The 72,089-nt window shown below is 39.2% G+C and overlaps 1 protein-coding gene and 1 long non-coding RNA gene across 3 annotated transcripts; one reads left to right on the top strand and one right to left on the bottom strand.

The window, feature by feature from the left end:
* Positions 1–9,174: 9,174 nt before the first annotated feature.
* Positions 9,175–12,963, bottom strand: LOC137848303 (uncharacterized). Its single transcript, XR_011091265.1, has 3 exons — positions 12,830–12,963; positions 12,563–12,743; positions 9,175–11,566 (listed from the first exon to the last, which is right to left on the bottom strand). It is a non-coding gene; the product is annotated as an uncharacterized lncRNA (long non-coding RNA).
* A 25,297-nt stretch (positions 12,964–38,260) lies between these two features.
* SNX2 (sorting nexin 2) lies at positions 38,261–71,342 on the top strand. 2 transcript variants are annotated; one of them, XM_068666483.1, is made up of 15 exons: positions 38,261–38,420; positions 46,096–46,213; positions 55,646–55,809; positions 56,953–57,019; positions 57,232–57,275; positions 57,372–57,513; positions 59,299–59,377; positions 62,561–62,636; positions 63,919–64,032; positions 64,260–64,353; positions 66,130–66,335; positions 67,176–67,319; positions 69,984–70,064; positions 70,158–70,229; positions 70,850–71,342. In XM_068666483.1, exons 1-15 carry the CDS (start codon positions 38,313–38,315, stop codon positions 70,898–70,900), a joined length of 1,560 nt encoding a protein of 519 aa, XP_068522584.1. In that variant the 5' UTR covers positions 38,261–38,312; the 3' UTR covers positions 70,901–71,342. The 2 variants fall into 2 exon arrangements, with proteins under 2 accessions (XP_068522584.1, XP_068522585.1); XM_068666484.1 differs by lacking the exon at positions 38,261–38,420 and adding an exon at positions 43,743–43,793.
* Positions 71,343–72,089: the final 747 nt, after the last annotated feature.

Here is a 72,089-nt window from a genome sequence, read left to right as displayed (position 1 = left end):
ACCCAACAACACTAACTTCTCCAAAGCCTTTTTTTCTTCCTGTGACATCTGTTTCACATGCTCTGGGGCACTGCAAAGCCACTGGGCAGCTGGGGCATGTGACACTAGGAGGAGGTTTTTGAGGTAACCCGGCCAAAAGGTGTGCTCAGTGGGGCTGAAGTGAGTCGCCAGATCTATCACAGGCGACATCTTTCTCCCAGAGGTGACCTCTGTATGGTAGGAAACATCAGACATGGCAGTATGTGTCATAAAAGAGAAGCATCTTTGGTGAAGTTACCTATTTGTTACGGTTTATGAGAGAAAATTCTTCCCGTGCCTTGCCAGAAGCACCAGGTGTTGCATAAGAGGTAAGGAGAGGTGGAATAATTGTCCCTTTAAAACAAAGAGCATTGTTCTGTGGCATACAAAGGGAATGGAAGTAAATAAATGCACATCCCAGACCCCTGTCCCACACAGCTCCCCTGCCACAGCACTGGTGCCAAGGGGCAGGACCAGGCACAGTGCTGACTTCAGGGAGAAAAAAGGTCAATCTTTGCACATCTAAAGCCAGCAGAAGCAACTCGTTGAACAGCTGTCCTGCTGTAAAGGACCTGTTGGGCTGGGGACAGGCTGAAATAAAAGTCCATCTAGCAAATGTTTGGCTCCTGAAGCCCACTCTATATTCTGTCCAAACCAAGGCTGAGGGTGCTGTGGTTGGATGAAAAGGAAGCAAAGCAGGTGTCTGAGCCTTCAATTCTCCCCCTAGCCCTCCCTTCATCTGCAGCGTGCAGAAAGGATGATGGAATACCCTGGAGACCATTTACAGTTCACTGATCTATGCAACCTACAGGATTTAAACTGAATTTAGAGATAAATCAGGGGTAATCCAGTGGGTTTTCCACAGTTTATCCCTGCAATGCTTGTCATTCCCTCGGTATATATATTGCTCTTGAGCCTGTTTCTGACAAGAGATATTGGTGAAGTGGGCAGATTTATGAAGGTTAAATCATATTTGATAGAATTTACTGGTTAATGTTTTATGTGCTAGCAATCCATCTAGAAATAATGTTTTGTCCTAATTTTGAGAGATATTTTGAAGATCTCTGCACCTGGCATAAGGAAAGTGCACTCTCTGTGTTCCTGCTTGGAGTCCTTGTCCTTGCAGTTCCCCCAGCAGAGCTACAGGTTCTCAGGAGACTGTGGAAGAGACCCAGACATGCTATTGATCACAGATGAACAGGCTCTGGTAACAAATCCTAGAGATAGCTTGCCACTTTTTTTCTGAAGACCTTTTCAAACCTTTCTCCAATCACTGGATGGAAAGCAGTAAATTACAGCAGCAAGTTCAGGCTTTGGAAGTGCTTAGCAGGCAGGGTGCAGCAGGAGAATGTACAGGAGTTTGAATTATTGTATGCTGAAACCTTTCACATTTACATTTGAGTCATAAGTTACGGAAGTGAGCATAAATAAGAATATCTGCAAAGTCTTTTTTTCTTCTGTCCTTTGATTACAACACTGTTTTATTTATGACTCCCAAAAGAAAGCCAAACTTCTATTATGTGACATTTCTTCTGTAAATTGTTAAAGAATCACAAAAATGAAATACTTCACAGCGGGTTTTTCCTCTATTGCTACCTGCCTGTGGTATTGGCTTGGTCCCTATCCAGACCCTCACTCTAGTAGGTGATTTTTTTTCGCTAGTAGAGAAGCATCTTATTATAGTTTGCTTTTTCTGTGATTTTCTCTTAAGCCAGATGATTTAGATGCACAAGTTATTTGATGTTTCTGCCACTTTCTAGGCTGCTGTAATATTTTCACTGGTAGTTCCTGAAATATAAAAAGGAAGGAAAGGAAGGAACGGAAAAGAAGGAAGGAAGGAAGGAAGGAAGGAAGGAAGGAAGGAAGGAAGGAAGGAAGGAAGGAAGGAAGGAAGGAAGGAAGGAAGGAAGGAAGGAAGGAAGGAAAGAAGGAAGGAAGGAAGGAAGGAAGGAAGGAAGGAAGGAAGGAAGGAAGGAAGGAGGGAGGGAGGGAGGGAGGGAGGGAAGGAGCAGCATCTTCTTGTCCCCCCCCAGTGCATCCCTGGGCCACTGTTCTGGAACATCCCTGCACTGACAGAAATGCTACTCTGAATTTCGTCTTTGGTTTATTTATTGTTATGTCATAGTTATTTTTCCTTGTATCAACACCATCCTTAAATAGTTCTTCTCCCTCACAGGTATTCATACCTAACTGTATTTATAGAATAGGCTTTTCTATCCTCAGCTTTCATTTTGCTAGACTAAACAGCCCTAAAAAGATAAGAAATAGTGCCATGAAGGGCATAAATCTGAAAATAACATTCCTATAACTTTATAGTCTACTGCCTCCTGCATCCTTTATTTGTATTTATTTGTATTTATTTCATTCTTCCCCAAGCAGAGTACCCCCTTAAGTATTGTATACATGATTACTTGTCCAGTCCACTTCTATTTCTGTAATATTTTGTTTCATCTCTTGCATTGATAATGACCATTCTTCCAGCATGCTGTCTGAGCTTCTTGCGTTAGTATAAGAACATTTTGGTTATTTCTCTCTGGTCACACTTTAATTCTTCAATGAATTATATTCAACCTTTTCACTGATGCTTTTACCTGCAAGACTTCTGCTATTATCCATATTAGTCTTCATTTTTCTCATCATCTTTCTTTCTCTGCTCCCTTTTCATCTCCTGTTTTACCCTTTCACACCTGGGGTTTCTATAGGAAATCCAGATTTGGAGGGTACACAGATTCCTGACTATGCTCCCTTCATTTAGAATTCTTATCACTCGTGGCAGCCTCCATTCCCAAAATATAGTGCCCATGGCCCCAGGCAGGGTCCATCTGCTAGATAGGGCTACTTCTCCTGAGCAGCTGACCAACCTCATCCTGTCGCCCTTCCACTGCTCCCTCTCATGGACAAGATGCTATTTTGAGCATCTTCCCTTTTCACCCCCAATCTCTTTATGGGGGACCTCATGCTGCCATTTGCCCTGGTGGGAAAGCTCACCATGGGTCCCATCAGGACTATTCCCTTACCTTACACATGCAGCCACATCCCATCCTTGTTCCTGGTGGTCAGTGGCTCCTTCCTGGGGCTGCTCTGGCACCATCCTTACCCACTCCTGCTGAAAGACTCCTAAAGCCACAGGTTCATTGCTACCCAACAGTGCCAGTGCTCCCTATTGCCACAGCATTAAACCCTTGGCCATTGGTGATCTCCATGTCCTGCATTTCACAGGACTAGCAAAAGGCTCTTCCCTCTCCTCTGCTCTTTTTCAAGAGCAGGAGCCGAGGAGTGCAGGCACCAAAGGGTGACCCAGTGCTGGGTGTGATTTCCACTACACGGCTGTTCCTGCACAGCGGGAATAACTGCTAACAAAAAGTCTTCAATAACTGCTATCTAAAGGTCCCTGCTTAAAACACTTCTCACTCCTCTGACACCAAGGGGTCTGTTGAGTATCTGAATAGAAGCATGGGAAGGGAAGGGAAGGGAAGGGAAGGGAAGGGAAGGGAAGGGAAGGGAAGGGAAGGGAAGGGAAGGGAAGGGAAGGGAAGGGAAGGGAAGGGAAGGGAAGGGAAGGGAAGGGAAGGGAAGGGAAGGGAAGGGAAGGGAAGGGAAGGGAAGGGAAGGGAAGGGAAGGGAAGGGAAGGGAAGGGAAGGGAAGGGAAGGGAAGGGAAGGGAAGGGAAGGGAAGGGAAGGGAAGGGAAGGGAAGGGAAGGGAAGGGAAGGGAAGGGAAGGGAAGGGAAGGGAAGGGAAGGGAAGGGAAGGGAAGGGAAGGGAAGGGAAGGGAAGGGAAGGGAAGGGAAGGGAAGGGAAGGGAAGCTTTTATGAAGCCTGTGTTTCACCATTTCTTATTTTCTACTTGCTTCTGATATAATTTCTTTCTGACCTGTGTTATAACCAAGGTCTGATCCTGCAAACCATTAACACTAGGAATTAAGTTTATTTTTGTACAGGATAATTTTGAAGATCTGGCAAGATCGTAATGGTCAGAAAGCAAACTGTTGTTTGAACATTTAGCTGAATCTGCTCATTCCTATCTGTTTTGCGGCAATCATGACAAATTCTGTTATGTAAGAAATCATTGCTTAATAACAGACACACATTCAGACACGTTTTGTTAGGCACTGCTGTCTTCAGCATACAGCATTGACAGGAGATGACAGAGATGATAACTTGCCCCCTGACACCTTATATCCTCCTTCTCAGTCCATTATCCTAAATGCTGGAAGGGTCTGGACTGAGACCTCCTTGCCATCTGGCTGTCTTTCAATGTTTGTTCCTATAACACCTATCTCTATGCTATTTATGGACTGAAGGGCACATATGGAGCAGGCTCACCACCCCATAAGCCATTCTTATATCTGTGTCAGTACGTGGAAATAGCAGCATCTGACCACAGGCTGTGTACACACACCACCAGCTAATCCTAGCAACACTTTCAATATGTATTTTGAAAGAAAAGTGAAGTCCAAAGAGAGCCCTCCAATCTGTTGTTGTTCACTGTTGTACCCACAGGCAGAAAACAACCCGCAGCAGAAACGATGCACCCCAGCAGCCCGAACAATAAAGACAAAAAAATCCTAGCATACAGAGTTTGAGTTAAGCTGCACACAATGGAGTCATTTCTACTTTTTTCCATTAAGAGAATGTTATCAGTAAACTCACAAATAAAACTATATCACATTGTCATCAGCCTTTTCTTAATGTACTTTGAAAATATTCATCATCTAAATCTGTTTCTCTCTCAAGCCCAGCTCTGGAAGTGAATCAAAAAGATTAAACACGGCTCTCCTGGCTCAGGCTTTATCACACCAGACTGACAGCGATGTTCCCTCTTCTTCCTGCCTCTCGCTTTTAAATGTTTTCGTAAATGAATTTATTGTTCTTATTTCTCATTAGCACTGCCAATTCAGGGAAACACATTGCTCTTATGAAGATGGAGGCTGTTCACATGTTCCCTTCTGGGACTGGTGTAACAGGTTTCTGCAAGGATTGTATAGAAAAAAGAAAGCAGAGAGTGTCAAGATTCCTTTTTCCTTGGCCAAGAAATTTCACCAAGAATTCTACAGTGTGCAAATTGGGGAAAAAAAAAAAAAAAAAAAGTAATACTAATAATTAATTTTAAAAAATAAAAAATGCTGTAATTCAGCTGTGTCATCATACAAAGGTTGTCATCTCACAGTGGGTATCCTGTGTCTGTGATTTCTGTGCTTAAATCAGCCTCATCCTATATCATGCAAATCCCAACAGCCCTCTGAATGTCACCAGTCTGCACATACTCTACATTTCCTTTCTTAATTGCATTAAATTGCTCAGGAGAAGCACATATTGTCTACCTTTTTTTTTTTTTTTTTTTTTTTTTTTTTTTTTTTTTTTTTTTTCTGTAAAGCATATAGCTTTACCCTTGGAATCAAATAATTTTTAAATCATCACTTGTACTATATTAGTATTATGCTTCTTTCATACATACTTTGTCTTCTCAGAAAAATAATTTTGTTTTTATTCCATAGTGATTTTTCTTATTCTTTATGTCCATAATTTGGGGGTTTGTATCAGGTAAATCACTCAGTATTACTATATAATATTGTCCTCTGACAGAATCGTTGTGTGCTCTCTTGCTTGGAAAGTAAGTTGATACTTTTCCCTTAGCTCACGGTGTGTTTTTTTTGCTTAGTTTGAAGAAATTAAATTCACTCAATAACACTCAGAAATTAAACTCTGATTTTCAAATGTAACAAAGTTGTAGCTTTGAGTACTGATTTGCTAACTGAACTTTTCTGTCATTAGTCAAGTGGGTCATCAAATGAAACAAGGAGATAGAAATTCTGTTTCTCAAAGGACTGTTATGAACAAGGATTTTAGGAGATTAACTAAGGGGTATGGATTCTTTGGGGAGAACACGGGAATTCTCAAAGAAATAAAAGAAGCAAATATTCCTGATTTCTAGTGGAACGTCAGATTCCTTAAGCAATCATCATACTCGATTAGGTGATAAGGCAAATTATTATTTGACTCCCTACACATGTTTGAGATCAGACACTCAACTTCGTCCCAAAACACTGGCTGCTGTTTTGGCTCTCCTTCCCTCTTCATTGTTCCTGGAAATCAAACTGGATGTTTTGACAAAAAAATCTTTTCCCTGTTTTCACACAATCTAAAAGCTGTCCCTGTAAGGATTTAAACTGTACTCAGGTAGCTGCTGACTTGAGCAGAGGCTTACGTAGTTGAGCCTGAAACCTGAAAGGCATGGTATCTTTGTACGTTTTTCTCCCTCTTCGGGCATATCAGGAACATTTTGCTCTGTGGCTCTGATGAGTGGTATGATATGAATGACTGAAGAGCACACTGCTCCATCCCTAGTGCTGCTGCGAAGCTGTTCCGCAGAGATACTGTAATATCAGCCCGTGAGGACGCAGCGGAGGCTGTCCTCCCTCGCGCTTTTAGCGTCCCCGCTCTGACAAGGGACCCTGCAAGCATCTGGCTGCTGCGAGAAAATGTGCAGACATCCTGAGAGATTAGATATGCCCATTCGAGCTTCACAGAAATGGAAACTAAAAGTGATTGAAACATGTCAAAGTCCGCAGGCCCTGTCCCTTCCCAGAGGGCTCATCCTGTACTCGGGTGAGGGACAGCCCTGACCGCCTTCTCCCACCGCCCCGCACGCAGCACTGCCCGGGACACGAGGCAGTGCTGGGCCCATGGGGAGATAAGGGCTGATGGATGGCCTGGATGGCCTGCAGGACCAGATAACACCAGGGACCCGGGAGCACGTATGTGGGGAGCAAGTATGCGGTGGGAGGAGATGCTCCCTGAGACCACCACGGCCCATCTCCCACTGCCACGTGGGCAGGAGGCAAGGTCTGAGCCCCGTTTTTTGTTATGGGAGCATTCCCACCTTCCTGAACAGAAACTCTTACCTCAGAAAAAGGCTGGGAAATGACCTCATACCTTCAGAAGCCTCTACCAGGCATCCTGGCCCACACACCTACTCCTCAGTCACAGTCCTTGGTCCATTGCTCTCGTAAGCACCCAGTGAGCTTGGGTGTGCTTGGTGGTTTATTCCCTGCCTCTCTGCCACTTCACACCCACCTCATCTCGCCACCTCTTGGTACTGTGATGCAGCAAAGTCTTCAACCCTTTGTTGGCGTCATCTTCAAGAGAAGACAGTGACTCTCTTTCATAATATTGAAGACTTTCTTGCAACTGGAAAAATTGTGGAAAGTCCAGAAGGAGAAAAGGTGTTCCATAATTCTTTCAGACAAAAGAAGAAGAAAAAAAAAGCCCAGGAGACTACTTCCAGAGTTGTGCTTCCACCTGTTTTAATTAGACAGTTCTACTTCCTACATTAAAAAATAATTAAAAAAAAAAAAAATCCCGAAATTTGAAATAATCCTTTTAATAATACATTGCTAATATTACGTCTGCCACAAAGATATCTGTGAAGATAAGGATTTTTTTTTTTAAATGAAAGTGAAAAAAACAGGTGTTTTTAAAAATGTGAGGTCATGGAATGTGGGAAATGAGATGAACAAATTTATTCTACTTTGAAAAGACTTCTAACATTATCAAGTAAAGCTGGCTGATAATCTCTTCAGGAGTGAAATCTCTTCAGCAAATGAGTGTTTAATAATCCTCATGCTCTCATTTTTGTAATCACTTCAGTCTGATATTAAATATGACTTGTTCAGATGTCTCTCTGATACAAAGTATGTGTGTCAGTGTTTGGACAGAGAATAATTGGATTTATATCTCTGTTATGCTTTCAAATTGCTAGGTCAGATTTGGGTCTCTGGCTGTAAATTCTTCAATTCTATTCTAAGTCAAAGGAATGTGACAGATTTAATACCTAGAATAAGTTATTAACTGCAATGATGCATAAACCAGTGGCACTTTTAGAAATAGCAGTCTATACTGCTCCTGTTTTCCAAAGGGGAAAAAAAATGAATCTTATTTCTTTGTTTCTTGCAGTTCTTGTAAACATTTTTCTTGATTAATCCATGAAGAACCTGAAACTGATGTGTCCATAAGTACAATCTTCTGTTACTTTTTATTGCAGTAATAACTTCTGTCGGAATTAGTTTCACTTTCAAAATTAGTATTTAATTTATAAAAGTGAGAGGAATTTATACACACACAACATTAAAGCATCACTATCTATAAACAGAAAGTGCCTGTTCCTACCATGAACTGTTTATGAAAGACTAATATAGAATTACGGGCTGTGTGGAAAGAAATCAAGAAAGATTGGGCGAGAAGGGAACTTTGCCAACCTGTGCATGTGCTCAGCTGAAAAATAGATGGAGTGACCTGTTGACCTTGTAAGACTGAAAGTACTTGGACTTGTTTCTCCCACAGATTGGTTAGCTGCTGTATGCTCTGTGGTTTCCATGCCAGCTTGTTTTATCCCTGTGGCTGGTTTGGACCTTGGAGATGTGGTTTCTACATACCATTTTGCCAATAGTCTAACTGCCCCTTCTCATATTTTGGAATCATGGCTTAGCATTACTTCTTTTCTAGCCCTCTCACCAATTACCCGTTGTAAGGAGAAGTTCTTACACTTCCCTCTTTAGTTAACAGATGATAGTTGGTGGACAGCTTAGGAGAAGGCAACCTACTAGCCTACTAGCCCTGCCAATATGATTCACTTTTGACTTAATTATGTTAGTGAATTTGTCTATGTTTGACAGACTGAAGGATCACTGGCCTACTCTGTGTTTGAAGGAAGGTCTGTGGGAAAATGTACTAACGTTTTACTATTTAAGCTGATACCAAAAAAAAAAAAAAAAAGGTGGTTCTGCAGCACACAAACCAGATATGGAAATTTTGATATGTAAAACATAGCCATATATTGCCTCAGTTGGTATTTGCTTAATAAAAGCTAAAAAACAAGTGCCATACATCATACATTTCACATGCTGATATCCTCCAAAATCCTACAGCATTGTGTACACCATTATTGCTAGATATCTTTACTTTCTTTACAGCTATTTGGAGGAATGCCTTCAGAAACATGCCCTTTTTTTTTTTCCCCCTTTTTTTTTTTATTTTCTTTTCTAAACAGATCAGGTATTTTTTTTAACCAGAATAATATTATCTTCTTTTGTTGTCCAAATTGTAGACGTTGTCTCCTACATTACTTCAAGAAAATGATGTAAAGTAGGTCCTTGAACTTAGGGCTCCTACGTCCCAGAAAAACAGCATAATTTCAGAATTATGTCTCTCACTTTGACTGTAAAATTTGCCCTTGATCCAAGAAAATGATGTTTTTGTAAAAAGTTCACATCTCAGTGTGTTTTCAGAAAACGTTTTTACTGAAATGTTGCCAATTAGCTCTAACCAGAACACAGAATATAGTACATAGCATAGAGCAACTCTAGAAGAAATATACTTTAATGAGTGTTATATCCTTTCTACTACAACGGCGGCGTTTTGGGAAAACTGCCTACTAGTCTAGAGCCAAGAGAATTTGTGAAGCTGTCATGAAAACCTATGAGAACCATGAAACCTGAAAAGGACACTTTTGCTTATTAAGTAGCATAATAATCACAAGACATGATGACAATGTATTGTCCTTTTAGGAGTGCTCTCATGAGAGCCTTCATCCTTCCCACTCAGAAGCTATGTTTAATAAGTATTAAATATTTTCCCTGAGGTAGTCCGTACTGGAAGGTCTAACAGCTCTTAGCTACTAAGTAGTTAAGCACTAGTGGTAAGGGAAAATGACTGGGCTGGGAGATACTACTTATTTATTTATTTCTCTTTATGATCCTGGTAATATCTTCCTAAACCTTTATTATTGTGTTTTGCTTTTTTGAAATATTATACAAAGTAGTTTAATATAAATATGACATCATCATGGCTAAGTGCTTGGGCTAAAGTGATAAATTATAGGAAATCTTGAAGCTGAGACTGCTGTGCTATCTTTAATTCAGTGTTGTGTCTAGTTATGGCTGGGACCCCAAAGCAGTAGGGAACAATCTGCACCTATAAATCATGATCAGTCATATGCACTCCTGTGTCCTCAGTCTTATTTTGATATGAGAATCAGTTTCTGATGTTTTGGGGAATTTGGGCATTTTTTTAAATTTTTTTTTTTTGGTTTATGAATAGTTACTTTTATACCAAATGATATATTACACTGTGACAGTGTGATCAAAGACATTTTTTCTCTTTCACACTTTAGGCAAGGTCACTACACAGGGCACCACTTACTAGTGGCATCAGTAGTGCCTGACCATGGGTTGCCAATGTGGCAGTAGGAAGCACACAGAATGGTGCAACCAATGGCAAACTGCTTTATTTCACATAACCAAACACTGTAGCTGCACTAAGGTGGCATTATGTGGACTGGAGACCACAAGAAGTGATAGAATTCTGTCAGTGAGTTGATTTTGATGTAAAGGTCCACAAAATGCAGGAACAAGAATTATCAGCAAGAAAGAAAAGGTCATAGCGATTTCAGAAGGTTGCTGCTAGGATCCTTCCATTGTTATTTTGTGCAATAAACAAAGCTACTGTGGTGAACTTCATGACTTTAAGGTTATTTGTTTTTTAGTTGATTTTTTTTTTCTTTTTCTTTTTAAGAGTGGGAAAAATCTCAGTAATTTAAGAGGTATGGCCAACTGAATTTAAATTACTTCAGTTGGAGGATCCAAACTTTATCTTTTAGAAAGAAGTAGCAAAACCCAAATCATATCTTGGAAAAAATGTTGAAATGGGCTTTCATTTCATTCCTTGTTTGATGTATTGAAGGTAGTTTTCATGATGTCATCCAGATAGTTTAAATAAACTGTTTGCATATAAGGTTAACAAGCTGCAGTGGTAGCAGGGTCTGTGTGGGATTATATTAGAATTAATTTGATCAATTGCTCTTAGTTCCAGAGGTCTCCAGATGAGACAGAAGCCAGCATATGCAGTTTGGCAGATGAAGAATCAGTGCAGTCAACACATGCCGTGAAGGTAATGAACATTCTTTCAAACTTCATTTTTCATCCTGAGCAGAGAAGACAACTAAGCCCAGACACTGCTGCTCAGAGCAGCCAAAATGATAACCATAAATAATCATAATAGAGGGCCCATAGTTTACATGCATTTGAGAAGGATAAAATAAGTATTTTACCATTAAGATGATGTTGTTAAACCCGGAATTTTCATTATGATTTGCCCCGGAGCACAGGAAGGTTCCTTTACCTTGAGATGCAGGTTCTGAATTAAAAGATCACTGAGCGTTTTTGTTTGACAGACTGCTTGAAAGAAGAAGCTGGGGTAAACAGTATTTAGTCAGGTCAGGGGAAACTTCCCTGACAATGCACTTCACTTCCATGGCTGAAGTGAAATTCAGGAGGATCAGGTCTGCAGGCCAGCTCTCACAGAAGGCAGTGGGAGGCTCACCCATGAAAAGCTGCCGTGGGCTCAGAATTGCCCAGCATTCATACTGCTGTGTACACAGACCTCCTGGTGACTCGTTAGGAGCTTCTGACAGTGCTGGAACTGTAAACTAGGACCGCAGATTTTCCACATTCAACAGCAGCAGCAAGCAGCCAGCCGTCCATAAATTGAACCTGTTATGTGATAATGAGAAAAAAAAATGTTATTGGATGGAAATTTGTTAGAATCCAAGCATAACTAAAATGGTACCTTAGTGGAAATTGGAATGAAAACTGTGACAACAAATGCAAAAATGTAATATGTCATGCATTGTTATGCATATGCACTCTATTTTCTGCCAACTGTGTTTTCTTTCTTTTCCTGTCTCTCACTAATAACATATAAGCAAGCCAGATGTGCATATGACAATTCAGCCACAGGGCCATGAATACCAAACCCTTTGTTGTTGCTCCTGTCTTTTAAACAAATGTAACAATGTTGCTCTTCTAAGACAGAGCCATTGTACATTTAAATTTCAAAACATAGATTTAGCATGTTATCCTTTACTTATATGTGAACTTGCTATAAATTTTCGTTTAAATGTAGGTGCACAGTTTCATATTAGGTTGAAATTGTCAAGTGGCTTGTATGTGTTAAAAGTGTAAAAGTTCATGATTTGTTTTAAAATATGTAAAATTCAGCTAATACAGGTTTGTCTTTTTGTTGTAGTTGTGTTTTTTTTGTTTGTTTGTTTTGTTTGTTTGTTTTTTAAATGTCTTCTTTTAAATCTAATTTATCACTTGGAAAAGAGAAATAGTCTATGTGACTATTACCATGTAACTTTTTTTAATTTCCACATTTTATAGTAAGACTATACAGAATTGGATCACATTCCGTCCTATCCTACCCTATCCTATTCTGTCCTATCCTATCCTATCCTACCCTATCCTATCCTATCCTGTCCTGTCCTGTCCTATCCTATCCTTTAACTTTAACTTCTTCATTCCAAAAACCTGTGATAGCAATATTTGCAACCTGGTGATTTTTTATACCACAGACGTTTATATTCGCTGCAAGCCATGCTGTTCTGCCTTAAAAATCTCAGATGTACAGTCTCAAAGAGATTTAGCTCTACCTGCACAAAGGCAAATTGTAATCAACCGAGCTTTGATGCCCAGATTTCCTCTCACCTTCCAACGCAGTCATCTCATCTGCATACAGCTATTACTGAGTGATTAGATCCACAGTCATGCCCTTGTACTTTCCAGTCACATAGCCATCCCACTGTGCTGCTCTTGAAGAGAGATTCTGGGCAGAAATCCTGCAGTCCACCTGGCACATTGATTATCCTCGTGTAAGTTTTAATCTTCACTGCAAGAGCAAAGATGGCCTTGTTAGAGGCTGTATTATCCCTGCCTTCCTCCTTCACATCTCCCACTGTTTTTTCAATAGCTCACATAAGTGCTCTCTCAGCCTCTTCTGCGTGCAGCTCCACGAAGAGGCAGCAAGCTATCTGCAGCACATGCACACCCAGCAGCGGGTGGCCATCAGGTATACGGCACACCAGGTCGTTAACGTCTGCCGTTCGCAGGGAGAGCAGGGAACGTGGCATGTATAATCAACACCCACTGTTCATTAAGTGCCTCTCAGCTGCTATAGGTGGTGGTGCTTGTCAACCGGTAGCAGCCCACGGCAGTCAGCCTTGATAACATTATTCCCCTATCAAAAATTTGGCTACCGCAGACATAATGAAATGTTGACAGTAGGCGGTTTTACATGTTTGCAGTGTTCAGGCACTGGGAGGTAAGACTTCCACCATGGCTTTTACTCGATAGGAGACTGTGCATCACCTGGCACCACAGCAGTCCTGGCTGTCAGGACACACTTGCCTTCAGGCTGTCTTGCTTGCTCTGTTTTATCTGGATATGTACGAGCGCACATCTGAAGAAACGCTTATTGACTTCAGTGAGATTTAGAGCTTATACGTCCAGGAACACTCAAGAAAACAAATTCAGGTTAACAAGAGGTGTGAATTTAAAGTTGTGATTACTTTAACTGTGTTACATTCACATTCTCATTCAAAATTAAAGTGGTCCTAATTTGATTTAACTAAATTTACTTCCAAAGTAAATTAATACATTATAAATGAGAGTTGGCTACACAGACATTTAATGTGGTTTAGCCAATCCACTTTAGAAGTTAAATCAGATTGATTTTTCTGCATGTTCCAGACAAAACCATCAGCTCTTAAACCACCTAGCTCTGAAATGGAATGTTAAATCCTATTTCTTTCAGGTGTGTAGTTTAAAATGTTACTCACTAGCTCCTCTAAGGATTACCCTGCATGTCTGCAATCCATGCGTTATACTTAGATATATTTTTTAAGAACTGAAATATTACTTTTTTCATTTGAAGAGCTTCTGCAACTGATTGTGGAGGATTCCTACAGAAATGTCACTCAACATCTGACCTTAAATCAGCAATAACTGAGTGTTTTAAAAAACTGTGTGTCTATGTCAGCTTTGAGAGCTGTTCTAAGTCTCCAGAATGAAGAGAAATTAACAGAGTACTGTTACCTCATAAAGTGCAGAACAAAAGTCAGGGCAATTGATATCTGTAGGTAAAAGTTAAACTGGACTGCATCAGAGAAGTTGTTCCAAAGCTAGTATTACAAAGTCAACCATACAGCTCCAGTCTCTTCATAAATTAAAAGCTAATGGGACTTGTGATGCTAAAGACTCACATTAGCTGCTGGGCCACTGTCAGTGTGACACACACTTACTTGCTGCCTTGTGCAACAGCAGAATGAAATATAACAAAAAAGCTGATGGAGGATGAGTCTTGATATCACCACCACCACCACCACCACCACCCCCCATTCATACAGAGGTAGCAAATGATATTTTCTTAGAGAATAGCATCACTTAGTATGTTTTACCTATATAACAGATTTAGAAGAGCAACATTTTTCACAAAGATGCAGCATGCTTTGCTCTCCTGGTGAGAACTGTTAGTATATCACTAGTTTGCCATTAGCTCAAACAGCCCCAACTGTTGATTGATTGATAGATAGACAGATAGAAGAACTATATTTATTACATATATGTCCTGTAAAGATAAGTTAGAGGAAGACTTATGAAGTGCCTCAATGAGTTAGTATAACAGATTTTACTGGCAGTCAATAAAGGTTTGTGCTCCTAACCTTCCTGGTGATTTTGATGAGAAAGTAAAGATATGTCTGCCCAAGAAAGTGCAATTGTATCACATCCTAGTATACAGCTTCTAATTTAATTAAGTGTCCCTGGAGAGTTTCTTTTCTGATAACACACACTAAGACTGTGCTGCTGCAATGGCTGTTATTGCTGCCAGTGCTTGCACTATGAGGTTGGCGTGGATAAACTACCATGCTAGTCATAGTTCAATTGTGTTATGTAGATGAGCCTGAGGATGACAAAACATCTTTGAAAAAAATGATCATTACCTAAATAACATTAAAAAAAAAAAATGGGGGCAAATTTAAGTTAATATCTAGTAAAGTTAGGTGTGAAGGACCTTAGGATTTTTAAAGTTAGGTTATAAATTGTAAGACAGATTTGTCTTCTGGTGTTTTGCTCCTATTAATACTTGATTTAACTTTAAACTGAAATAAATAAATAGAAATTAGGTTTGCAGGTATGCAGATATTCATGCAGATGACTTTCACGATTTTAACATCTGGTCTTAAAACCTTACCTTTTCCTTTCAGATCATTTGGTATTTCAAAGATCTAAGGATAACAAATCTTCCAAAATCAAATATATAAATGCCCAGAAAAGTGCCACATGTTTAGGTCTAAAGCAATCTAGATCTTATCACTCAGCACAGTCCTGTTGAGGAGCCATACAAAAATTTAATGTCTCAGTGTGTACACAAGCTGCATTCAGAAGTCAAAGCTAGTTCTTGTGGTTCCAGCACTGCATTTTCATACTTCTTTGTGGGTAGTCATGTAAGAGATATCCCATATTTAAGGAACTTTCTACCACCCGTCTGAATTAGCAGTTGTATTCATGGAAATAGAAGAAATGAAATAATTATCTATGAAAAAAGAATGCACAGGTGAAATACCTCTTAGTCACCTTCATGTCATGCTTCATGTCCTACTCAAAAGCAGGACCCTCATCACATACATGACATTTCCAGAGTTCATTCTTACGCTGTTAACATAAGGAAAATTTGAGAAACAAAAAACTACACTGAAAAAATGAAAAAAACTTTAATTAACTGTGGAGCAAATTGATTTCATTTTCTGCTTGGTAAAGGCTATTTAATATTCCTTCCTGAACATACAAAGATTTCTCTGAGACTGATGAAGCAAAGTAATAATGATAAAAGCAGAACACACTCACAGTAAAGTCTAAGCTATGCAACCAACTCCATGACATAGAATGTTTATTGAAAGTGCTGTTGGTTGCTTGTTCATGAGTATATGAACAAGTCAAATGATCTGGTACAATATATTGGCAAGCTTTATGTCTAATGCATGCAGATCTATTTGTGTAGAAGCTGTAGTTAAGCTTCAGCAAAACTGTTCCAAAAATAAATAAATTAATTAATTGATTAATAGATAAATAAATAAGACAGTTAACATTAGACATTTGTGGGAAACACCATGAAACAAGCTATTTTCCTAAGGTCACTGCTCCTAGGCACCTGTGAGGCATTTACACTGCAGCACCAGGGGAGGTCTCTGGTAGCACCTGTAGGTGTTCTCCTTTGCAGCTGGTCTGTCTCCTGGCCCTGTGCAGGCTCCCACCACACTTCTCTGCTGCTGCTCCTGCTGCAGCTGCTTGCAGCTCCTGGATCACTAGCCAAAAAGAACAGGGAGCTTCCACTCTAACCTTCAACAGCATGTTGCATTTTGTAGCTCCCAGTGAACAAAGTGCTTGACTTCTGCTGTGTCTGCCTGCTCCTCAGCAGCCCTCTCCCGCTGTCCCTCCTTTCTCTGTGCCACACATGTATGTCCCACACTCCAGTACAGCAAAAATGTCAAAAGGGCTCACAGGGGTATTTCTAGATTTCTGTATCAAAAGTAGCCTCCCTGAGAACATTTTGAAATGTGTGTGTCTCTCCAGTCATATACCTTACTCTGCATCAGAACAGCCTGGATGCACAAGCAGCATGGTAAATGCTTCTCTTCTAGTAGGAGTCACATCACCTGTGAAAGTTTCTTTGCTGGTTTTCAAGATCTTTTTACAAATCCTAAAGTTGGCAGCAGAGTAGTTTTGATGGTCCTTTTATTAATTTTAAGGGTGCAGGGGTCATTATAAATGATGTAGTAAAGTAATCCCTCTGACTGTAGGTTCTGTTACAAGCATGCATCTTCTGTTTGGGTTACAGCAAATTCCTCTTCCATAGTATTTCAGATCCCCAGTATAGATAATAGTCAGAGCACTTTTGGCACTGGAAGAGAACATACAGCACACAAAGGTATCTACTACCCTTAGACAAGTAGTTTAAGACAAGAAACTGTAGGTACTTGAAAAAATGGGAAAGACTAATGAAATGGTACAGTTGTACAACAGATGTACCCATTCATTTCCAAGTAAGAAAGCTCTACTAATCAAAATGGGATTTTGCCTGTCCATTGAAAGAGAGTACTCAAGTTTTAAATGTATTTTTATGCCAGACTTTTTAGGCATTAGTGTTAAAGCTGGTAAGAAAGACCAGCCAAGTGTTTTGTCTACAATAGTGGGTGAAATATAATTTGATTTTATTCTTCTTAAAAATGCACACATTGATTTTGTTCAAAGTTCCAAGAAAAAATTGACTATTCATAAGACAAAAGCATATTTCAACCCAAAAGGTAAAAATCTGAAATCGGTACAGAGGAAAATACCACTCCAATGAAAGGAAGCTAAGTTAATTTGCCACAGAACACTTGCCCCAGATGTTTGCAGGCAGGGGAACACATATGTGTATCTGCTATATATAACATAGGCTTGGAAGGTTACTTACATTATATCAAGACTTATACAGTGAGGTCCAAACCCACAACTGTGGCTGAAGAACATACCCACTGGTTCAATGGAGCTGGTGGCACCGTTGAGGTGGCCTCTATGCCTTTCTGCTTTGGATCAGCTACCTAGAAGTCATCACTCCTGCTATTTCTTGAAAGCAGTTCAGCTGTTTGCAGTCCTCAGGGATCAAGACCATAGCCAAAGATCATGGCTACAAACAGTGGCTGTCCTGATGTGCCTGAGCAGCCAGCCAGAGGCTGACACCAGAGTTTCTCTGCTGGCTGCCTGCCTGCAGCTGGTGCTTACACTGGAGCAATCCCCACATGACAGACGAGTCTGCTTTTGTGAACCCATCTGCACTGGCAGTGGAGCAATAAAAGCATCTACTGTAAAGGAGAAACAAGACTTGCTGCCTCAAATACTACCTGTGTTCTGGAGCAGAGCTGTGCAGCTGAGATGTAGAGTTATGTGTGAAGTTAAATTGGCTCAAAAAAAAAAAAAAAAAAACAAGCCCTCTCTGGCTCAGTCATGGTCACTTAAACTGTAAGACTTTTTGGACAGGGCCAAAACATACTGCGTTTGTACAGCAGCTAACACAGTAGGCTCCCAGTTGATGATGTGGGCTCAAGCATGCTATTGCATTACAAAATACTAAGAAGCTATTTGGTTATGTTATTACTGTTTGGTGGATGCCAGAAAGTGCAAATGGTACTTTTTAAAAGCCAAAAAAAAAAATAAAAAATTTACCTCTGTGGTGTTTCAGTGTAACAAATAAATAGTCACTCTCCAGCTCATCAGGAGAAGTCTAATTACAGCTCACTGCAAGCAGACAAATGAATATATCTGCAGTCTCAGTCTGCAGTGCAGACACACACATGCACATCAAAGTGCGAGAGGAATGATGATGAATCCATGATCCCCTTCTATATTCCTTTTTCAAGGCATGGGATTTGGTATCTGTTCAAAGTACAAAAGGGGGAATAAACAAGCATCAGTCATTTTTAACAAGAGAGGTTCAGTAAATGGAAGGAAACACAAAATCTGTCTTCAGTTTATGCTACCCATAAAAGAAACAAATTCAAATGCTGAGCTTTTGAGGGAATGCAAGGAAAAAAAAAAAAAAAGAAAAAAAAAAAAACTTCAATATAAAAATATAGAAATAAAAAATCCACATTTTGGCAGAGTCATTTTGGGAAGGGAAAAAGAGAAAAATAGATGTAGGAGACAATCACTTTTCTGTATCCTACACAAACAGACCTTGACAAAATAGCCTGTTAGCTTCAAAAGACATCTCTCTGGTTTGGAGAAGGAGCTCCCACTGACACCAGTAAGGTCCTTGTGGACGTCAGGGGGCATGGCCTCTCTGCCCAGTGACTTTGCCACAACAAGACACGCTCCAGATGCAGCTGTGTAACACCAAGTTTACTCCACAGTCAGTAGCAGCCAGTGCATTCAGACTGAAGTATTTTGACAGGTAGGAGGATACCATGGCACAAAGCCATGGTACCAGTGTTGAGGAGAGGCCTTGCCAAAATACACTCCCTAAAAGCTAGCTGCTTACTCTAATCACACATCATTTATTGAATATGAAAGACAGTCTGATACAAGCAGGGTGCAATGACCTTGCAATTTATTTCACTTTTCTTTGTCACAGACAAGACACATCTGGGTCAGACTGAGGTTCTTATCCACTCTCTGACCAATATATGCTTTTCCCCCCCCCTTACATTAGTTTTCTTTACACAGACCAATTAGGAGAAATTCCTCTTCAGAAGTTAGCAGCTCAGATACACTGCAGGTGTTTACACTGGCCTGTCTCAACTGCTCAATGTGAAATCTGTCCAGAACACAACCCAGTATCTCGGTGGTCTCCAGATAGCATAGGGGCCCATCCTTGCTGACCTTGCCTTGCTTGCCCAGGGCTGGAGTGGAGACTGGGACCACAGAGACTGGAAATAACACATGTCCTTGCATGGTGCATACAGACACCTAGCAGCCTGGGCAGGCAGAAAAATAATTCTGGTTTTGTTGTTGTTACTGATTATGGTTTTTTGTTGTTTGTTTGTTTGTTTTATTTTGTTTTGTTTTTCTTCAGGTACCCTTTTGGGAGCATCTTAAGGTATCACTCTGAGTTTCTCACTACTGGAATGTACAGGCTGTATTAAATGTGTCTGTGCAATTCCATGCATCAGATGGTTTTCCTGAGTTTTAACTCATTTATTTCTTTCATGGGAAACAGTATCACCAAGTGTAAGATGTATGTGCACAATAAGATGGAACATGCATGAAAATACTAATCTTGTTAGGGACTTCCGTGTTTTGGCTGCTCCCCAGAGCCTGAGCTCTCCTCTTATCTGCAGGTCTTTTTATTTAAATAATTAGTGTGTTTTGTTGATTCCACTGAAAGCTTGAATGACTCAGAGAGTTTCAAAAGATACATTTACCTCCTTTCACTGCATCAGTCTCTTTCAGTCTTTTCATAGCATACAGACAGTGGAAACATTTCCAGTGGATACTCCCTGGAAACTTGACAGACTTCACTTACCCGTAGACAACCAGGATAAATATGTTATTGACATATATGCAGATAAAAGGCCGTGGGCAACTTTTGGCAAGTGACCATCTACCGACATGACAAATGTGCTGCATTTGTGCCAAGTGCCATAAACAACCACGTACATGCTGCTTTTTTTCTAATCCACAGACAGGGTAGTTCAGAGATCTATTCTTATTTTATATATATATATATGTATATATGCTGCTTGAGTAAACATAGATTTATTTACTTTATGAGGTTACCTGCAGAAAGTCACGCAGCTCAGGATCAGAAAGTACCGTAGGTGCATTCATTCAGCTGGCCCTGCAATACTCTTGTGTCAAATATCCCGTTCCACATGTACATAAACCTTTTGCTTTAGTTCTACAAGTTGATATCTAGTTAATATTCAGAGAGTGCTTTCTATTATTCTCCCAAGAAAACATTGCATTATTTCATTTTGCCTAAACAGCTTTTCCCCATTTATTAACATGGTCTTCTCTCTTTGTTTTTCACAGTGTGTTACTGTGTTTTCCACTTGTTTTCCTGTTCTCTTGATCTGAGGTCACAAAATTTGATAGCACAAAGGGCAGTCCAAGTCTTTTTCCTCATAAATGAAATAGAAGCAAAACATTTAGCTTTGTGTTGCTTTCAGAAATCAATGACTACTGAAGGATTTAGGATTCTTTCAGAGAGACAGAGAGACTTTTACAGAGAGTACTAAGGGTCAGGGTTAGAATTACATAAGGCAAAGGTAAATAAGGTAAGAAAGAAGTTGTGTACTCCTTCAGCCTTAACAATCTTTACTCCTTGGCACTAAGGATGTCATTAAACGATAACAAGAAGAAGATTCCTTCAATTTACAATCCCCTTGCAAGAATGAACGAAGAAAACTTTCAAAACTATTAGGGTCACCAATACACTTCTGAATTCCCTAATGAGCTGGGATCCAGCCCATTTAAGAAAGGGTTCTACCAGATATCACATAGTGGATGCAGCAAAGCATCATGTGTAAGTCCCTCCTGAGTCCCTTCTCTGTTTCATAACACTGAAAGCCATGTAAACAAGTGTTGAAAAAGCTGGAGAAATAAACACAACCTGATGTGAGAATATGGTTAGGGAAAATCAGCTCATGAAATCCAAACTTTACATTAGTTTTGGACTTCACTGATTTTATTTTTTATTTTTTTGGTGCAATTGTTACCTCAAGTGTTGCTCTGGGAATTTTAATGTAATGTTTTTCTTCATAACCTTTAGGGCAACAATTAATGAACACTTTGTGATAGTTACTATTTGTATAACATAAAATATATCAAGTTTATCTACTTTCCCATGGTGTCCAATGAGAGGGCAGTACAATCCTCGCTGATCTTTGATTCTAACATCAAGGAACTAAATCTTGATTCATAGGCACTGCTGGTGTAAATGCCCTGACTGCACTCTATGTCAACCCACAGTGCATCTATCTTACAGAAAAACTCCCTAAAAATTATATTTCCAGCTGCTCTCTGATGGACTAGCTCATTCCTTTCTTTAGTGGAGCCTTAGACTCCTGTCTTCCTCGTCATCATCTGTGCTTTAGTACATCCATTAACAGACCTTTGGGGATGGATGTTGTGGAGACAGCACAAGACTGGTGAGAATCTTTCCTAGCATCAAAGCTAGCTAACAGCTCCAAAACAGAATGATCTCCTAGGAATGACACGAGCCCCTGCACATTGTCAGAACTACCATGAATTTTTACTTCAGGGACATACTTTTGTTACTTTCAATTTGTCTTCTGAAAGTACTTCCAAGCTTTTTCACTTCTAAATGTAAGTTCTTGCTTGTAAGTGTTTGTAAGAATCCCTGTCACTGGAGCACACTGTTCTTGCCTACAGAAAATAAAGGTTGCCTGGGTAAACCCCAATATTCTCTGGGGGCTTTCCAGGATTCTCAATGAAATGACCATTGTTCAGACTGGATCAACATCTTCTATTTGTACAAGTAAACAGCATGTAGGAAGTCACTGCATATGCTCTAAGTTCTCTCTTGTTACTTGTTTTCAAGTGAAAAAGATCTTTGCTATTAGACATTCAGAAATACAGAATGCTTTTCAATTACTTTAATTCTTCTTGTAAATAGATGATAAAATTAAACATCCAAGCCTAATGAGTTATAAATAATGCAGAGTTTGAAATTCCTCCTCTAAACATGCTCGTTTGTTTTTGTTTTTGTTTTTCATTTTAGATCATTATTTATAAACTGGATTTTCAAAATCCAGTTGCTAACCTTGGGTTTTCATTGCAGAGCAGCACTGAAAATAATGGCAGGATGTTCGGACCAGAGGTTGTCACCAGCTCTTCCAGCTGATCCCTAACTCGACAATGGCACTAACACAGATATAGCAACAGCTACTGAAAGAGAGGTGGGGGGAAGGCAGAAGAGGGGACGCAGGAAATTCTCAAAAAGGAAATTGAAAATTGATTTAAACAAACAAACAAACCCTCTGCAAGCTCATACATTATTGAAATCCAACTTTCACCATATAGCTATCAATTTTGCTAACACAAGGGTATCCTGGTCTGTGTGATCATGGAATTTAGAAAAATAAGACTCTGTTTTGCAGGCAGTTTTCGTTAATTTTACAAACCCTTCTGTTTTACATAATTATCTTCTGCCTTCAGATTTACCTTTGGTGTGAGAGCACTTTCCAAGAAGCTTTGGCCAGATTTTTCACTGGGAGTTTTTTTTTCCAATAGAACAGATAAGTACACAGTTGGGACATCACCTGTCACTTTCAGTCTGGCTTTCAGTCATGCTTCTGGAATTAGGTTCATGCTGAAAGAGAGAAGAAGGGCATATGGCGCCCAGAGGAAACAAGCAACTGCCAGAGAACAAGAGCAGGAAGTAGCAGCTTGGATGCAACATGAAGTAATCATTGTGTTATTATGTGGTGTGTCCAGACCACAACAAATATGCAGTCAGAGTAGGGAAAAATGGAGTGAGAAAGTCTTGAGATGATTATCAACAATTATCATTTCTGTGCTTCTTACATTTCCATTTGCTTCATTGGAAAGATACCTTGCTGCTGATGGCTCTTTTACAGCAAGTCATTTCATTCAGTTCTATTTGCAGAAGCATCTGTGAAGATAACAGAGAAAATAAGGGCAAAGGAAAGACAGAAGCTAGAAAAAAAATAATCTAGAAAACAAGAAAAAAAGCTGTAAAATAGCATGAGGAGGAAAATAAAAATTAAAAAAAAATAATAATAATAATAAAAAAACATAGTTAACAGAGCAACATGTTGGAAGACAAGCAGGGAGGTTTATTGTATTGTACCAGGTTCTGTTTAGGCATGCAATATTTCTCTCTCTACCTTGAAATATTCATCTCAGGTTTTTTTTGTTTGTTTGTTTTTTCCAAAAATCAGACCAAGAAATCAGAAGAAAAAGATTTTATGCTCTAAAAGTGGATCTGTGCATTTTTTTCAGATAGGAGTCAGATAAACATAAGACAATGGGATAACTAGAAATTTCCTGAGGTCCTTTCCAGCTCCAGCTCCAACGATCCCATGATAAGGCAGAAAGTTATCACAGGCAGATACATAGTTGACAAAAATAACAGATCAGGTTGAAAAAATGTGAAACAGAAGATCATTTTTTCAAAGAATTCTTAAAAAAAATACTATATCAAGGATTTATATTGTGACAGAATGATCTAAGTGATTTTTGGTTTATGTTTTAGGATTACTATCTTGCTTCACGTGAATCTGAGCACTTGTTTGTGTTGGATGCTTCCCTGTTAAAAATTCCCCTGTGGCTTCCTTTGCAGATATAAATAAAGTTGGAAAAAATATGTGAAGTGTGGATGAAGGAGGATAAACAACAGATCCAGACTCCCTGGTACCATTCAATGGCAGCAGATGCCAAAAATAACAAATAAGTTTTACAAGCTTTATGCACTAATCACCTTTTTTCGAGAAATCTGTGAGGCAAGAAAAAATGAGTTGAATTCTGTGCCTCTCAATAACCACTTTCAAAAAATCCATATATTTCCAATGCAACGAGAGAAACCAGTGCTTTTTTTCACATTTATGGTGACAGTCTAAACCTGAGCTAAAGCTGTTAGCTTACAGTAGTCGCGTAGACCCAGAGGTAACAGGTCTCATCCTGTGACCTAGACAAACGGGACCCAATTCCAACTAAGACCACATATTCCTAGTCCACTTTTGAAATACACTGCCCAGAGTGCATTGTAAAGTGACTCATGAAAGAAATATGAGGGCACTGGGCCTGTTCAGCCTGGAGAAGAGGAGGCTGAGGGGAGACCTCATCGCAGTCTACAACTTCCTCGTAAGGGGGTGTCAAGAGGCAGGAGACCTTTTCTCCATTAACACCAGTGACAGGACCCGCGGGAACGGGGTTAAGCTGAGGCAGGGGAAATTTAGGCTTGACGTAAGGAGGGGGTTCTTCACAGAGAGGGTGGTTGCACACTGGAACGGGCTCCCCAGGGAAGTGGTCACTGCACCGAGCCTGACTGAATTTAAGAAGAGATTGGACTGTGCATTTAGTCACATGGTCTGAACTTTTGGGTAGACCTGTGCGGTGTCAAGAGTTGGACTTGATGATCCTTAAGGGTCCCTTCCAACTCAGGATATTCTATGATTCTATGATTCTATGAAATAATCCAGTTGTGATCAACTCCCCCAGTATTAGAAAGTCTTCTTATTATCTACTCAAAACACCTGTATGTGCAAACTGAGCCTTTACTTGTCGCATATGAGGGAAATGCAAAATGGCTCATGATCAGCTTCTTTACTTCTCAGTTATTAGGCTAACATCTTGTCCCCCTTTGTTTTCTCTGCTTCTCCTCACACTTTAAAGTCCTTTCAGTTTGTCTACATCTTTCTTACTCTTAATCATTTATTTATTTATTTATTTTGAATCACTGAATCATAGAACGACTCAGGTTGGAAGGGACCTTAAAGATCATCTGGTTCCAACTCGTCTGCTATAGATCATCTTACTCCAACTCCAACGGGCAGGGACACCTCCCACCAGACTAGGCTGCCCAAAGCCCCATCCAGCCTGGCCTTCAACACCTCCAGGGATGGGGCATCCACAGCTTCTCTGGGCAGCCTGTGCCAGGTCCTCACCACCCTCTGAGGGAAGAATTTCCTCCTAATGTCTAGTCTAAATCTCTTTTAGTTTAAGACCTTTCCCCGCTCTTCTATCATTATCTACCCAAGTAAAGAGTCCTTGTCCATCTTTCTATAAGACCCCTTTAAGTAATGAAAGCCTTCAATGAGGTCTCCCTGGAGCTTTCTCTTCTCCAGGCTGAACATCCCCAGCTCTCTCAGACTGCCTTCACATGAGAGGTGATCCAGCCGATTGATCATCTTTGTGGCCCTCCTCAGGACCTGCTCTAACAGCCCCACATCCTTCTTGTGCTGAGGGCCCCAGACCAGGATGCAGCACCCCAAGTGGGGCCTCACAAGGGCAGAGTAGATGGGGGACAATCCTCTCCCTCCATCTGCTGCCCACCCCTCTGTTGATGCAGCCCAGGATGCAGCTGGCCTGCTGGGCTGCAAGCACACCCTGCTGGCTCATGTTGAGCTTTCTGTCCATCAGAACCCCCAAGCCCTTCTCTACAGGGCTGCTCTCAATGCATTCTTCAATTTTTTGAAATTGTAATAGGCAATTCTCTAGTTTGTTAATTCTCAATTTTAGAAAATTAGAAATTTTATTTGAAATCCTCTTTTAACTCCTCCGACAACTACAAATTTTGTACACCATCTACAGATTTAGTAAGTGCAATTCTGTTTCACCAACTAAATCATGGATTGAAGTGATGAATCACAGTAAATACCTGTGGTATCAGTTTGCAGGATCTCTTCATTCTGTATGGGAAGCATTAGCTATTCCTTCTTGATATGTTTTTTTGACACCCAGTCATGGTAGATGGATGAAATAGCAAGGTGTAGCCACTTCCTGTCAGTTTCATATAGCTTCTCAGGGAAGCTGATGTGTCTTTTATAATGCATATTATAATAATTACTCAAAACTGTGAAGTGAAATTTGTTTGTTTGTTTGTTCCCATAACTCAGCAAAACATTTAAGGTTGCCAGCCAGTGGTGTGCAATGGCTTTGATCTAGTGTATTAGAATTTTTCATATTGCAAGCCATTTCTTGTTTTTGTATTCTTTAGTGTTTTCTTTTTCTTCTTGGATGGGCAATGCGTAGAACATTTTTTATCTGGCTAACCAGTGCACAAAGTTTTATGATGCTTTTCTGGCGAACATTGCCATGGCTCTTGTGACTGAATGTGGTATCTGTTTTATAAAGAAGCGTGAAGAAAGGGCCAGTGACATTATTTGCACAGTAAGTTCTGACACACAAAGTCTAGTTCTTTACCAGTACAGCCACCTAATAAGCCTAGAAAAGGGATAATGACTGGATAGTCTAGATATGAAGTTAGCCACCAGAGGGAGTTTACGTAGCTCCACATGTACCACAAAATACTCTGTAATCTCGGAAGACAAGAAATATTTCAGAACATAAATTTTAATACAAAGTCTGAGAATATATTTATGGAATATAAGGACCTGAGTGGCAACCCTAAATTATTCTGGGTATAATCTGTGTTTCCAAGTGTGGTATAAATACTTATGTTAGAAAAAGAAGTCTCTCAATTTACTGAATTCATAAAGCACCATGCTGCTTATGCCAGCTTTGACATAAGTGTGAAAATGAAATCTAATGCATTGTTTTTCTTTGAGGAAGAAAAAATACAAAATCCTTTGACTGAGACTGATGATTTTTTTTTCCAGAAGTAACATGCTCATCTAAAATAATAGGTTCCATGTCAACATGCAGACTTATCAGAGAGAAATACGTTCTTGGCAATAGCTTGGAACTGTTACAAGAGAACAAAAGGCTCACTCATCCAAAATAGCATTTGCTTCATTTTTTAATACTTCTGGTTAAATAACAGTATGGGAATTTCCTAAGGCTGATGGTTTATGTTCATGATTTTTTAAGAGAAATGGCTTCTAAATAACATTTTCTCTCCAAACCAGAAAACCCACAATGCATTCCTGTCATACTGAAGTCATAATTACAAATCCACTAATGCTTTCAATTTGATTTCATTTGGATATTCTAGTGCTTGGACCTAACAAGCGGTACTATGTCAGCGTTTAAGTTTTTCATCCATCAGAACCTCAGAGAAGACTTTCATTTCCTCTAAGGCTTAGGTCAAAATGTATAAGCCTCTGGGAAAATAATAATAATAATAATAATAATAATAATTAAAGAAATATATTCCATGCAGTATTCAAAGGGGTTACACTAATTGTGATCTTGTTTCAGTATGCATAAATTGCTTAGATCATACTGAAAGATGAAGTTATACCATGTACTCATAACCCTGCCCCCACATTGTCTCAGGGAACACGGTAAAACGAATCAAATGACCATACCTTTACTTACTTGGCCATGTTCTCACTGTCAGCCTTCAAGGCATCTCCTGAGTGCTCCAGCTGTATCCACAAGTACAGGGGAGTGGGCAGAGGGTGTGCTAGCACAGTTTTTCAGTCCTCCCTGGACTAGGAGGATATGGAAGCCCATCTGTCACATGCAGTGGCTCAGCAACAGCAAACACTGGTCTCAGCAGGTCTCAGGGTCACAAAATGAGCAAATGGTAGCCACCAGGTGCAGCTCCAGGTGCTCCAGGGGACGGCTGTGGTGGCCAGGATGAGAGCAGAGTGCCCAGGGAGTGCTCCTGGCCACCCACTCCTGCAGGCACCATCAGCCTGTCCTCCGGGGCAGACCCTGCCCTGTGGCTGCATGGGCTGTGCTCCATCCCCTCCTGTTTCAAGGCTCCAGCACTGCCATCCAGGGAGGCACCAGGCTTCCTCTGTTCCAGACAGTGTGGACGAGGCAGCTGATAGCTCTGGTAGTGGCTTGTACCGTGCTGAGAGCCCCAGGTGGATTTTTTCCTTGACAGAGGCAGGCAGCTTCCCAGCAGGTGCCAATTGATAGCACAGCAGTGGTTGCTTTTAGGAAGTCCTGGGGCTGCAAGGTAAGAATTTGTAGTTGCCCATCTAGCTACATGCCTGTGTGAATCAGGGGTTTGTATGCACAACTTTTATATATGTTCTGCTGAGTACTGCAGCTAAATAATTGTTCAATCATTGGGTTAACAAAATAAATATTGTCTAAATGTCAGTATTAATTCTGAACTGTTTCTGAACCCAAACCATCATGTTTTCTTCACCACTTCTCACACGTTCTCTTCATTACTTATTTGTCATGCAGGATCTTTTTAGTATTTTTAGTCCTGCTTTTCTGTCACCAGGAATGAGGGGGCTCTTTCCAGACCACCTGGGATGAAATCAGCCTTCTCCAGTTCAGACTGAACCCAACTCAGCTGGGTTCTGCAGGGGCTGGCAAAGTCATCACTTCTGATTGCTCTTCTTGGCTGATCTGTTGGAGGACAAGTGAAAGAATAGACTTAGCAATAGGAGACTGGGCAACAAAAAACAGAACACAATAATTTCCTCTGCTAGCACAGAGGGAACCAGGCTGGATGTTTGGGCAGAGCTCAGCAACCTGTTCTGCACACAGCAGGTCCTGCTACCTGCCCGTCCCTTCAGCTGCCTGCAGCTGCATCCTACTGCCCTGGCTGTTCATCTGGTCACTGCTGGCAGCAACCTCTTCCACAGGTCTGAGCTCCTTGTGGAAATGAATGCATCAGCGTAACACACATTTTGGAGACACTGGACTGATTTATGAAGAGAAATGTGGGCATGTTTGTTGGAGGAAATTATTCAAAGCAATTCAAAGAGCACAAATATCTTGAAATAATTCCACAGAATTGTTGTGTTTGTTGTTCTGGATAAGTCTGCTCATCAGCTACTCATGGCCTATTTTCTTATCTTCCGGCGGGAAGTGGGAGGTTACTCTTCCTTCTTCTATTTTAATCGGTAGAACTCCAAACAAGAAGGAGGAACTGAGATGTCACTCCATTATCACTATATTAATGTGTCAGTATGGTAGCAGACACAGAAAGAGAACTTAGTGATCTCCAGGAAAAACAAAGTTTTTGTTATGCACTAAGAAATTTTACAGAATATACCATTTTACAGAATTATGCCACTTTGACATGCTCATATAGAATTTTATTAATATCATTTTAACTTCTTATTAAATTTGTCCCAAACATTTTAATAGTTAACCTGATGGCAGAATCATACTGTATAATCTATAACATTGAAATGAGGTGTTTGAAGCCATGTTTTTTGGCATACATAACAGCAGGTTAATCAAAGGAAATAAATTACACCCTAAACCACAACATATAAGCTCGATAAACAGAGGGCCAGAAAACTGCATGCACTGTTCTGTAGATAAATTTCTAGCATATGGAGGTCAAGTACTTTGAAATGCTTCCTAAGACGTCAAGTGATTCTCAACAGTTTGTCTCCGAAGCCCCCATTTCTTTATCAGTGGATTCCTCACTATCTTAGGACTGCACGTTCCTCTACGGACTTCTCTGAGCTATAGAAGGTGTTTTCTTAACAAGAAATTTGCAAATGTGATTATTTATTTATTTAGGCAGTATATTAGTTATTTTTTCAATGTTCTTGAGAGATGCACCCTTTTTCTCTCTATCTATATTTAGCACTTGTTATCTTATGGAACATAGACTTGAAGAAAAAAGCTTTTCCAAGCCCAAATTTACTCCTCTAAATTTAGGCTAAATTTAGCTGGAGCACACTGAAATAAAATTTTTCAAAGAAGGACAATGTTGTAAAGTAGATTTTGGCACAACATGTTTGAAAGTAACTTAAAGAAATTCAAATATATATGTATTAATGCTCTTGTGGTTACAGTTCCAGGTTTCTCTTTTGCATGCTGTTCACTGGACATTTACAAGCTTCCCTGTTACTTTGGGGGAAAGTCGTAATCAACATTAAATTGATAAACTAATTGTTATAACAGCCAGAGACAGTGCTATTCGGTGGAAATCAATTATGTTAGAAGTTTTTCATTTTTCCTACTTATCTTTTGCCTGGTCTGGCTATAATGTAGACAGATGCCCCGAGTCAGTTTACAGCAAAATTGTAAATGATGCAAATTTCAGCTGCATTTGGGCTGTGGAACTTTGAAATAAAGCAAATACTGGTGCATGCATACTCGGTGTGCAATTTTCAATGAAAAATTACTTTCACTTGCTCTTATCTTATATGTTCACAAAGTGGGGGGAAAAAATCAGTGGATTGGAGATTATGCTCTGAAAAAAATGACTAGACATTTGGAACAACCATTTCTGTTTCTAGGTCTCTTAATCCATGTAAAAGCAAACATTTTCAAGGACATCTTAAAGTTTGTGCTTTTTTTTGTTTTGTTTTTGTTTGTTTGTTGTTGTTGTTTTTTCCTCTTATTCTAGGGACCTGGATTTTTTTTATTATTTCTTTGTTGTTGTTGTTGTTGTTGTTGTTATTTGTGTGGTGTTTTGTTTCTTTTGTTTAGTGTGTGTGAGTTTGTGCTTATTATTTTGTTTTTGTTTGTTTGTTTTTAAGCAGCAGTACTATATGCACCAGCATGTCTGGAGTTGAGTGAATTCGTTTTTTCTCAGAATAATTTTGGACTGCGTATTATTAATAGTATTTTGAGTCAGGTTAATTCTACAGTCAGTTTATAATTTTTATGACAACAAATGCCACAGTAAGCCAACAAGGCACACTTAAGACTAAGGCTCAATAACCTAGAGGGTTTATAATTGAGGATATATGCATATACTTTGCTGAATGAGATTTTCTCACCTAACTGCAGTTGTTCTGAAGTTAAGCATCTACCTAAGCATTTCTATAATCATCCTCTAGGCAATGGAAATAGGCACTCATCACATAATTCATCCCTGCACAGCAGTTTCAGACAGGTAGAATTGCAGAAGAATCATCTTTCCCTTTGACTCCCACTTTCTATAACCTACAACTTGAGCTGAACAGCTTCAAGCAGATTCTTGCATTTTAGCCAGCTAAAATTAAGATGGCCAAACTGTACCCTACATATATAGGAAAACTCTGGTGAACTGAAATGCAGGATTTTGGAACAATGAGTTGGATGTGTGCATTCTTAAAATTCCAGCAGTAATGTCAGAGGGTAGACTTCTCTTTTCTTAGTTTCTACTTTTAAATCAAAGTGAAATATCTCAGGTCACCCACACACTGCAAGCCAAAAGGGGCAAGCTATTTTAACGTAGTGAATATCTATATAAGAGCAGACACAACACCTCTTTCTGAGGAACTGCGGGGACCTGTAAACCTAGTCCCCCACAAAGCTCTTTGAAGGCCATCTTAGCAAGTGCTCTAGCAATGACTTCAAAGGCTTTTCACTCCTGAGAACATACAACAAAATACTTTGTCTCTAGCAACGTTCCTTATCCAGTCCAAAGAACTGAACTTGTTTTTTATGCATATTTTGTAAATAGATGAATTAGCTGGCAGCTTAGCTTAATGCTTTAACAGTGTAGACCTTCTTTCAGAGAAATCTCGTAGCAAGTAAAACCTGGTTTTGTTTCTATGGTAACAACTGAAAACTCTCTGCCACCTGAGGATACAGCAAGGCCACCAGCGCTGTGATCCCACAGCATGGGAGCTGGCTGCTCTGTGTGTGCACTGCAGCCTGTGTTTTGTGCCAAGCAAGAGGACAACAAGCTTCCTTTGCAAAGGCTCAAGACTTGGCAGAACTGTACAGTGCTGCCAAGGTTTATGTTTATGGTGCTCAGCTGGGAGGTGACCTGTTTTTGTTGTATGTCACTCCTTTTCTTCCATGCTGCCACTTTCTCTACCTTTAGGATTTTGTCATGATTGCCCATAAGGTTCTCATATGCAAAAAGCTTCCTCTTCATTCAAATTATGCAATGTTTCCTTCTCAAATCTTCCAAACAGAGATTAGCCACAGAAAAATAGTTCTTCAAAAGAGTAAAACAGTACAAAACCTCCTCACTTACCAAGTGATAACACAAAACTTCTCCGAGCTCTCATCTACAAAACTATTCTGAGCTCTCATCTAAGTCCTACACTAGATGGGGATAGTACCTCTGGCTGAAAAACATACGCTGAGATGCAGCTCTGATTGAATTTATTTTTTAATAAACAGTGTGCTTTCGGCAGGTTATTTCTCCCCCTCCCCCCCAAAAAAACAAAAAAAAACAAAAAAAAACTAACACTTGCAAATTGATTGTTTGTTTTTTATTTTTCCTGAAACTGTTTTCACTATGGTTCTGACCCTAACGTTCTCAGTTGATTAATTTTTTCCCTTGAGAAATTAGATAAAAATAAATGGTAAAGTTAAATTCTCTCCTTGTGAAAAAGTGATAGTAAGAGTTAGGAGGCCCTTCTGAGCAGCTTCTGATGCAGCAGTAGAAACTAGCTGTAGAAAAAGAGAATTGCCTCTAACCTTACCTTCCAGTTGAGGAAAGGAAAATGGTAAGGGACTGCACAGTTGAAGAAATTGGAATCCATTAAGGAAAAATCACATAATAGCCACAAGAAACATATGCTTTAGGCAGGGGGATTTCCATATGTTACTTTTCGATGTTCCACAGAGGGAGGGTTACACCAACAAGGACTGCACACTGCCTCTTCTCCACCATCACTCTGTATTGGAGCTCTAGACTCCAGCCCCCTTTACTGTTTTATTTCTCTAGGAACTCTTGTATTGTGTAGTTTTGGCTGAAAGATGATTCAATACATCAATATAAACAGGTAGCTCTGAAAAAAAAGAAGTCAAAGAATATTCTCTGAAATGAATTGCTCTGAATATCACTTAGCAGCTAAAATTGCATACAAATCTTTAATCAGACTTACTACTTCTACTGCTCCTACCTCTTTAACCAAAAACCCAAAACAAAATTGAGAATATTAAAACAAAATGGATGCTCATATTATTGATTTGCCCTCAAAAATCTAGTAACAATTGACACCTTGTAAAGTGTGTTAAAATTTTTTAATAAATTACTACAAAAGTTTAAACCTCATCTGGGACCAACTGCAGGCCTAACAAGATTTTTTCACTTTCTCTGAAAGTAGGAAAGCAGGTTGAGACAGCTCTGTACTTATAGGAGTGCATGAAGCAGTCTTAGTTGTGGACAATGGACATCAGTTATATGGTCCCAAAATTTTACTGAGCTGTGGATGAGCAAATAACTACTAAGCACTTAGGCTGCACTTACGTGAACTCAGCTCTCTTTACCATAATAACGACTATACTTGTCTCTTCTACAGGGACCGTAAGCAGATGCTTGCAGAAGGGTGAGCTTCGGGCAAGCAGATATGATGCTTCTTCCAAATACTGACCTACCTCCAACAATTCTGGAGCTTTTGAGATTCATACCTGCTACTTTGGCAAGAAGTGCCTCAGGTTTCCTACTTGCTGACAGCACCCTTGTATTTGTTTTCAGTGTGACTCCTTACCAACTTTGGGAGGCAGTGACAAATGAAGACCAAAATAAATCAAGATATCTCAGAGGCTGCTTTGTATTTCTCATCAAATTACAAGGGTCAGGTTAGGATTGAAGGCTGTTAGTGCCAAAATAAAAACAAATCTTTGCTGGAAGGCATTCTGTCTCTTGTAAAGCATAAGCAGTGGAGGACAATCGTGACAGCAGATATATGATGAACGTGTATCACAGTAACCAGTGTTTCTCACTCGGTTCTCAGTTGCCATAAGCATTTTTGAAGATTAAAAGAAAAGAAAAAAAAAAAAAGCTATTCTTCTACATCATTTTACCATCAGGGCAAAGAGAAAATGGCCTGCTAACACTTCTAGAACTTATTTAATCTACTGCAACATTAGATGAACTAGAGAGCAGAAATTCCCATTACATTAATTGATCAAGGGTGGTATTTGTCACTACCCCAGCAGCAACTTAAATATCTAACTTGTTATTACTGAACCTGTATTTTTCACATAAGTAAAAATTATTTGTTTCTGGTAAATGAAGAACACTGACCACACGTTAGCAAAGAATAAAACAAAGATGCCAGAGTATGTATGTATGTATATATGTATGTATGTATTTATTTATTGTAGAATATGCAGTTAAATACTCAGACGGAAAGATGGCATATGTTTCACAGAACAGTCATCATGAGCTGAAGTCTAATGTTCATTTGGCTGACTGGATGAGTGGGTACGTGTCAAATACAAAGATTTTGTAAATATTTGTGTTTTGTAATTTTTCTTGGGAAGGATGATTCACTGCAGTGCTTTACTGCTGCATGCAAGCGTAGGCACTATGCAATAGCACATTATTCCTAGTTTAATATTTTCTAAATGGAAAAAAAAAATCAAATCTCTAAAATTCATCTACTCTAATTCTAAGCACTCTGGTGGTTATTATTCCCTTACTGCACTTAGCCATTTTCTTACAATATTACTTAGTGAGGAAATAGTCTTTAAGTATTTCTTGAGCATTCATCCTTTATGACATTTTCACAAGGAAGCTAATGGAACAGTATGTGCAACTTAATATAGAGCAGGCATGGAACTGGTGAGAAAACAAACTCAGAGAGTGTTTTTCCATGACTACCATTGTTACAGAAGGATGCATTGAATGAAAAATGACAGTGGTATATCACAGGCCTGCTATATCTTCAATGCTGGAATGGGGACAATGAATATTATATTTGCAAGCGATAACAAACAGCTGAAGCACAGTAAAATAATCCAAAATGGTCAAAACAGACTGGAGTTAATGCCAGCAAAGAGAAAAGCAAAATTCAGCAGGGAAAGTGAGATTTTACCCCAAAGTCTGAGCAAACCACTTCAAGGATACAAAACGAGGCCGAGTGCCTCTAAGTAAGATCACAGTGGAAGGCAGCCCAGCAGCGCCACATGATTACCAGGCCATACCTCACAGCAGGGTCCATCACTAGCAGGAGAGCCATGGGCTTTTAGGTTAGGCATGAGATGCCTGAAATATTTTTCTGGTGTTAGATAGCAAAGCACTAATCTGGCTTGCCTGATGAGGCTTTTGGGTCTTCACCATTGGAGATGTTTAAGAAAAGGTTTGACAAACATTTTACTGGCTAAATTGATTGCCCAGATGATTTCCTGGGGCTCCCTGAAGACTGAAACTACAGGCACTGCCTTCAGGCTTGTGTAACTAACTGTCACTGTCTCCTCCAAAACTACTTTTTCTTAGTCTTCAATCTCTTGTAGTTTAATTGATACTTCAATCATTAAAAAGACATGGGGCTGCAGTGGCTGTTCTGTTGGTACAGTGCTGAGGCAAAGTCAATGAAGTGTCCCACACGTAAGAAGGTATGTGAAATCTGTCACGTTTGACTGTAAAACCTTGATTCAAGTTGCTTAGAAATTTGTCAACTTCTTTTTTATTACCTAATGTAGTTGTTTTGGGACAGATGAATAGAAGTATATCCAGGCAAAACAATAATATTATTATTTTACCCATGCCCAAATAACTTAGAGCTATTTCAGTCCTTCAGCACCACTGCAGCCTGAGTGAGGGAAAGGAAAATAAAGCTCTGGCACTGCTGTATTGTTCATTTTTAAAGCTACATAAGATCAACAAGATTATAATCTTCAGTGAAACATATTTCTGCATGATAAAAATTAACTTCTTTTATTGTACAGCCACTCCCAATAGTGTTTATCCAGGAGGCATTTCTGATTTCTTTATCTCCCCTGAGTGGCTGGGCTGCAAAGGCTTGCAGATTCCGCAGTTGCTGTAGGCAGAGTCATGAGAGGTGCAGTGCGGTGTCCATGCTGCAGATGTTAGGGGCTTGGAAGAACCATTGGCCAGTTAAAAGCAGAAATCCCCTGTTTTGGAGGGTTCTCATCTTCCCTCAAAGTTAATCTAGAAAATATGGGAGCTGACAAGGGCTGGAAACAGGAAAGGAAGGAACAGAAGAGAGGAGCAGAGGAATAAAAGTCCATCCACAGGGGTGTGGATATGGCTAGTACTCTGATATCGAGGCTGGCTGCCTAGGTAAAGAAACCATTGAAATGTTGGGTATTCTAGAAAAACATAAAACTTAGCTACCTCAAGTTGTGGATCTGGATTAGCAAGCACTTTTGTTTGTTATTTTTCATCCTCTGCACACTGCCTGTAAAATGGGCAACATACTCCCATAGGAAAACTCTGAAGAAAACATTCGTCAGTGCCTGTGAAACTCAGATTGTGTAGCAAGGAGCCTCAGAGAAAAGCCTGCAAGGAGACGAATTGTTTTGTCTGCAGAGCAGGGTAGGAACTGCATATAATAAATGAAGTATGTAGCTAACCATGGTATCACAAAGAAAAATGTCAGTAGCTGTGCAGTCAATGGTTCCTGGGAAGAAGGCTTCTATGGAAATATTTGCATGCAGCCATGCAATTAAAGTGGTCACGATGCATCTACACAAAGGCCTGAATCAAGTTCCACAGGTAAACTTTGTCTCATCATTTCCACTGATCAGTTTCTTGACTTCACAGCCTTAACACCCCTCTCATGTAGTGGTGTAGGGTTGGATTTACTGTCTGCAAAGAAATGGGTGACTGCAGATCCCCTTGTCATACGTGGTTACCTTTCTCTCTTCTCCTTTGGATTCTCACTTTGCAGCATGCAGTAGAGTTGAGCTATTAACGGTACACATACGAGCACCTGTGTGGATGGGGATGAGGCTTGCCTTTAAATTTAGCTTTTCTTTGCAGTGGCACATTGCTATTTCATATATGACTGGCTTTTTGAAATCATTATAAGTTTTCTTGAAGCATTAGAGTTTTCCCATTTTATTTCCTCAGATGTTTTTCTCTGTTTTAGATTATTTTTTTCGCTCAGATTTATTAATCCACAGTTTTCCAAACTGAATTTTCAGTTACTTTAAAATATAGAAACCTTTGTATGACTCCTTTGTATTACAGTACGTTTGTATTACTCCTTGGGTCCTTTTCTCATAAAAACATCCATAATGGATTTCCATGCCCACAAACCTCAGGAGCACTGGGAGAGCAAGTAAACAATAAATGATAATGTTACTTTGAAATAAGAGAATTTAAACTCCTCACATACCCTTGTTAATGAGTGAAAAATAACACCAAAACTGACATCTTGTCTGCTCTTTATTTTATTCTGCTTCTGTAGCATACTCAATTGGTGTGATAGATGACTACTTCAAGGTATTTAGGAGAGCTGATTTATAGTCTAGCCACATGAGCATTAAAGGCATGGGTGTGAATCTTGATGAAGTCAGAAAACTAGTCAGTCTGGTGGAAAACCATTAAACTCCTAAGCACGATGCTAGATTCGTGCATTTGCCAGAAATGTAAAAATCATAGTGCATATCACGTGATCTTCCAAATCACAGAAAACAAAGTTATGGTGAGAAATATTAATGGTATAAAGTCAGAGGATATGGAATTACTAGGGAGGTGACTGAATCATAACTTCTCCTTAAAACATGCATGTGCCAGTTATTTGAGAATTTTCCAGAAACAGAATAGCAGAACAGGAATACCACAAGACATCGGAAAGGCAGTGAGGCTGTGCTATCCAGTGAAATAAATAAATAAAGTAGATGCCAAAGAGCTAGATTTCTGGACAGAAAATACTTGCACACTTTGACTAGGTTTTTCCATTTTCCCTCCTTGAATTTTTAAGTCTTAAAAAGATGTTTGAATGTTATTTAGATATAATGAAGAGTGCAACGGGCTGTTTCGGGCTGCTCAGTACAAGAAGCACATCGAGGCCCTGGAGCGTGTCCAGAGCAGGGCTACAAAGCTGGTGAAGGGCCTGGAGCACAAGTCCTGTGAGGAGCGGCTGAGGGAGCTGGGGGGGTTTGGTCTGGGGAAGAGAAGGCTCAGGGGAGGCCTCATTGCTCTCTGCAACTGCCTGAGAGGAAGTGTGGGGAGCTGGGGGTCGGCCTCTTCTCACAGGTAACTGGTGATAGGACCAGAGGGAATGGCCTTGAGTTGTGCCAGGGGAGGCTCAGGTTGGCAATGAGGAGACATTTCTGCTCAGAAAGAGCAGTCAGGCACTGGGACAGGTTGCCCAGGGAGGTGGTGGAGTCACCGTCCCTGGGGGTGCTCAAGGAGAGGGTGGACGTGGTGTTGGGGACACGGTTCAGTGGGTGACACTGGTGGCAGGGGGGTGGTTGGACCAGATGACCTTGGAGGTCGCTTCCAACCGGAACGACTCTGTGGCTCTGTGCCCTTAGGAGCAGGGCAGGAGCGTGCACAGCCGCTGTTTCACTGAGCGCTGCCCGTGCAGCAGCTTTGAGGAGCAGAGGGGGCTCGGCGCGCGGCCCCGCGCGGCCCCGCGCTGCCTCAGGCGCCCCTGCGCGCTCCCGCCGCGCGGTCACGTGCCCGCGTCGCGGGGGCGGGGCCGGGGCCGGGGCTGGGGCGGGGCGGCGCAAGATGGCGGCGGAGCGGGAGCCCCCGCCGCTGGGGGAGGCGCGTCCCGCCGAGCTGGAGGAGCTGGAGGACGGCGAGGAGCTCTTCGCCAGCACCGTGTCCACCATGGAGGTGAGGGGGCGGCTCCCCGGACACGGACAGGCCTGCCCGGGCCGCGGGCAGCCCACAAGCGGGGCCGGGAGCCGCGGCCCTGCGGCGGCTGAGGGGGTGTGGGGGTGTGGGGCGGGTAAGGGCCGGGCGCAGGCCGCCTCCTGTCAGCGCTGCCCCGCCACCCGCCCGGCTGGCCCAGAGGGGGACAAGCGCCCCTCTGCCTCCTGCCGGGAAGTTTCCTGCCCCTGACCTTTGCGGCGATAGGATCGCTCCTGGTTTTTTTTTGTTTTTGTTTTTTTTTTCCTCCTTTGTGTGCCGGCTGCCCTTCGCGAGAAGGCACAGCGCACAAAGAGGCTCTTCAATGTGTGTTGTAAAGCAAAAAAGCAACCGCTTGTCTTCTCTCTCTTACCTCCTTTTCTTTTTGTAGATGCGTAAAATATGCAGAGCTAGGAAAAAAAAAAAAAAAAAAGGTTTGTGGAAGCGTGCTGTGAAGGATAGCGAATGGTGTGGACCTGCAGTTGACAAGGATTGCACTGATGGACGTCCGTACATCTGTGTGTCACTGGGGTCTTGGTCTGTGCACCAAGACTGCAGAAAAACATAAATATCGTCTTCTATCTCCTGTGGCTTTAATTGTAGACCATGATAGACTTAATGCCTAAAACCCAGTTAAAAGTCCTCTTAATGATTAAACATAGTTACTGAGAGATCCTCTGACTTGGAAAGCTGGCAGCGAAACACACTTTGCATTGAGGGGCTTGGTTGACAGTCCCCTTGTGCTGCTTCATTTTTGTATGCAGTTTATTTGGAAGGAAATAGCTAAGGGGAAGTTGCTTTGCTTAAAGAGAAGCTTTGAAAAGCTTTGTCAGTAAAGCTTTTTTTGTCATCTAATCAGCTACAGCATTTGGGGAAGAGCCTCGCTCTTGTGACTTTCTAGCAAATTTGGAAGGAAAACTTGGATCATGACAACTGAGTTTGAACTAACTGCTCAGCACCATGAAGGTAGATCATAGAATTTAAGTGTATAGGGCACCTTTGCCCAAAGAAGGGCAGTCATCCAAGGTGTGGGCTTAATTAACCTGACTTGAGGGTTGTTTTAATCCTATAAATATTCATGTTTCTAAATGGCTGTGGAGGTTCTTTAAAGTAACAACAGCTCTTTGCAGTTGATCACATACTTGCTTGTGGATTACCTGAGGGGAAGGTGAAGCAGGGGATGGTGAGGTCCAAAGCTGGTTTAGATGAAGGTGGTGGTATTTTGAAAGGGTTCCTAACTGGTTTGTCTTCGAGCTGCACATATGATTCTGTATTATTAATTCCCCTTCTTAGCCATCCTGAGCATTTTTTCTTGCTTTCACTCTCATTGCAGCTCACAAAAGGCATCTTGCTTCTTTCTTACCTGTGATTTGGATGTGCAGTGGAAAAGGTGTGAAACTGCTAATAGGTCTTCCAAATAGCTTTTGTGTTAAAAAATGTTTTCTTAGAAGACATCCACTTATTCAGCTGAGTTTGTTCTGACAAGATACAACTTTCACATGTACTATGAAGAGTATATATGAAATATTTAAATGCCGTTTATGAGGAAGGCTTACTTGTATAATTAAATGCAGACTTGTGTATTTCAAGGTGGTTTCTCTGGATGTGAAGAAAAAGGAGATGGAGCTTTAACAGTGCAAGTGTACATACTGAAAGTTAGTGTTTTGCATTGAACTCTCTTAATTCCAGAATGAAAGACATTAAAATGTCACACTGAGCTGTAACATCTGGAATTTCTGGGGCGTAGCAGGAAGGTGTTCTAGGACTTGAAAAGTTGCTGTGCTGGAGTTAAATGAGGGCACTTCCCTTTTTGTGAAAATAGAGCTTGAAAGCTCTGGGCAGCTGTCTGAGCAGCAGCTTGTCAGAGCTGTTAGGGAGCTTGTTTCCTTGTCAGATATCTACAGTGCCTTTGAGTAGTAGAATGATTCTTGGGTTTTTATTATGCCAACTGTATTGTAATGTCTCATGGACTACCTCCCATTGAATTCATGATCACAGAGTGGTCTCCCGTTAGCTGCCACAGTTGCTTTCATCAGTGGAAACAGCCAGACTGTATCAGACAAATGGTCTGTCTAAGCCAAGACTGCATTTCCAACAGTAGTCAGTTGTAGATGCTGTGCAAGGAATATTGCTGACGATTGTGTGTATGTGTTGGCACTCACCTGCAGTGCTCTTCCAACTACAAGGATTTTGTTCAAGGGCTTCCTGAGCCCTCTGTAGTTTTATAATGTTCACAGTCTTCATGCAGTTACCTAGTTGCTAAATTTTCAGATTTTTTTTTTTAAGTTATCTAGGTATGTGTGAGAAGTCCTGGAATTTAACTCTTCGTTATGAGGAAAATCACCTCCTGTTACAAGTTTTTATAAATAAATTGATAATTTGCCAACTGTGTCCTCTGCTGCTATTAGGAGAGACAGCAAATGACCACGTGAAAGTCACACTTGGCAACATACGTGAAAAAGCATACCTTAGATTTTCTGAAAAATAGTACATTTAGTATTTTTTCATCATTAACTTGTCCCCTTCCTCCTCCTTGCCCCAGTCTGTTCTATTCCACTCCTGCTTGAAAATTTTCTTTGCCATCTACTTCCTTGTTTTTGTTGCCACTGTTGTGCCACTTCTTACTCCATTTCCTCCTAAACACTTCTCACTCATTTCTGTATCACCCACCTCCATCTTCTGTAAAACAGGTACTGTGTGAACATGTGGCTGAGCTGCTACCTACTCATTACAATTGGTATTAATATTCCTGTGTGTTTTTTTTTGTTGTTTTTTTTTTTTTTTTTGTAATGGAAGAATACATGGAGGCACTTGAAAACAATGAGTAAGCAGATGTTGTAATCTATCAAGGACTGTTATTTAGGGCAGGGTGTGTATGCAATCTCATTGCCAGTTTAACAGTTTATGTCAAAGACCTGCAATATGTGCTTGGTTTTCTGTGCAGAAGGCAAAATATTAAGTAGGAATCCAGATGTCTTTCTAGATATATATTGAATTTAACACTGGCAATTACAGTGGAAGCAGTAATAATCTCAGTAGAATATCTGAGAATAACATACTAAGTCCTTGAACACTATACTATAACTTTGCAGAAGACTAATTCTGCGCTCAAATTTAATTGGGGTAATTCAGCTGGAAATACGTCTCTTGTTCCTTGGTGTTAAATCCAGGCTGTAATGGATGCACACGGTAGTTCATTGTAGGGTAATTGTGTGCTCTAATTTTAGGGCATTATGCTCCTACTTGAGTCTTTATTCTCTCTGCCCATGCAGTACTTTGTGAGCTTCTGAAACAGTTTCAGTGAAAACCAGCCAGATGGCCTGGAGCAACTGGAGTACTATGGTGGTCTGCCTGTCAGCCTACTGAGACCCCACCAAAGGAGGCTTGGCAGAGCTCAAACAGGTAGCTGAACTGGTTTGGGGGAGACCCTGTTGTTAAGGTATGATGCCCAAACATCTAGGGCTGTAACATCAGCCAACAGAAAACACAAGAACTTGTTTTTGTGCCTTCATAAGTCAAGGCTATAAAAATACTCATTTATTGCTACTGCAATATAATGCACAATTGAAGGGAAGAAAATTGAGGTTGTGATTGCCAGTTTATGTTGGAATGGGCCCATAGTCCTCTCATCAGAATTCTGTTTCTAGACAACAAGCAGAGCAGGATCCTGAATGTCCTGGCCATTGAGCGTCTTGGTTGTTGGGTGCTTCCCTTCAGTTTCGGCACAGAAGCTTTACAGGCAAAATGTAAACCTGTCCATGTTTCAAGAAATGGACAGGTTTGTGAATCACTGGCATCAAGAAAGTGTAACACTTCTAAACAGTTATGCTGCCTGTGTGTGTGTGTTGTCTAGGCAATGAGTTTGTGCAAGTCTCTGTCTTCTGTTCTTTTCTAATACTCAGATTTTCTCTTTGCTATGTATTTAATAGCTTCTCTGACTGCCATTTTTATAGACATTTTAGCTGTACTCCATAGGAGTAAAAGAAAGAACTTACCTGCTTTTAGCTTGTACCTGTAGTAGAGTGTAACTGGAATAGCTTCATATTACTAATACTTGTATGGGTGCATGAGTACATTTTTTTTATTTTTTTTTTTGAGAGAGGCTGAATAGCACTCTGTTATCCATTTCTTGTGTAAAATAATAAGATGATTAGGAATTATTGACTGTAATTTCTGACACATTCAGGGCAGTGGCTTTCTGTGTCTTCATAAAGTTCACTGAGAACAGCTGTCTGTTTTGAAGATGACTTTTGAAGACAGCGTCCTAACCTGTTACGAAACTCTTAAAAACAGGTTGGTTCTGTGTGCAGAACTACTGTAGCTGTTCAGACCATTACTCATCTTTAAGAAGCTTGTATGCACATATACAGTGTGATTTAAACTTTTCATTTTTAGTTTTCTTCTTCCTATAAAGACAGTTCCAACTGTTTGTCACCTCCATCCTTAACTTACCTCCTCTGAGAATGACAGCTGTTTAAAAATTCCAGAGAGACATTTAAAGATTTATAGGTCCGGTAATTCCATATTCAGCAAAAGGCAATTTTAAATGACAGAAATCTTCCTTTAGAAGTGAATCATCCTCGAAGCTAAACGTTAATACCTATTATTCTTAAAAAGCAGGACTTGAAGTACACAACAAATACAAATTTTATTTCATATTCATATAGCAAATAATGCATAGGAGGAGCATGTGCTTCACTGGAAGGCTTCCTCTGAGAGTTGCTTCTAGACCTCATTCCTTTTTAACAATTTATAACAGCTGCATAAATAAGCTTTGTTTGTTGAGCCTTTCTGAGGTGTCTCTGGGGTTTGTTCAAGGCCTCTCCTTTTGCAAGTATTCTCTACTTGTGCTTCATGGAAATGGGGTAAACAAATTATGGAGGAAGCACACTGTAACTGATCTGTGCCTGTGAAGCCTAGTACGTAGTGCCACGGACAGCATCTTTCCCAGCTCAGTAATGAAAACAGATCCATAATCCTACCAGGGCTTGGTGGCATCTTTCCATGTGTTTGTCTACTACTACGAAGGCTTTCCAGTTTTCAAGGTAGGAATGGTTTGCTATTGGCTTAGGTTAAATCGTTGATTTAGGCACATAAATGTGTTCTTATTACGCAGTGTGTGGATCAGGTCTAAGAGTTCAGGGTGATTTTTCTATCTGGTAGGGTATTTTTTGTAATTAGAAGACAGATGTAGTCAAAAGTCATCATCAGTGAGCAAAACAGCTGCCTCAGATAAAACAGCAGATAGGCTGGGAGAAAATCTTGAAGATGTATTTTTTCACATTGTTTTTTTTTTTCACCATTCAGTAACCAGGTGCACAATTAAGGGATAAAGCTGGAAGCCATCTGCTGTGTACAGTAAGTGTCAGGAAGGCTTTTATTCCTTGCGCTTGGCCATGTTACAGCTGTTTCTCCTGGAGGTGAACTGACAAGCATGAACTATGTGTCATTCTGCATCCCTGTTGGTGTGGGGTACCCACTACGTGCTAAACCATAAACACACAAGTGGGGTTTTACTCAGAGTCAAGCAGTGGAGAACCTTACTTGGAATGAGTAATCTGTGATGTTTCTGTGCAGAATCACTTACGCTGATAAAACTATAAATTGCTGGAGCCTTACAGGGAAATAAAGGCTTTGCTGTTCTAGCTGAGGTACACAACCTTGAACTTGCAGCTCTGTGCAGCCCTACACAGAGAGAGAGGCTGTTTCTTCGGGAATGTGCTACTTGCGAGTTCTCAATTCGCTTCAGTGTTGACCTTTCCATGTGATGCATGCTATCTATGCTATCGTAAGTAGAATAATGGAGCATGTCAAGTGGTTATTTTTCTTTAACTTGCTAGCTCATTTCCTCTAAATTAATTATGTGTCTTGTGATACAACTTAGGATGGTGCTTCACAGAAGGAACAAATACAACTTTGTTACCTTGCAGCACTGTGTTTGCTGTGGGATCATTTAGGCATTGGTGTAGTATGAGATGGGAAGTGTACCTGTGGCTAGTGGACTATTTACTTCTAAGTTTATAAACTACTACCTTCGTATAGTTCCCCAGTGTTTCTGCTTTGACTTTCTTAGTAAGCACTAGGGCAAAAGCGTAGCAAGCAGTTTGAGAGGCTGCTCCTTTTGTTGCTCATGACTTTATTTTTTTATTGTTTTCCCCACATTACATGTGGAATTCCCAGAGAGTTGGCAGCTGGTGGGAGAGGGAAAGGAATATAATCTCCTTCTGTAATTTGAATGGAACATGGGGTTTCTGTTTAAAGGAACACAGACTTTCTGGCATACTTGTATTTTCTTTCTCCTTGCATCTTGAGAAGAAAAAATTTTGAGGTCAAGAGAGTCTTGATTTGGTTTGTCCTGTAGAAAACAATTTTGTACTGTTTCTGAGCTTCTCGGGCAGGCTTTTGCTCCTTGCTTGCTTCCTCTGACCAGAATTTCAGGTGACTGTGATCTGGGTTGATGTCGGGGCCAGGATGCTTCTCTGTGCTGCTTCAAGTAAAGCTGCAGTTGTATCAGAACACACACTGTTCTTTGAGAGCCGGTGGTCAGGAAGACCTCTCCCTTAGGACCAATACCCATGCTATGCTTATGAATGTGCAGTATATAATCTGAACAGATTACTTTTGTGTTTTTTTGTTTGTTTGTTTGTTTTGTTTTCAGGCTTTTTTTAGTGCCCATGATGTTTGTTGAAGTGTAGCCTGAAACATTTCTTACCTATTTTGAATTTTGGTTCTGAACCTAAATTATGACAACTCCCAGCAAAAATTAGGAAACACATAATGACGTAATTTACAGATGCCCTTGAAAAGGGCATGCATTCATGAATAGATACGCTGTTGTTGAAAAGCTCTTAGCTAGCTATCTGGGATGGAACTGTGGGAAGTGAGTCTTGCAAATTTTCTAGTACTGTTGCAGTAACCCTAGCTGATGCATGCTCAACAGAATTTGGTAACTGAAGCACTGGTCTTTGGTTACATGTGTATTTGTTTTTTGAGTAAGCTGTATACTTGGAACCTCAACTTCAGTATCGATTCATTTGCTTTCCTGAGTGTCTTCCAAGTATTTCTCTTTTCACAGGACAAATTCTAGTCTTCAGTGAATTAAAAAACCTGCATCAGTGGCAAGCCTAGCTTCCATGTCAGTGCAGTGTGACCCTGTGTAGGAATTATCCCTGAATTCAAACTGTTAAAGATACCAAAACTTCTTATGGCTGCAAGCAGGGCTGAGTTGTTTTAGTAGCATTAATCTACTCTTCTAATCCCTGAAAAAATGGGATAGAGAACTTGAAGATTTGTTTATTTTTTTTCCAAGTACAAATCTAAATATAAGCCTTTTGAAAAGGAGCTTAATCAAATCACATTCAGCAATACTAATAAAATGATTCGAGATACTTCTGTAGCAGCTTTTGTTTCACGCTAATTAAACTTGAGGAAATGAGTAACTTTTTTTTTTTCTCCAACAAAGAAATGAAGAGAGTTGTTGACCAGCTCATATCCTTTGTTCATTGTTATCACACTAAGAGTAGGAAATGGAAATAGCTGACAGGGTTTCCTTTCTGTACATCTTTCCCTGTTTCTTTGCAATGAAAGAATGCTTGTTGCAATAATTCTTATGCGGACACGTGGCAACTGGCTCCGTGCTAATTATTTCTTTTTTTAACAGTCAAGTCCTTCATCTCCAGAGCCAGCAAGTCTTCCTGCAGAAGATCTCAGCACAAACTCCAATGGTCCAAAGCCGACAGAAATCATGCTAGATGATGATAGAGAAGACCTCTTTGCTGGTAATTACTTGTTTCTTCTGGTGTGTCCGTATAAACTTGTTTGCTGTTGGACTTAAAGGAGTATGCTTTTCTGGGGAGGAGGTTTAAAACCTTTTTGTGCTGTAGAAGGTCATTTTCTTGGCTTAGCTGTAAGGAAATACGAAGCAGTACCGTTGCAATGGAAAGTTAAATTTTAATTTTATGCAATTGAGAGTTGTAGCCAGTCTTAACTGTTTCTTAGTCTGTTGAAGGTACACTTCCTGGAAATTTCATTAAGTAATGAATTAATGCATTCAGGTATTAGAAGTGTCCCTTGCTGCCTTCAATGTTGTTTGCTAGGTTCAACAATCTTGTATTTACTTAAAGTCCTATGGTCTTATGAAATACTGTTCATTTTCTAAACTTGAAAGTTAGCAGGAGAAATAATGCACTAAAAAGGAAAAACAGATGAGATTCATCTTTGCCCAAAGTTGTTCCGTCATTGTTAATACATCTTGCTACTGATCGTGCATTATTGTAAAACTGGTTTGGAATGTAGCCTTTCATTTCGAACTCAAACCAGGAGATTTTATCTTTCTTATTAGTAAAAACAAAGTGATATATGACTTATTCTTCAGGTTAGATAAGTTTTGATTAATTGAGAAGGTGAAACTGGGATTTTTTTTTCAACTAAACTTGTGTGTGTTGTCTCAGGAGTAAACACTTCTATTACACTCTTGACAATATATATTTTTGTAAAGTAAATTAAAAATTACTTTCACATACTGAATTAGTGGCACCTCGGGGAACTTATTTAATAGAAAAATTTAGTGTATTTTTTTGATTTGACAATGATACACAGGTTTTTTCTTGTGCGACTATAGAATTGGTTAAGTCTGTGTAAGTACCAGTTTCTCAGTGGTGTGTACCCTAGCTGTGTAGTGTGGCAGTGTTAGCTGGTTAGTAACACATTCTGGTGATAGCAATAAAGTAGTAAAATGTAATTAACAAAACAAAAAAAACACACCACAATTTAAGTTACATCCTTGTTTTCTGCTTCGTACCTATACATAAGGTATTCATGTCATTTCCCAGTTATGAAGAAAGGTAATTCAGATGGTATTACAAGCCAGGGGGTATTTCCTTTTTCCACAAGACTCTTTTTATTATAATGAAAAGGTAACAGACCAGCATATAAGAAAAGTCCTATCAATTCACTAGCATTTGATTCATGACAGTACTGCATGTTTGAAGAGAGATATATGAAAGCTTTGATAAGTAACCAGTCAATACTTCCAATCCCTTATTAATCAGTCACTACTTAATGTTGCTTGTCTACTAACCCATATCCTAACATGGGATATGGTTTCTGTCACAATTACAGGTATATTTACTGTTCAGGAAAGGAGGTATAATAGGTTTATGGACATCAAGAGGTGGTTTCAAATGTTTCTTCTCAATAGTAACAATGTTTCTACAACTACTTACTGAGTGAGTCAGTTGGCTCTCTGCTTTGAATACAATCCTAAATTCATCTTCATTGATTTCCCTGTTATAGTCATTCAAAAATAGAATCATTTAGGTTGGAAAAGACTTCTAAGATCCAGTCCAAGTCTATCACTATACTGTGTACCTCAGCGCCACATCGACGTGTTTTGTGAGTGCCTCCAGGGATGGTGACTCAACCAGTTCCCTGGGCAGCCTGTTCCAATGCCTGGTCACTCTTTCTGAGAAGAAATTTCTCTTTATTTCTAACCTGAACCTCCCCTGGCACAGCTTGAGGCCATTCCTTCTAGTCTTGTCACCAGTTATCTGTGAGAAGAGGCCAACCCCCAGCTTCTTTTCAGGTGGCTGTAGAGAGCAATAAGGTCTCCCCTGAGCCTGCTTTTCTCCAGACCAAACACCCCCAGCTCCCTCAGCTGCTCCTCACAGGGCTTGTGCTCCAGGCCCTTCGCCAGCCTCGTAGCCCTGCTCTGGACATGCTCCAGGGCCTCGATGTCCTTCTGGTACTGAGAGGCCCAAAACTGAACACAGCACTTGAGGTGCAGCCTCACCAGAGCTGAGTACAGGGGGATGATCACCTCCCTGCTCCTGCTGGCCAAGCTATTTCTCAGTTTTAGTTTCTAAATTAACTAATTAACTATTTCTAAATTAACTCTATTTAGTTCTGGGCTATTTTTTATAGATAGATTTATATTCACATCTATTATGTTTGTTCTGAACTTACCAAACTTATATTTGCATATATTGGAATGTACATTTGTTTATGACACCGTCAGAATATATTAACTAGTTTATTAACTCTCTGAAACTGTTTTAAGAGAAATAGAGAGTAAAAACCAGAGGCATTTTCCTATTTCTTTTGTATTTATATTGCCTGATTTTATGACTTAGAAAGACTGGCAGTGCTTTAAAAATGAAGCTTTCTAGTACTAGGAACATACACAGTATTTAAAGTCAACTTTTTGTAACCATAGAGCAATCTGGAATAGGTATTTTAGGAAAGCCAAATTCTCTTCTGGCTGGATAATATGAAGGAAGAAGGTGGCTGGAGTAAATATTGATGGGAACCAAACAGAAGGAACAAATGTTAGCAGCCAGATTGTTTCAGCTGAAGTGGATTCTGTGAGAAAACAAACGGAACTGATTTAATGAGTTTGAGTTTGCCGTGGGAGGCATTCTTTGAAATGCGTATGGCACTGAACTGAAAGCATTTAACATACTGCATGTCTAACATGACAAAAAGTGGTCTGTAAAAGGTCAGTTAACATACAGACTGAGGCTAGGATGGGCTCTGAAGCAGGAAAAAGAGCAGTTAGTGGAGTTTAGGATAGAATATGACATCTTTCGCAGTATCTTGTTCTAAGCAGGAAGTTTGCATGAAACAGTTGTATCCTAGTGAATAACTTCTCTCTTTCTGGTTCTCTTTTTTAGGACTGTTTTGTTAGACAGTGATGTTAATCCAGTCCTTGAAAGAAACAATGCCATGGATAGAAGCAGTGTGAAGGCTGTGTGAGAGATCTATTTTCTTGCCTTCAGCTTGATTGCATAAGCCTTGCTTTCTATGAAAGCAAGACCTAGTTAAAATATGAGTGAGATTGAGTTTTTTTTCTCTGACATGTTGAAATTACAGAGAAATCTCTAGTTCGCCTGTAGGGACAAGAATGGTGTTCCACAGCTTCCTATCACTATTAGATGCTATAAAATCCAGGTGAAGAAAATCCTATGGATGGCTCCTGGAAGGAGAGATTCTGACTCTTTGTAGGTATAAACAATTATAGTTTTGTAGTCGTACTTGTAAAAATGTGGAGATATTTCTCTCTGACTCCTGTAGGTTTGAAATTTATTTATTATCTATCTAACAATGCAACCTTAAATAAGGTGTGGGAGAAATGCTATGATTTCCTGAATTGTGTTAATGCAGTTCAGAATCTGTTGTTTTTTTTTTTTTTTCTTTTTTTGACTGTGCTTAAAGACTCTTTGCTACTGTGTTTCTGGGGCAGCCATTAGAAAGTGCATGAAATAAAATGTTTTAGATATTCCTCATCTCTGCTGACTTGTAAGTGCTTTGTCAGAGCTGTTAAAAGTGGCGTGTAAAGGTGGAAGAAACTGAGGTCTCTGTCTGCTGTTGCAGATGAGTAGACTTTGCTGCTGCCTTTGTCAGTATTGTGGTTCTTGGTTCTGTAAATGAACAGTCCTACTAAACCCATTTAAGCACTTTCACCTTTAGAGTGAAAGTCATTGTGATGATTATTTGGCCAAAAATGAATTACTTTATCTTACCCCATAGTTTTCTTACATGTGGGAACCATAATAGTCAGTGCTTCAAATCATTCAGTGTCAGGAGTAGCTCAAAGGTCTTTGAGTTGTCTGTAAAACCTGGCCATCCATAAGGTTCTACGAGTAGTGAATATGATAAGAGTAATGAATTAAATCTTGAATCATTTTTCCCAAAATGTTGGCCTCCAGTTCCATATCTAACTGCAGAAACATGTCGTGGACTGCCTTTGCAGGACATGGCTGTCTATGCTTTCTTCCTTTGGTGTTCACAGGTGACAAGCAAGGCTGCTAAGCAGTACCATTGTGCAGTCACCATTTTCAGAATAGAAAGTTCAGTTTTTTCCGCTCTGATTGTGAATGTTAGCTTTTTTCCCTTCCAAAAGGTGTTTGGGAGTGCATCCTCTTGTACAAGTAGCTAGCTACTGTGTCCTCAGGGAAACTTGATGCATTTTGGTAGGGATTTTTTTTTGTTGATTTTTTTGGGGAGGGTTTGTGTTTTGGAGGGGGTGTTGTTTTCCTTCAGGCTGTTACAGATACGTCTTAGCTGCCTTTGTTTTTTTCTCCTGGAAATTTGTACAGAAAAGAACATCCCAATTCTGTGGGCCAGACAAGATAATACTTGAAGATCAGCCGAACAGCAAGTTTTCAGCTAGCGTGCCTGTCAGGCTGTTGTCATGTGATAGTCTGAGCAGAGCAGATATGTGCAGATGCCTGGCTACCTTTTAGAAACTGGTTAGTGAGCTCTACGTCTTTTCTGTGAGAACCAAACACAAAAGCACTTGAAGCTACTGGTTTATAGTGCTTCTGTTCTCATTAAGATTATTTTTAGTCCTCTTCTTGTAAAAGTAAGAGTCATGGGCTATGACTTAAGCATTGTAGAACAGTCAGTCCTGTTAGAATATACATCTACAATTTGTGCTATACCCTGGTGAAGCTTTTTTTTTTTCTTGTAATAAATAAAATGTATCCTTTGTTCTGGACAAGAGTTTCGACTTCAGTTTACTTCCAAATCTATGTGAAAATCTATGTGATCATCTGAAAAAATTTGCAAAGATAATAAAATTTGAGCACTCATGTGATGTCAGAATGTTAAGAGATCTATGATGTTTAGAAGTGTGATCAGTAAAAATAACTTACTCAGCTGAAGTGAGCTGCTTGTGAAGAATTGCAAACTTGCACTTTGTGAGATGATGCTTGACAAATACTGGTGGTGAAAGGTAAAGAAACAGGAGCTGTATGATGCTGAGATTGAGCTCCCTGCTTAAGTGCTGATAGGAACTTCGTGCAGTTGCCTGTAGAATGTTAAACCTAACTAGTTGTCTTTTGTAGCAGGCAGAGATATTTTCATGTTCTTTTGAAGCTAAGCATCTTGACAGATCTTTTGTCAGAGACCACTGATGGGTTATAGAGCAGGAATTCGTGTGCATTAAGTCTTACAGCAATAGATTGGTTGGAGTGCTTAACGTGTGCTGATAACTGCCATGGCTGACATGAAAATATGTTGGACCTCAGTGTTTCTTCCTTGAAGCTGGGCAGAGCAGTTGCCTCTATTCAAGAAGAGCTTATGATTTTGAGAACTGTACGGTAAAGTAAGACATCCAAATTTCATTTTTCATGCAAATATTAATACAGAGCTTAACAAACAAAACAAAACAAAAACACATGCAAAGACTACATCACCTGATTTCTCAAATTAAAAGAATGTGTATGAGAAGCGTAACTGCCAGAGGTCATCTGAACAAATCTGTTTCTTGGGAAATAATCCTTTAGCAAATATACTAGTTAAAGACTGCTTTTCTGAGGGGAAAGAAAGAATAGCTAGAAAGTGTAATAGCCTGCTATTCTTATTATAGAGCTAATGCTTCTTCTCCCCTTCAGAATCTGTCTTGAATGACAATAACCTACTTCTGAAATTAGCTTCTAATACTTTGCTTCTGAACAAGAAGCATGATGTCCTTTTCTTCTCCTGCTCTCTCCACTCACCCCCTTCCACTGCCGTTTCCATTTCACTCTTCTAGATTTATGTAATATGCTGGGTGCATGCAGCCTTGGGGGTGAGAGGTAACAGGAAAGGGCAGCATAAACTCTTCTTCCTAAAATAACTGACTTGCTGCTATCATTCGGACATACTTTTTTTTCCTGTCCATAAATTCTCTCAGGAAAACAGAAGAGGAGGGCTCATAGGCAACACTTCGCAAGACTTGTTAATTCTCAACCAACCTGGAGTCACACAGGTCCAGAAATGCTGGTGTGAACGAAGTCTGCTGTTATGCCAGTTCTAATCCTGCAGTTGCAAGGTGGTGGTCTTTCTGATAGGAAAGCTTTTTGCATTTTCAACTGCTTGTTCTTGCTGCTTCCTCTTACAGAAACAATCCAGCAGAGTAGCTTCAGCTGTTGTCTGAACAGTGGTAGGGGGCTGATCCTGGCTGGATTTCATGTAGTAATCAACTCAACCTGGATCAGTTCATGTTACTAAGGGGTCTGTGGATACAGGTCTGAGAAAGAGGAGTGGTGGGGAAGGTGTGTGTGCCACTGCTTTACCTGACAGCAGTGATGGTTTGACACCTTTAATTCACACTGCCTTTGTGAAGTCGCGTTTTCACAGAAATGTTTTCTCAACTGATGATGGTGAGAGATCGGTGTGGTGTGAATGCCTTCAGTACTTGTGTTATAGTCCTGTCTAAAATTTTAAGGTACAGCAGGGTGATTACTGATGGCTAGTGGTTCGATTTCCAGATGTTTGTGTTGGAACATAGCTGGTGGTAGAAAAAGAGTGAATTAAAGCAGAACGGCTCTATTTATGTATGTGTGCATGTGTCCATATATACTTACATACTTCGGTGAAACAGTCAGTTGAATAAATTCTTATGTATGTTGAATGCTGCTAGCAGACAAATAAGAGAACTACCTCTCTTCAGTATTTAAATGTGGTTCCTCCACCATCTCAGTCTAAAAGCTTTTTTTTTTCCATCTGTGTCAGCATGACTTCCCACCTCATCTGAGATTTTGAACTAAACTTCTTTGTTGTATTAATGGTATATCCTTTCTCTGTGGCATTTGAGGGTAGGAAGGAACAGCAGGATTCTTCAAAAAGATTTAGCAATAAGAATAAAAAAGTGGAAGGAAAGTTATGAGCTTTTCAAGAAAAAAAATATTTGCTCATACTAAAATGCAGAATTTAAAAGGTGCTTGTGTTTAGTTTGAAAGTACTATGTAAATCAATAACCTGAAAATTAGGAAGAAGATTGCCAGCAGGTCAAGGGAGGTGATCCTTCCCCTCTGCTCAGAGTCCTCACCCAGAGTGTTGAGCACAGCTCTGAGCTCCCCAGAGCTACAGGAGAGAGTCCAGGAGAGGGCCTCTAACATGGTAAAGGGCGTGGAGTGCTTGGCACAGGAGCAGAGCCTGAGAGAGCTGGGACTGTAGCCTGGAGAAGAGAATCACAGAATCATTTAGGTTGGTAAAGACCCTTAGGATGGTCCACTCCAACCATCCACCTAACACTGCTGACCCACCACTAAACCATGTCCCTAAGCACCGTGTCCACACAACACTTAAATACCTCCAGGGATGGTGACTCCACAGGCTACAGCACTTCTCTCTGCCACCCCTTCATGGTCACTCTCTGCCCCTGCTCCCATTGGGGTCCTTCCTAGGGATGCCGTCCTTCCCCAACTGAGCCTGTGGGGGCTGCCCACAGGCAGCAGCTCTTCAAGCACTGCTCTTCAAGCACTGTGTGGGCTCCTCTCCACGGGCTGCAGCTCCGGCCTGGGGCCTGCTCCTGCGGGGGCTCTCCATGGGCCGCAGCCTCCTCCAGGCTACATCCACCTGCTCCACCGGGGGCTCCTCCACCCATGGGGGGGCTGCAGCGTGGAGATCTGCTCCATGGGGGACCCATGGGCTGCAGGGGGACAGCCTGCTCCACCAGGGGCCTCTCCCTGCACAGCCCGCAGGGGAACTGCTGCTGCCTGCCTGCCTGCAGCACCTCCTGCCCTCCTGCTGCACTCCCCTGGGGGGCTGCAGGGCTGTTGCTCTATTTTCTCACCCCTCTCTCCCAGCTGCTGTTGCCCAGCAGTTCTTTCCCTCCCTTAACTCTGCTCTCCCAGAGGCCCACCCAGTGTCGCTCATGACTGAGCTCTGGCCAGCAGCGGGTCCCGCTTGGAGTAGCTGGAGCTGGCTCTGCTCTGTCATGGGGCAGCTGCTGGGCTCTGCTCACAAAGGCTGCCCCTGCAGCCCCCTGCTACCAAAACCTTGCCATGCAAACCCAGTATGAAATATTAAAAAAAAAAATAGCCTCGATACTGACCCTTGGGGAACATCACATGTGACTGGCCACCATTCACAATGACCCTTTGGATCCATCATCCAGGTATTTTTTTGTCTAGCAAGTAGTAGTACATCCATCCAAGCCATTAGCAGCCAGTTAGCATACAAAATGAGACTTTTTCACACATGGTGTAACAATTTCAAAAAATTTAAAGTAGATCAGGTCTTTAAAACTGCTCTTTTCTTAACCCTTACATAAGGACTTGTAATACTAATAATAACTTTCAGAACACCAGGCTTTAACAAGGTTGGAAGGAAGGTATCTTATTTTCTCTTGACAATTGAGCAGTTAGATATACAGAAACTGCAAGAACAGCTCTCTTCAATTTGTATATTTGCATAGTAAACCTTTTTGGTAACTGCACAACCTGGAGTGGATCTGCTTTAGTGCCTGAAGCTACGCTTGGTAAAGTGGTTGGAACTTTCTGCAGGGAAGTTTGTAAATGCATCTTGAGATATATCCATATCAAATGATGGTTCTGTGGTCATTATTATCCTTTAGGGAACTAAACTTCTTTAAAATGCACATTTACAAGAACCACAGCATTAGTTAAGTAAACCAGAACTGGAACTTCTCTATACCCAAGAAGTGTATAGTTTACCCACAGTCAAAACCGGTTAATCAAGGAACACGTGCAGGATTTGTAGAGCAGAGATTTAGATCCTCTATTAATACAGATGAACTGTATACAGTCTTAAAGAAATATTGTTTCTAATGAACTGTTGTAAGCCCTAAAGAGGTGGTAGAAAATAAAACTGTTTCTGCTAGTCAGAATGCCTCATCTACTGAAAATACTTTTATTGTATAGATTATGGTCTATTTATAGGTTATCGGTTATTTATAGGTTATTTAATAGATGTAACCTACAAATAGGTTATTTTATAGGTTATGGTCTTGGGGCGGGGGTGCACTGTGGTTCTGTTTTAAACTTCATTTAAAACATACTACTTTGCTTGGTATGTTTGATTGTCAGCCTGTATGAGTAAATAAGCTTCAGGGTACAAAGCCTAAAACTGGCGTAGGTGCTGAAAAAGAGCAGTCTGTAGGATAGAAAAAAAATCACCAGTTTTCACAAAATGTCTTACAGAAATGAATGGCTTCCATGACTGCTTTAAAAGACTGTTTACCTGACAGCATGTGAAAAAAGAATTGTGATATTAATATTACTTTAACCCATTATACATGAGAGTCAAGTATCACATCCAGTTTTAGCTATATATTTAAAGAAATTATCTAGCACAAATGGATGCTATTTACAGGTGATCTTACTAAACTTACATATTGTAATTTTTTAGTGTTTTTTTTTTTATGATGGACATATGTATCAACTACATGAAAACTTATTTGCTAACTCAAAATCTTTACCTAGAAGCCACAGAAGAAGTTTCGTTGGACAGTCCGGAGAGGGACCCAATACTTTCACCAGAACCTACTCCTGCAATCACTCCTGTGACACCTACTACGTTAGTAGCTCCCAGAATGGAATCGAAAAGTGTAACATCCCCTGCCATTTTCGATAGATCCAGAGAAGAGGTATCCAGCAAATTGTAAATTATGGAAATGTTTTGTTTGGTTTTTGAAGGCTATTTTTTTTGTTATGTTGGGGTTTTGTTTTTATTTTTTAAATGATAGTTTCTAAGTTTCAACTCACAGGACCATCCATTGGTAAGGGGAAGTATTAAAAAAATAATCTATTTTTTGGCATTTAAAGTGTGATAGGCATTTGAATATTTAAAATATGAGGAGAATTCCTTAGCCAGGTAACTGTATTGGAGATCGATAGAAATGTTACTGATATATAACTCTTGCTATTGTGTTACAGTTTTTAACTTGGATTTCTGAAGTAATTGTTAATGGGGAAACAGAGAGAGCAGTTTTCAGCCTTATCCTCCATACAGCTGAGGCTGATCGTGGATTTAAGATGGCAGATTACATTTGGTGTTGCATTCAAAGTCAGGGCATTGGCAAATGTCATTCATTCCAGAGTACATCCTCTTACTGGACAATGTCAGGGGCAAACGAGTTTGCAAGCAAGACTTGTCTGTGATTTGAAGATACCTGCTTCCTGAAATGCTTCAAGATGGCATTTTATTCTTATTTTCCTCACCTCCAGCCATGTCACACTGTCTTTTCTGCCATGGTGTTCCCTTAGATCTATGTTCTATCGAACTTAGAAATATTGCATGAAAAGGTCAGGAAATTGTGCATGACTACAAGCAAGTATCTGAAATTCTTTAGCTATCATTTCTCCCCTCCCAAGCTCTTGTGTTACTGATACCATTTGATACCATTTGCTTACAAAAACATTGGGAATGAGAACGCTTTTTTTTTTGAACCATACTATCTGCTGACATTGGAGGAGATAAAAAACAAAGTAATATACCCTCAAGTTAAATATATGCTAAAAGTTGAGGCTAACATGGCTTGAGAAGGGGCTGCCATACTAAAGGCTTTTGCAGGAAGGCTTAAAATTAAAACCAGTATTAGAAAGTATATTCACTTAATGTTGGATGGTGGGTCTAAAACAGATTTTAGTTATACACTAAAGATTAAAGTTATACACAGAAGATTAAGTTATACTTAATCTTCCTGCTATTTCCCCTATACCCTTATCCTTGTACCTGTATATAATATGTTCATGTTATCTTGCTAAATATGGCATATCCTTCTTCCTAGATTGAAGAAGAAGCAAATGGGGATATGTTTGATATAGAAATCAATGTATCAGATCCAGAGAAAGTTGGTAAGTTCCTTCAACCTAGTAAATCAGATGTGGGTAGACTGTCACATTTCTTGAAGAATGTTGTGAGATTTTAGTATTATTTCTTACTCAGTTACCTTTTGGTAACTCTTAATATCTAAATGGAAAGATATGTAATGTATAGTTTAGAACAAAAAGTACATGAAAGGATTAAAGTAACTTGCTCTAGGCTAAGTATTTTAATTTTCTTACAGGGGATGGCATGAACGCTTATATGGCATACAGAGTAACAACAAAGGTAACTAGCGCAAGAAATACTTGCAGATAACTTTATATCGTAGCTAAGTAGATGCATCAGAAAATTGTAACTAAAACTATTATTATTTTTTTTAAGACATCCCTTTCTATGTTTCACAAAAATGAATTCTCTGTTAAAAGAAGATTCAGTGATTTTCTTGGCTTGCACAGCAAATTAGCAACAAAGTACATGCATATTGGTTACATTGTGCCTCCAGCTCCAGAAAAAAGTATTGTAGGTAAGTCTAGTTTCTGTAAGGTTTAACGTATGCATGTCATTTATGTACTGTAATACAAATGAAATATTTTAATACCTGTGTTGTGCTTGTGAAATAAGTTCTAATCTGTGCAGTCATATTCACATGTAAGACAAAGATGGGTCTGAATTCAAGGTTCCCCTAGAATAAAAAACAGCATAATTACTGTTATACCTGGAAGTCAGCAAAATGGTGGGCCTTACTGTAGCATAAGCAAGCACTGGCAGTGACTTAAGAAAATTTCTGTGCAAGAATCTGAAGGTGTAGGTAAGTTAGGAAGACTCACAGACTCTGTAGGATGTTTTCAGAACAACATGAAAGTCATGCTTTAAACGTGAGCTGACTCCCCTTCAGCGCATGACTGGTATTTAGTTCTGTCCAAAAATGTATCGTCCATAGTTTTCTAATTCTGAAGGGATTCTGATTTTAAATAAGGTATCCTAAAGCAGAGAGCTATTAAAACAGCTGAAAGTAAACAAACGTTTCACATCACACACATTTATTTTTAAAGTCTTATTATGAAACATTCTATATCCAGTTTTATGTCATGTGTGTTCTACAAAAGACCTTCATCTGTACATTCTATTACACTGGTTAATGAGGCCTGGAATTCCAAGCTCGATTTTTTTTTTTTTTGTGAGGGGTGGGAGTGGCCTGCATTTGAGGCCTTATTCACAAATTCAAATGGTGAATTACTGAATATCCCGTGGAACAAAAAGGTAAAACTGAGTCGGTGGTGAGCTGGAGTTGAACATTCGTCTCAACCACCTTACTGCTTACGTATCTATTTTGGAAAATCATGTTGTTTTGTTTTGTTTTTTTAATTACTATTTTTAAGAAAACAAACTGGCAGAGAAATAACTTTGGAAACTGCTCATGTGACTGATCACAGAGTACCAATTCAAATATTCAGAGTTTTCTGCACAGAACTCGTAGCTTGAAAAGCACAGAACTGATAGAACGGAAATACACAAGTAGAAATTAGTTCTAAATCATAGCATACCTCTCCTATGTCTTAGAAGATAAGAATGATTTTGAATGTTCAGTGTTTCGTGGTGGTTATGGTAGTACTCTGGTTCCTGAACCGTCTGAGTGTGGGTTTTTAGCATGAAAGATGCTGTTCGCACTCTCACAGTTTTAGAGTTCTTCTGTTTATAAGGTTGAATATATTTCCCATACCACAAGACATCAAGAACTCCACAGTCATTGTTCTTTGACCACTATTGACTTCATCAGAGGAAGTGATGTAAAGCCATGTATATTTTACTCTCCATTCAGTGTGTAGTTGTTCGTATGCTTCAGAATTTTCAGAGCTGGCTAGTTTATGTTAGTTAATTGAAAACGTCTTAGTTTTAGAACGTAGAAGACAATAGAATGAAAATATTGGTAATGAACATACCAATTAATTGGATTGTAACTGAAATTTATTTTCTTATTCTGGTTTATTAGAGTGTTTTCTTATTTTGAACCTGAGTGACTTGTAAGACTCTGATCTTCATTTAGATTGTCTTAAATCCAAATTCAAAAGATCTTTATAGCTTTTAACCACAATAATATGTTACAGGAAATCGCGTATTCCACAGAACTGTTCCTAGAAGACCATGTAGCATGCAATGCTTACATTTTGTCTGTTCCAGAGTAGTATTTGTCATTTTAATTTGACTTAAATACCTGAATTTAGGTGAGCTTTATCTTCTAATTGTATCAGTTATGTTAATGAATTTTATATAATAAAGTAAAATCAATATGATGACATTTTCTTCAAAGGCATGACCAAGGTTAAAGTAGGCAAGGAAGATTCTTCATCTACTGAATTTGTAGAAAAAAGAAGAGCAGCTCTAGAAAGGTAATATATGCATCTAAAACTTGTTTAGCCTCAAGATGACTTTTAAGATACTTTGCGGACTCTGTAACTGGGATCTGGGCCATCTGTACCTAGGTGAATTCTGGAGGGTGCATGCATCTCCTAAATCTTTGTAGAAATGTGTGTAATTCCTATTAATAACTGGAAATGTAGATTTATTTATATATGGGATTAATGCTACATCTTTTCAAGCTGGTAAGTGCTTAGAATTGAGATTGCAGGAATCCGGTAATCAAAACTTTCTTCATCAGTTTGCTTAGGCATTTTGTTATTTAGGAATTAAGTCATTTCAGAAATATGTCTCTTTCATAGAAAGTCAGCTGCTGGGAAGGGAAAAGGGTGAAAGAGACCCTCAGTCACTGGAAACCAAAGTGGTGCTTTGATGACTTGCAATGTGTAGTTGTGACTAGCTGAATTTTGGTGGAAAAAAAAAAATCACCCAGCGCTGGTATCCAGCTAATATTGTTAAAGCATCTCTGCCCCATAAGGGTACTTCTGTAGATACACTGCATCATCCCTTCTTGTTGGCATGGATAAATAAAGATGTTTGAAAGCAACTAGAAAAACTTGTGCAGATATACAAACTTAATTTTAGTATGATTTTATTTTATGCTGTAGCTGTGATTGCATCATTTGAAAACAATATTCCATATAACAACAGTTGTAGTTAAACAGGAAAATTGACAAAAATGGAAGGTTTTAGTTTGTCTCTAGGGTCCAAAAGCTCAAGAACTTCATACATCATCCGTTTGATATGTCTTTTGACATATAATCTTAATCAAAATACATCTCTTTGGAATCATGTTCCTAATATCTTTTTATTTGCTAAGTAATAGAGCATCCAACTGATATTGAACCTCAAAAATCTCAAATACTGATAGGATGTCCCATCTTACAGTTATTTCTCACTGAAAATTGGTATGTGACAAAATTTCCTTCTTAAAATTGCACACAGAAGTTACTGAAGTAGTTCTGTCACTTGGTGTAGAACTGCAAAGCACGTTGTTCATGCTTAAATAAGTGTGTTCCTAAATGAATGGTGCTGTGAGACAAAGATGGAGTAACAGCTGGGATTGGAGTAGATAACTGAGCAGATGCTTCCACATAGCTTTGTCAATAACAAAGATGACTAGTTTCCCCCTGGGTTGCTCGTTTGAATGACTTGGACAAGTTTAATTCATTAACTTGCATGCATGCTTTAAATGCTCATTTGTCACTTATTTGCTAAAGGAATTCTACTGGTATACAAGTTATAATGGATGTTAAGTGTGCCTCCTATACTGGGGAGTGAATTTGTCAGGACTTTTTGATGTTGTTAGGAAGACTTCACACTATTACATCTCTCTTTTTCTTTTTTTTTTCTTTTTTTTTCCCTCAGAAAGACTATAAAAATCTTATCTGGCAAGGAACAACTTTTTCATCATGCCAATTTTAACTGGCTTTTTCTTTCAAAATGAAAGTTACCTGCCTACCATGGTGCTCAAATGGTATTCAAAAGCAGTGGTTTTGTTGTTTGTTCATAAACCTAAGCAAACCATTACTGTGCACCAGAATGTCAAACCAGAGACATCTGCTTCAATTTGCTTCAGTGAGCCCAGAGCTGTGGGGAAAGTGGGCAGCAAAGCAATGTGCCTGATTGAGTTCGCTAAAATTCATGGCCTAGAATATTGAACTTACATACTGCAAGTCTGCCAGATACCCTCAAGCAACACTGCCAGTTGTGTCCAAGGAAAATACTTGAAACCTCCCTTGGACTAAGGGTTATTCTGTAGCAGCAGATTTCTAAAGAAAAATCTCTTCAGCTGCCTGCCATGTCAACTTTAATGTGTTGAGTGTTTGGAAGAGCAGGGAAAAGTTGAGCAATCCATTGAGTGAAATAGTTTCACTGCAACCCTTAGCTTCTTTAGGAAGAAAATAAAAGTATCTGGTTACCATATCTAATGGCAGATGGAGAAAATACACTGTTCGTTGTCAGTGTACTCATGCTTTCAGTTGAGTCCCTTTCTACATTTCTAAGGTCACTTTTTAAGCAATTTGTGAAGGTAATGGGTTGGGTCTGGCAATTCACAGCAGAGGCTTGGGAAAAATTAAGCTTTCCAAAAGGTACAAAGTGCTGTTGATAGTGTTCTGTCAGAATATTTTAATTGGCAACATTATGTACTTAAGCTCACATGACATTTTGAAGTACTACGTTTCTATAAAGCACTAATGTGACACTTTGTCCATAATACCAAAGTCAGTTATGACAAACTTAGAGCAGTTTTTAGTGGAAGAATGCTGTTGAATTGTCACTCTTTAACCCGTGCTTGTTCAATAGTTGTTAGATCAACTGGAAATGCAAAAAAATTGCAAAGGAAAGGAGCTGCATTAATATCACTTCTGAGTGGATGAGTCCTGAAGAACTACTAGGGGTTGAAGGTCTAGTCTAGCCAGAAAATAAGGAGCTCATAGCTAGAACATAATCAGCTCATTTTTTCAAGACTTCATTTTATTCTAAAACAAGTGAGGCAAAATTAGCTGTAACAAAAAACCTGTCTACTGCACTGTGCAAGAATTTTTAAACAAGCTCATCTTTTTGTTGTTGTTGTTGTCTTTTTTTCCTGGCCTAAAGTGACTGTTATTGGAGCAGGAGGATTTCATTTAGCTGTCAAAAATACAAAGTATAATATTTTAACACTTCACAATGTACAGGTATGGCAGATCCCACCTAAAGGAGTTTCTGGTTTAAACAAAGTAGTTTTGAAACCATCAACTTTGCTGTGTTGTTTTATGGTATGCAGTGCATGGGGCTGGATCATTTTTAATCAGAAGGTTCAGGTTTTGTGGCAGCCTAAGACTTCAATGAATGTTCAAACTGCTTAGTGGTGCTAGCCTGTAACTCTTTATAGCCCACAACCTAAGCATATGTTGGAGAAAGGTGTCAGAATGCAGAAGTATGATTTGAACACTCAGCAGAGAGGCAAAAGGTTGAAGGGGCATAGAGACTGAACTGTCCTCTGAGTGTTTAGAGGTGACTTTACAGGAGTGTTCAAGCCCCATTAGATATTGAGGGAGACTGCGTGCTGCCTGTATTGTACCAGTTCTTTAGATGAAGGACACTTTCCAATGCTGTCAGTCACATTAAATTTGTTCTGTTATCTAATATTTTAATTTTTAAAATCATAGGTATCTACAGCGAACAGTAAAACACCCAACCTTGTTACAAGATCCAGATTTAAGGCAGTTCTTGGAAAGTTCTGAGGTATTTAAGTTCTTTAAAGTTCTCCTATTTATTTCTAGATATGGTAATATTCAATATAATATATTATACTCTCTTTCTGTTGAGACCTAATCTCCTAAATTCATGAGAAGTAAAACTAGATTGTACCCTTCATGGGACAGAATTGCAGAAGGCAACCTAGGTAATAGTCTGCCTGTGCCTCTGATAAAACATTGTCTGATAGTGCTGATGAAGCTGTCTGCTTTACAGTGACTTCTCAATTGAGTCAGTCTGTCCAATTTTGAGTGAAGCTTGTCATGCATACGGTGACTATCTGTTATTGAGGTTACTGATAGGTAAATAAGATCAGGAATTAAGGTGACTTGGAGATGGGTTTCTTGCCTCTACAAGTCCAACCTGATGTTTGCTGGGGGGATAATGTGATCACGCTTGCAGCACTGCTGGCCAGGCTAGGAGTTTTGTGAACAGAGGACTTCAGTCAGTAGTGCAGTGAAAGTCTGGCACCTTTCACAAAATTAAATGTTTTGCTAAAGATATTATATACCTCTGTACATGTGTATAGTGGATTTTCTGTAACATTGTCTTTTGGCCAGTGTTGATGTCTTAGCTATGCTAATAAGTTTGAAGCCTCACTACTGACAAAAGCATCACTGATAGATAACTAAAAGTGGTTTTGTCAACACTGCTGACAGGCAAAATATGACACGTGAAAGGTAAATGGTCTGACATGGGAGCCCACCTTGTACAGTGTATTTAGACTAAATTGAAAATAGTATTAAATTACTATTATATTAACCTCTGAGGATTTCTGAATACCTAAACAATACACAGTTCTCTCAATGCTGATGAGGTAGGTTTTGAAATCTGTCTTCCATTGAAAAGCAAAAAATACATCAACGTTTTATGATCAGTATACAGTGCAAATCTTGCATTATAATGAATTACTTCAGATTTTTTTCATCTAATTTATTGTAAATCTAAGCTTCGCTGCTCCTGCAATGGCAGATTGTTCTCTGTAGCATATAGGTGGCTAGTTAGGACCTTTGGCTAGTTCATAATAACTTTGGACAAGTAGGTTGTTTGTTCCATTTAAATGTAAAGATGTAGAAGAAAAGTAAATAGTCTATATTTTTAAGTTTTCCTCTGAGAATGTAAAAGTAGTAAATCTGAGAAATTAGATTCCACTATATTGAAACACATAGGACTAAAGAAAACACTATATCCTTTTCTTTCCCCCTTGTGCCCAGTTAAACCTCCATCCTTTTAACCAGTCTGTTTGCCCTTATTTGTCATTCAATTCCAGCTGCCGAGAGCGGTTAACACCCAGGCTCTGAGTGGAGCAGGAATATTGAGGATGGTGAACAAGGCTGCCGACGCTGTCAACAAAATGACAATCAAGATGAATGAATCGGATGCAGTAAGAGCTGATTTTTCGACTTGAATAATGAGACGAATTAATGAGGCTCAACAATTGCATTTTAAGGCTGTAGAAGGAGAAAATGGGTTATTAATTTGCTTATTGGCTTGGATTCTTAACTGTGTCAGTTGACCACCCTGGCAGTACATGGATAATTTGCTGCTTTAAAACAAGAAATGTTGCTGGTAATCTAATTTGTAATGCTTGACTCTTTCATCTTTTGTCAGTGGTTTGAAGAAAAACAGCAGCAATTTGAGAATCTGGATCAGCAACTTAAGAAACTTCATGCCAGTGTTGAAGCATTGGTCTGCCACAGAAAAGGTAATTTTGCTTTTATGTGGTTGCATGACCTTACGTGCTTAAAACTGTAGGAAATGGTGATGGTCTTAACTACTAAGTAGAGTTATACAGTAAATTTTAATGAAAAAAATCTTAAAATTACACCTGTTACTGTAAACTACTCTTGCACTTTTGGTATGCCTTGTTTAATCTTTATTTTATTGAGAATATCTGTTATCCCTTCTGTTGAACATGAAAGTTAGTTGCATTTTAGTTGTTTTTGTCTTGCAGAGATCTAACAGCAATCTAACACCATATCTAGCAAGTAATTCTACTACAGTAGACATCCATAAACGTATCTCTAGATCTCATGGCAAGATCAGTTTCCTTCCAAGCAAAAAGTTGTTGTATAAATCCATTTAAACATCTCATGATTCAATATTGCTCCAAGTTTAAATTCTTAAACAGGAATTTTTTTTGTTTTGTCCACATAATGACATATCATTAGCTACTGTTAAGATAAACTTTTCTGGAAAGATAACTAATCATAGAACATCAGCTTTGGGCTTGCTTGTATTACAGAGTGCCTGTGAGTTTGTTTTAATGTTTTAACCACCCATGCAGCTGTTTTGTCAAAGATGAACATTAAATAATTAAAAACAACAACGACAAAAACATATATAAAAAAAAAACAAAAAACAACTCTGACTTGTAGTGTGAGCAAGACCATAAATGTGCCTTTTTACCTTACTGCATCAAGACAAAATTTTGAGTAGGCTTGCAAAACTTTATTTTAAAAAGTACACGAAGTTGCTTTTTCACAATCCTCCCAGGAATTATTCTCTGTAGTTAAATAAATAAACAAATATTTGTTCAGATGTCCTCGAGATTAAAGGGTATTTTAAGAATTAATGAAAATGGAAAATAGATACATTTGTTTGCCGTTGATTTGACAGCTGCTTGGAGATTTGAGGAAGCAAGGGTTTTTTTGAGAGATGTATTTAAATTGTAAGTTTTAAATATCTGAAGACGTTTGTTTTTTTTTGCTGGCTTTTTTTTTCCTACAAACATTTCTGGTGTTCTAGTGATTCTGCAAAAACAACGAAGTTAAAAACAAGCCCACACTTTCAGTTCTTAAGTAATTAGATTAAAATACATGTTCAAAGGTCCCTCATAGGAGATAACTTTGTATAGGAAGGCTTGCATGGGATTTGATGAGATAATTGCCTTAGTTAATGGATAAGCTCAAATCTTCAGCTCATAGATGCCAGCCATGCTGGTATGTGTTGTTTTGGTTTTGTTTTTTTGCCTAATGTTTGTCAAAACATGGCAATATATTATGTTTGGCATGATTAGAGGTACTTCAGTCAACAGGACAGTCCAAAAGAAATAAATTCCACTTGTGGTGGTGAAATGCATAGTTTTTTTTTCCACTGTCAGCTTCATGAAACAACTGTGCTGTAAACCAGTTCAGTTTGGTTTGAAATTGTTCTGTAGCTTTCTTAGTTTTTGTTTTATGGGCTTGCATTTTACCTGAATTAGGTCTTTTGGATAATAGTCTCATGACAGAGTAAATGTGACATTAACAGGCTCAGGAAAACATTTGTGGGTGGAGAGTTTTTTGTATACTATTCTCCTAAATGTAGTTTCAATGTGATCTCCTTGTGTATTTTGTCATGAGCTTTGGAAATACAGCTTGCATTTTTCAGTTGGTGAAATTAGGGTTGCAACAGGTAGAGATCTCTGCTCTGGTGATCTATACCATAGAGTAACATAACAAATTAGTTACTTGTACTGAGTGTTACTTCTATATTTCAGAACTTTCAGCCAACACAGCTGCCTTTGCTAAAAGTGCTGCCATGTTAGGTAACTCCGAGGACCACACTGCTCTGTCTAGAGCTTTGTCTCAGCTTGCTGAAGTTGAGGAGAAGATAGATCAGTTACATCAAGAACAAGCTTTTGCTGATTTTTACGTATTCTCAGAACTGCTTGGTGATTACATTCGTCTCATTGCTGCAGTAAAAGTGAGTACTGCTAAGAAAAATATTGGGTTTAGTGTTTAAAGTCCCACTACTAAACTTTGAGGTACAACGTAAATGAATGCTTGTGTGTTTGCACATTTGTTATACAGTTGAGACTAAGTTTTTGTATTAAGTTTCATCCAAATAAAATGAATGAATCTGTGATAGTTATTCCAATGATAAAAATGATTGTTATAACTGAGAATGGATTTTAATTCTGTAATAATAGGATCCAGAAAAAATGTAAATGTTGAACATCTACTTTGAGCAGTACTAATTGTGCACAGTATTTGTGCACACTATGCTATTATATCTAAGCAAGAACATAATTTGGCAATATTTGTTGGATAGCCAAAATCTTCTGTAAATGTGAAACAACTATAATTTGTGGATCTACATTTCATTTAAGAAAATACTGGACTTTAAGTCATACTGTATAGTATAATCAGGTTTTGACATGGGAAAGGAGTGTAAGAATTTTATCCAGAGTTATCTTTGAACTTGCCAAATTGTTGTATCTCTTCCTTTGTCTCCTCTCCCGTTCCTCTGTTGCCCCTCTCTGCCATCATTGTTTGCTTGCTTTGGTAGAGTTTTGGTGGAATGAGGAACAAAAAATAGTTTGGGGCACAGAGGTGTTTGTTCTGAAGGGGCTTGAATGTCCGTTGTACATGGTGTTTAGTTGTGCAAGCGTGCTGTCAAACGAAGTACAAGAAGATGTAGTAGACACAGTGGAGTTTCTTTGAGTATAGTTGTTCCAGTTTTATACAGAAATACCTTCTTATACTGTAAATTTAGATAGCTCTAACAATTCCAGTTGTTTAGTAAATTAATGCATCATTACAGGGTGTGTTTGATCACCGAATGAAATGCTGGCAGAAGTGGCAAGATGCTCAGGTCACTTTACAAAAAAAACGTGAAGCAGAAGCAAAGCTCCAGCTTGCCAACAAACCTGATAAGTTGCAGCAAGCTAAAGATGAGATAAAAGAGGTAAAGTTATCAAACATTATTTTAAAGGTCAGACCCTCTGCATTGACTCATTCATTTTGCATTAATGCACTACGTTATGCCATTTTTATTTAAGCACCACTTACTCATTTGCTGTTTTCCATATTTATTGAAGTTGTTGAAACTAATTTACAGTAAAAATATGCACAATTGTTACTGATTGTAAGATCTGTAAGGCGGTTGAATACTGTCTCTACAGAGTCTGGGAGATGGGAGGAGGGGAACATGGACAAGTTAAATTGCTTCTAATAGTTAACAGATGACTTGGGTAGGCAGTGGAGTGTCTTCTGGCTTTTAAAGCTAAGATCTCACAAAAACTAATGGAGAACTGTTCCCATGTTTTGCTTTATTATGCAGCATATCTAGCCATATATATGTATATATGGTGTGATTTCAGTAAAAATAAACCTTACGTATTGAAGTGTCATAACCTATACACTTTTTCTGTCATGCTTCACTAAGGAAATTGAAGAGGTAGGACAACTTAAATAATTAACATTAATACATTCTGATTATGCACCAGTATTCTCTCATTAAATAATGGGAGAACATCATTTTAGATTTCCAACTCTTATTATGCAGTTATTTTGTTTGGCTTCCTCATTGGTCACTAACCACAATCTGCTTTGTTCTTTCTGCACTTCAGTATATTTTGCATATGGTATTGAAGTTTCTCATTAACTTGGCTTTCTTATTCTTAAAAAAAAAAAAAAAAAAAAGCCTTGTTTACTGGCAAAACTTACTGTCAGTCTTATGTGACCACATTCTTGTTGGTTGGTACTCTTGATGTGACTCATCCATCCACAGTGCTACAAGTGAGCCGACTGCTCAGCCAAAATACTTCCTGAGTGTTGGGAGTAGTAGGAAATAGTGATCCCTTCTCAATCCCAATGTGAAAAGAATTAGCGATGCTGTTCCTAAGAATTTTTTCCTCTTTACTGGATGAGCAGAGAAGGTTGTTAGTAAGCCCTCAATTTGAATCTGCTGGTGAAAAGATTGCTTCCATTTAAATAAACTCAGAGTTGCCAGATTCAGTGGTAGCAGTCCTTGTGGCAGAGAAATTGCAGCTTGAATGTCATCTGTGACAGTTATTTTTTGCAGGAAAAAAAAATTATCCTAGAAATACTGTGTTGAAAAGTGAAAATTCCTACGTGTCAGAAACTATAGGGTGGCAGACCATCAAGCAGTGATAATTTATACTAGACCTGGCATTTGGAGGTGATGAAACAGGGATGGGGGTCCCCTACACCTATAGAGCCTTGCACTGAAATTTCAGGTGCCCCTAGTTGCAGTGGTAGAATGGTACAGTCTTAATCTACCCTTTTCTTGTCTGAGTTTTGTATTGTTTCAGTGATTAGATATATAACTGTTCAGGCTGTGTTTCCCTGAAGCACATCCTGTTACGACATATTATATGGCATCATAAACGTGTATCTGAAAATAAGGGGATTCTGGATAAATGTAAACTAAAGATAAAAATATCAAGATATTTATTGGAACGGGTAGATTGTGTTCATCTCTTAGCACAGCAGTAAATTGATGCTGCAACACAAAATGCCTTTGTGACTAGACAGTACCGCTGGATTGCTGACAAGAACATGTTACGTTGGAGTAAGTTGCTTCCTGGCAGCCTTTTTCTGAGGAAGGTGGCTGTTACTGAGTCACTTAGCTCCCATGATTGGGTTAGTATGTTGAGATGAACAAATACAGTTGCATTTTTGAAATGTTAGCCTAAATGTGTCTGCGGTGTCAGGCTGATGGTCTTTTTCATAGCTACCTACACAAAGGGTTTGAATTTAACAATGTAATAGGTATGTAAAGCCAAGGGCAAAAGCAAGCCTACTAGTTACGAGGCAACGTATAAGATAATGATCTCTTACTGTGTAGCTGGACGTCTCTTCCCATAAACCAAGAACAAATATAAGCTAGTGTCATGTAGTATTTTTACATGAATACCACACTCCCAGTATGGCATAACCCTCAGGCAACATCACTTTATCTGAATTTTCCTTTTATGATCTTACCTGCAGTAGCCTTTCTACTCCTCTTGTATCTTCAGTCACCACTGAAAAAGAGAGTGTGTGCTTTGATTTTAACTGCAAAACAAAACAAAAGGCATTGTGAGCTTATCTGTAATAGAACTATGAGGAAGATAAGGATATGCATAACTGTAGGCAGAGATGTTTGGACCTGATGGTCTTTTCCAACCTAAGTGATTTTATGAAGAAATTAGGAAAGTACAGGGAAGTGACTTCCCAGACTCTCGTATGTTTAGATTCTTCTTATTCTCATATGGTTTAGATTCTTATTAGAGCAGTGTTTGTGAAGGAAATGGCCAATAAAGCTTTAGAGATCCTTTTCCTTTGCTAAACAATCTCTTAAAGATTTTAAGTATTTCTGAGTGACAATACTGAAATATTTGTCATCTACAGGTGTCACTGTGATAGAGATACCATCATTTAATGTGATGTCCTAGTCTACAAATATTTGGAAATTGTTATTGTTAGACTTTCCCTTAAGTATGGAAAAGGACAAACAGGTCCTTTTCAGCTCCTGAATGACTATCATTAATACACGGAAATGTTGAAATATTGATGAACTGAACGGAGAACACAGTTTCATTTCTGCATGTCTTTCCTTTGCCAGTGGGAGACAAAAGTTCAGCAAGGGGAAAAAGATTTTGAGCAGATCTCCAAAACCATTCGCAAGGAAGTGGGAAGATTTGAGGCACGTATAATTCTGAGTATATGGCATTTTTGCTTTAGATAATACTGATGTTCCATGTAAAATTGGTTAATGCCATAATTTATTTATTAACAGAAGGAACGAGTGAAAGACTTTAAAACTGTTATTATCAAGTACTTAGAATCATTAGTGCAAACACAGCAGCAGGTAAGATAAATTTTAAGTTTTGTACAAGTTAATATTTAATGTTACATATTAGGTTAGTTAAAAAAAAAAAAAGATGGGCTGTAAGTGTAGCAGTTCCTAAAACAAAAATAACTACTACTAGTCTGTATGGTATTGGAGAACACAGACTGCAGTTTTCTAGCTATTACTATGCTCATTTGCACAGCTCTAATTCAGGCAAGCAAGGGAGAAGCTCCTGTAGGGATATGGGGAATGGAGCTTCTTGTCTGTTTTCCTTCTAAAACTGAAGTAATACTTGAACTTTTAGACTGGAATAAATTGTAATAAATATGTACTTTGAATTATTGAAGAGGCTTGCACACACTAGAGGTAAAAATAGCAAATTAACCTGGCAAATTCTTTATTACTGTATTCTGTAGTATTTTGCTCAATGTATAATAATAACTGTTGCTTGAGCGAACTTGTATATTTTTTACTTGTATTCTCTTGCATAATGTAATAATGTGAATAGATAATATGATGCATCTGTGTTCTTACTGAATTGAGTGGAGAGAAGTTTGCCACAAGAAGAGGAAGGTATATGTGTTTTCTTTTCCAACGGTTAGTACTTAACAGTGATTTTTTTCCCCATTTTCTTCAAGCTAATAAAATACTGGGAGGCATTCCTACCTGAAGCCAAAGCCATCGCCTAAAAGAAGAATATTCCAAATGACAAGACACTCTGGATGTTTGTCCTGGATAAACCTAAATTCCACAGTGAAATCACTTTAAATCATCCAAATAAACCACTATATATTTTATGAATTAACATGTGGCTTTTTTATATACTACAGCATTTTATTAACAAGCTGCATGTCCTGACCCTCGTTGAAGTGGACTGTGGCATGATGTTCTGCAATACATTGCTGAATTGAACACTATTGTGTCTTAATACTTGCACTAAAATGTGCACTGCAAGGCCAGAAAGCTGATATTTTTGTTCTTTACAATACAATGTTCTGTAGTTCGTTTACCTGATCTTTATGAAACAAATGTAATTGCATCGATTAATGTTCACTCAAACATTCCTGTACAAAATCATGTTTTTGTGATTACAATAATAAAGGGATGTACCTTGTGAAACATTAAACACTGCCTTTGTGTCTGTAGATATTTATTGGTGTTCTCGGAAGTAGTGTTCATAACAATTTCAGATTATATCAAAGGCTGAAGCAAATTTAGTGAAGAATGGTGAAGATGGTATTAAAGAGGCACAGGCAAGTATTTGTGGTAAACTGTTTTGTAATTTTGATTCTCTTTGTTACAGGTATTCTTTTAACTGAAGTTTATCAGTGCCCTGGTAAAATATAATGCATGAATACTCAGAGTCAAAAGACATGCATTAAATGAAATCTCATACAAAGTTTCTGAAAGATTAAGATCACCTGCATGGTCAAATGCTGATGTCCTACTCAACTGATAAATTACATCAATCTTAACCTTGTTGTTAATGGTCTCAGGATTAGTATAATATTAAAATCTTGCAAAAATTGTAATTAGGGGAGGAAGAAAAATCAGCCCTTCAGCTGAAAGTGTTGTAAGATAGTTGTAAGGGCTGCTATTCTACTTGTCTGTGTTTTCCTGAGTAGAAAATACATTTGGAGAGACTGTTCATATCTTCTGTAAGACACTAGAACAGTTAAACATTTTTCTGAAATACAAAACATTAACATTGGAGATGCTACTTTGTCCATTGTCATTTTAATGACATACTGATTTCATCAATGGCATGTATTAACAATATTAACAATTTAACTAATATTAACTGTTACCCGGGTAGTGAGAGGCTGTTGCTTTCAGCTAATCATAAGATGATAAGCACACAGATGTGTATTGCTAATG

This window comes from Anas acuta, chromosome Z (genome assembly GCF_963932015.1).
Source record: "Anas acuta chromosome Z, bAnaAcu1.1, whole genome shotgun sequence".
NCBI lineage: Eukaryota > Metazoa > Chordata > Aves > Anseriformes > Anatidae > Anas > Anas acuta.
The sequence above is the reverse complement of the archived record's forward strand: the minus strand, read 5'-3'. Positions and strand labels throughout refer to the sequence as shown.

Excerpts from the sequence above, each read along its gene's own strand:
- SNX2 (XM_068666483.1), top strand. The coding sequence starts at position 38,313 with ATGGCGGCGGAGCGGGAGCCCCCGCCGCTGGGGGAGGCGCGTCCCGCC. Across the intron at positions 59,378-62,560 it reads AGAAGAGCAGCTCTAGAAAG|GTATCTACAGCGAACAGTAA; the intron begins GTAATATATGCA and ends TTAAAATCATAG. Across the intron at positions 64,033-64,259 it reads AGATGAATGAATCGGATGCA|TGGTTTGAAGAAAAACAGCA; the intron begins GTAAGAGCTGAT and ends ATCTTTTGTCAG.